The sequence below is a fragment of the Helianthus annuus genome, chromosome 14, assembly GCF_002127325.2.
Source record: "Helianthus annuus cultivar XRQ/B chromosome 14, HanXRQr2.0-SUNRISE, whole genome shotgun sequence".
Taxonomy (NCBI): domain Eukaryota; kingdom Viridiplantae; phylum Streptophyta; class Magnoliopsida; order Asterales; family Asteraceae; genus Helianthus; species Helianthus annuus.
Window position 1 is genome coordinate 154,586,405 of NC_035446.2, and position 72,089 is coordinate 154,658,493.

General features: G+C 36.5%; 3 protein-coding genes across 3 annotated transcripts; 1 reads left to right on the forward strand and 2 right to left on the reverse strand.

The window, feature by feature from the left end:
• Nucleotides 1-23,926: 23,926 nt before the first annotated feature.
• Nucleotides 23,927-26,450, reverse strand: LOC110904460 (heavy metal-associated isoprenylated plant protein 3). The gene is made up of 5 exons (XM_022150305.2): nt 26,339-26,450; nt 26,086-26,242; nt 25,630-25,841; nt 25,449-25,539; nt 23,927-24,660 (listed from the first exon to the last, which is right to left on the reverse strand). The coding sequence occupies exons 1-5, from the start codon at nt 26,345-26,347 to the stop codon at nt 24,137-24,139; spliced, it is 993 nt and encodes a 330-aa protein (XP_022005997.1). The 5' UTR covers nt 26,348-26,450; the 3' UTR covers nt 23,927-24,136.
• A 13,935-nt stretch (nt 26,451-40,385) lies between these two features.
• LOC110904462 (histidine--tRNA ligase, chloroplastic/mitochondrial) lies at nt 40,386-49,949 on the forward strand. The gene is made up of 11 exons (XM_022150307.2): nt 40,386-41,124; nt 41,193-41,288; nt 41,393-41,481; nt 41,614-41,743; nt 43,918-44,010; nt 44,095-44,169; nt 44,246-44,363; nt 45,843-45,985; nt 49,151-49,279; nt 49,357-49,520; nt 49,612-49,949. The coding sequence occupies exons 1-11, from the start codon at nt 40,861-40,863 to the stop codon at nt 49,748-49,750; spliced, it is 1,440 nt and encodes a 479-aa protein (XP_022005999.1). The 5' UTR covers nt 40,386-40,860; the 3' UTR covers nt 49,751-49,949.
• Nucleotides 49,950-52,465: 2,516 nt separating this feature from the next.
• On the reverse strand, nt 52,466-59,074 carry LOC110904463 (ABC transporter B family member 1). The gene is made up of 10 exons (XM_022150308.2): nt 58,533-59,074; nt 58,387-58,441; nt 58,136-58,311; nt 57,832-58,032; nt 57,193-57,452; nt 56,791-57,107; nt 56,489-56,712; nt 55,154-55,527; nt 53,965-54,679; nt 52,466-53,894 (listed from the first exon to the last, which is right to left on the reverse strand). Exons 1-10 carry the CDS (start codon nt 58,983-58,985, stop codon nt 52,635-52,637), a joined length of 4,035 nt encoding a protein of 1,344 aa, XP_022006000.1. The 5' UTR covers nt 58,986-59,074; the 3' UTR covers nt 52,466-52,634.
• Nucleotides 59,075-72,089: the final 13,015 nt, after the last annotated feature.

A 72,089-nucleotide genomic window follows, 5' to 3' on the forward strand; every position in this document is an offset into this window, starting at 1 on the left:
AAGAAAGCGTTATCAACATCAAGTTGAAACAAAGGCCAATCAAAGTAAACAACTAAGGTTATAATAGTTCTAACAGTTACCATTTTAACAACAGGTGAGAAAGTCTCTCCAAAGTCAAGAACTTCTCTTTGATTGAAACCCTTAGCAACTAGTCTAGCTTTAAACCTTTCTACTTTACCATTTGACTTGTATTTAACTCTAAATACCCATTTACAACCAATAGCCTTCCTGCCTTGAGTAAGCTCAGTTAGAACCCAGGTGTTGTTTCTGAACAAAGCTTCCATCTCTTTGTTCATAACCTCTACCCACCTGGGATCACTAGCTGCTTCCTCATAACATGAAGGCTCAATTACTTTATTTAATGAAGCAGTAAAACACAGATTATCAGAAGACAAACATGAGTAATTGACCACTTTATCTAAACTATATTTAACTTTACTATTCAACACAAAATGCTCAAATCTTTTTGGCACAACAACTTTCCTACTTGACCTTCTAAGAGAAGGACTTGTTCCCTCAGATGGGTTAATCTCATCAGTTGAGGTACTAGTGTCCTCTGCCCTACCAGACCCTTCACTACTACTACTCTTATCTCCAATTATGGAATGTTGTTGTTCAACATTATTTGGAGAGGCAGATGTAGAGGGGATTGGTTGCTGATCATCACCAGTAACCTCATGAGATTCATGACTCCCCTCTTCATCATTGGGAACTATAGGATTAGTTGTTAATACTTCAACACTATCAAAAAAAATTCAAATGATTTAACTTATCAGTCAAAATTTTATCTTGATTGGTTAACTGATCTGATTTAAAAGGAAAAACTGTTTCATAAAACTTTACATCTCTAGAATAAAATTCCTTTTTATTATCTAAACTCCACAGTTTATAACCTTTTTTAACATTAAAATAACCAATCAAGATACATTTTTCAGCATTATAAGACAATTTATATAGACCATTTAGAATAGTGCTAAAGCATAAACAACCAAATATCCTAAGATGTGAAAAAGAGGGTTTAAAGCCAAACATCAACTCATATGGACTTTTTCCTAGAAGCACAGACGAAGATAACCTGTTAATAAGATAAACAGCAGTCAACACACAATCAGACCAAAAACTAAGTGGCACACCACTTTGGAACAACAGGGATCTTGCCAAGTTTAAAAGATGTCGATGTTTTCTCTCAACAACACCATTTTGTTGTGGTGTGTAAGAACAGGATGTTTGATGCAAAATTCCCTTATTTTTACAAAAAAATTCCATTTTGCTATTTACAAATTCAGTTCTATTATCACTTCTAAAGACCTTAATTTTTTTCTTAAATTGAGTTAACACTAACTCATAAAAGTTTTCAATATTTTCAAACACTTCCATTTTATTTCTTAACAAATAACACCAAACAGCACGTGAATAATCATCAACAATGGTTAAGAAATATCTAAACCCATCTCTACTAGTAACTTTATATGGTCCCCAAACATCTAAGTGAATAATATCACCTAAATTTTTTGCTTTATGTTCACTTAATGGGAATGGAACCCTTACTTGTTTAGCCCTATGACAAGTCTTACATGGATGTTTTGCAACATCAACAACACCTAAGTCACCTTTTAAAATTGACAAGATCTGATCAGCAAGATGTCCTAACCTACTATGCCATAGATTACTGTTGTTCAAACTATTAAAACACAAATTAATAGAGTTACCACCTTTATTTACAAAGTAAAGACCATTATCCTGTTTACCAGTCACCAGGATTCTCCTTGATTTCGAATCCTGAAGTAAACAAGTATTTTCATTAAAAACAATAGTGATTTGATTATCTTTGGACAACTTATAGACAGATAATAGATTCACATTGTAAGTTGGAACAAAAAACACATCATTTAAAATGACATCTTTAGCAAGTTCTATACTACCAATTTTAGACACTTTAGCCTTGGTTCCATTCGGGTGAGAAACAGTTAAATCATACTCAGACACATCAATGTAATTAAACATATCCTTATCAGTTTTGACCATGTGCTGATTAGTACCAGAATCACAAATCCAGTTATAGTCAAACCCAAAGTTGATTAGACTAGAACAACATACAAGTTCACCTAAAGAATTAAAAACACAACTAGACTCACCTCCCATATTAGAAGGTTGAGAATCAGTACTTGTTTTTTCACCCACAAGACTCAAAAGTTTAGCAACCTGTTCTGGAGAAAAAGGAGATACAGAAGGAACAGAAGACATATTTGATCTAGTGTTTGAAAAATTTTTCCCAACCTGACCTCCAGGTTTTCTTTTGAACCCTGAAGGATACCCAACCAATTCAAAACATCTATCAACAGTGTGACCAATTTTATTACAATGAGTACACTTAAGGTTAGGATTAGGGCCTCTAAACTCTTTCCTTTTTTGCTCAAAGGATTGATTTGTTTTAGAAACAAAAGATACATTCTGACCTTTAGACCCTACACTTGAATTTCTATGTGATTCTGAAAAAGCAACTTTGACTGAAGGTAATGGCTCTCTAGTTAACAAATTAGTTCTTACAGGTTGATAGACATCATCTAAACCCATAAGAAATTGCATAAGTTTGATTAAAGTAGAAAAGTCATTATAATCTTTTGCTGCTTGACATGAACATGTAGGCAGTTGAAGCACAGCATCAAACTGCTTCCACATTGTGTTTAGTTTTTGATAATATTCAGACACTGAACTGCCATTTTGAGTAATACAGTTAATTTTTTTATACAGATCATACACTATAGAGCCATCAACCTTATCATAAGTTTCTTTCAAATCTATCCAGACTTCAGAAGCTAACTTTGAAAAAACTTGTCCTAAATACAACTCTTCTGAAACAGAATTTAACAACCAACTTAAGACAACAGAGTTACATCTGTCCCACTGACTACTCAAGACATCATCATCAGTATTCTTTTTACATTTACCATCTATGAACCCAAATTTATTTTTAGCTTCTAGAGCTAATTTCATAGCACTAGACCAAACCCTATAGTTTTTAGTTCCTTTTAGCTTTATACTAACAATAGTTAAAGAACTTGAGTCACTAGGATGAAGAAACAAAGGATCACCTATATCCAACTTACTAATCAAGGTCTGAGAAGGACCAGAATTATCACCCTTATCAGTCATGATCAAGAATCAACAAATAATACAACCACAAGAATCAGATAGAAAGAATATAACAACCACTACAGAAACACAATAAACCCTAGGGCGAAGCTGTATCAGTGTCCAGATTCCAGGTTCGTCACTTATAGTGCCTGGACAGGTCTTAATACAGGAGCCAAACACTAAGACAGAAACAACAAATAGCCAAAAACACAAAGAATCAGATAATGAACAACAATAATCAAACAAATAAAAGTGTCGGTCCTCACTACCCCGACTTCAACTAATCCAATCAACAGAAAATAAAGAGGAGGGATAGAACAATCTCACAGTGGGTGCAAAGCAACTCCAAAAATTACCAGATCTGAAGTTCACAAGAACCAGCAGATCTAATAATGCCAACAACAGGAACAACACTACTGGTCAGTTTGCTCTAAATCTTCGAGGACTTAGAGACCAACACAGAGTGTGTAAGAACCACCAGAAGAGAGGAGATCTTCACCATAATCACGAAACCCTAGTTAGGGTTTCAATAGCTCGACTTCAAAGAATATAACACTCCCAAGATCTAGCAGATCTACCACAAGAACAACAAAAAAAATCAGATCAACAGCGGAAATAAGATCGGATCAAGAGCATAAGCTCTGATACCATGTAGAAATCTATGATTCAATACACAAACTCAAGATAACACAAGAAATAGCGACAAAACATGTGACAAAATCCTATTAAACCAACCCAAAGAGATTTGCCCCCCCCCCCAAATACCCAAAGATCTTACAATAGTAAGATCAAACAATACAAAATACAGAAAGAGTATAGATGATCATCCACTGATGATCATCAACAGAACAACAGAACTATACAACCAAACAATCTCTCAGATACCGATGAGAGATTGTTTATACAGATCTCTTAGATGACTGAAACCCTAGCAGAGAGAGTGAATCGATACAAGTACAACAACTACACCAATAATGAACAATGAGAAGCCTTTTATACACTGAAACTTTAGAAGTTTCACTTCAGTCCAAAAGTATGGAGCATGATGATCGAAGTCCCTGAAGTTACACTTTAACCCCCTGAGATATTTTGATATGTTGTAACCACAGAACAAACTAACAAACATATCAGTGTTAAGCCCAATATCAAAGAGGAGTCCAACAAGACTTATAAGAGTCCAATAATAAGACTTATAAGTCCAATAAATAAACAACCCAAATGAATGACCAGAAATTAACCAATTTTAACAGTTTAGTTTAAAATTTTTAATGATTCAGTCTTTGATAATCGATAACAGTTATCAACGGTTTGCCTTTTAATGGTATATGTTTTTTTTTTTTGGTTTTTTTAACGGCAAACACACTTTATATATATATATATATATACACACACACACACACACACTAGGTTTTTACCCGGGGTTGCTTCCCGGGCTCGGGAAACTTAGTTATATTAATTACTATTTGTTATTAATACGACCACATTACATCAACCATCTCATTCGATTCAACAACAATGTAGTCAAATCACCGGATTAGATCATGAACCCATATTAGAGGTTGTTAGGATTTGAGTTTCTTTTTTATTGTGTTTTTGTTTAAGAATTAAGAAGATGAACAAGTAATGCAGCGGAATTAAAATGGAAATAAACTTTGCACACAATCAAACAGGAGAAATGCTTTCAACACACATTTTAACATAGAACCGAATGATTGAATTTATTTCAAGATTCAAGTCTTTCTTCAATCATCCGTTTAACCCCTACTTTCACAAGGTAATCCTCTGCTTCTTTATCTGCTGCTGTTATTTTATCCATCTGCTTTTGATTCCTTCTTTGGTAAAGGATGGCAGCAGGTGGAGCAGTGGATCTCCTGAAATGTTGCTTTTGTGGCTCAGCTGAAACCACTGCTTCAGGATAATCAGGCTTTTGTGGAATATTAGGATTTTTCTTCCTTAGTTCTTCCAGCCTTTTGTAAGATGCAAACACTTTATCCTCTTTCCATCTTAACACTTGATTCCTTGACCCAAAAGCAGCTGTAATCAGCTCTTCTTTCATCCTCTTCAGCTGCAGAGTCCTTTCTGTTACATTTTTCTTAAACTTTGCCCAGATAGGAGGAGTCTGCTTCACCTTGTTTTTGATCATATCTTGAATTCTGGCTGCTTCACTTTCAAGCTCACTAATGGTCCATTCTTTGTACATGTACCTTTCTCCTTTATACGTTTTGTAAGCCATGATGTTATCAAGATAATCTTTTCTCAAAGTTTCATCTGCTCTTTCTGATAGTTGCTGTGACAACCGGTGATTTACGGCTCTTAATTACGTGATTAACAGGCGATTAACGCGATAATAAATAGTGTTAAGACGCCATTAACTTAATTAGGCCTTTGAAGTGCCTAGGAACGCTTATCGGGCGCTACAGTGCACATATGGTGATTTTCGAAACAACTGCGCAACGACAAACGACAACGGATTGAAACCGAACAGAATACTGACAACAAATATTAAAATTTTACGATATATATTTTAGCTTTGTAATTATATTTTAGTGACTACAGTCGAAACCAGCTCGAAAAACGAATTAAAGACGGCAACGATACAATTTTTCGCGATCATTACCGTAGTCGACAAATGGGCGTGCAAACAACGACTACCGACCGCATTTTGTGTATTTTAGATTTTTGGATGTTAAACGAGGTTCAGGATTGACAACGGGTCTCGTAGGAATTACGGGCCATTTACTCATGAGATGGGCTTGTGGGCCTTGGACCCAAGCCCAACATCCACAAGCCTAAACCCGTGGATAATACACAAGATCTACAAAATCTTGTCAAAAATCCTAATAAATCTCTACAATAGATTTTAGCTCTAAAGATAAAACAATTGACCTACATCCAATTTAAACACACCAAAGGGCAATAAAACTCATTCCCTCTATTAATACAGTGACCCTCACTTGTCTACATTTCACCCAAACAAATACACACACTACTAAACACCCTGAAAGTCACAAACAAAACTAAATAGGCAGACTCATCTTCAAAACACCCTCTCTCTCTCTCTCTCTCGATGCAACTACAGACAACACATCACTCAACCTCAGGGGCGGATCTAGGGTTATCGAAGGGGTTTCCGGGAACCCCTCGGTTTGTAGTTTATAGTGTTAAGCGTTGTAGAAAATCCAAAAGAAACCCTTTACTATTTTTAAAGGGAACCCCTAACTGAATGTGTTTAGTGATCTATTGGTAGTGTGTACCTTTTCTAAGGTTGGAGTCCCGAGTTCAACTCCCGTGCCAGCGGTTTCTTTTGCTTTTTATTTGCTTTTTTCCCTTCCAGGCTTCCACAGTCCACCTATCCTCTTGAGTCCTCCAGCCACCGCAACTTCCCACCATATCCCCAACCTTCTTCCCCAAATCTCACTGAACTCTCACTACAAACTTAATCTATCTCTATCTCTTCCTCTCTCTATATATCTATTTATCAATCATCAGCTGAATTAACACAAGACACGTTGCGCCTCATCGTTGCCGTTACGTTACTCTAATCTCATCGTTGTCGTTAGGGTACTCTAATCTTGAGTTGTAAAAAGATTTGATTTTTGTTGATGATTAGAAGTTTTAGTGAACTGGGTGTTAATATAATACATATTAGGGTTAGAAAGTGAGAATCTTTGGCTTAGAAAATGGATTTAAGTAGTGAGGTAACTGTTGATGCGTTTAAATTTAAGTAGAAAATGGATCGAAAGATCGGACCGCCAACGGTTCTTTGCAGGACTATATCTTTTAAATTTTTGTTCTTGAAGTCAATGTCACACTTGAGGCATCGTATTAGTTATTTTTTTGGTTTATTACTTCAGTAGGATTAGGGGTTATGTGTCGCGTACGCTTGTGCCGGTGATCTCGTGTTGCATCCGCGCAACCCGCAAGGGATACTAGTGTTGGTGATTGTAACGGTGTTTTTGCTGAAATGACGTGTAAGAGATGTTATATCTTATATGCGGGCTGATTTAGTTAGAAATCTCGGTAATACGTACATCATGTACCGAAGCTCAAGAATGTAATACAACGTTTCTAATTCTTACAACAAGTTTCAATTTTCATTTTCTAAATGTAATGCAACGTTTTCAAATGCTGATATTTATATTACATTTTTTTTATTATGACGATGATTTTTGTTCATTTTTGTTTTGTATTTTTATTATGTGATGAATCTTATCCGACCCGAACAGTCGAACCGACCCGAATTTTTTTATGTTCGGAGATATGAAATTGGAGCATATAGAAAAGTGAACCCGCCGGACAAAAATCCTGGATCCGCCACTGCTCAACCTCACCCTCTCTCCCACTCGATGAACCGACCGACGACAGCACCAGGCCGGCGACGGCGGCCGGTGGTCCCCTCCGTCCGTTCGTCTTCACCGGTGAGACACCCACCTGCAACAGCCCCCCCTCTGTTAATGATTTACGGCTGCCACCACCAGCTGGTGGTGGCGTGCGGCGGTGCGACCAGAGAAAGAACGAGAGAAAGAGAGAACCGGCGGTCGGAGGTTCGGACCGCCGGTCAGTTCTTTTATCCGGTGGTCGACATTATTACCCGGCGTTTCTTGTTCGGTCCGTCGGGTTACACAGCTATGGCGACGACGGTGGCTCCGGCAGCGGTCCTTATCTCTGAACGACATCACGTGGGGTTTGGCGGCGGAACAGATGACCGGCGACGGCAGTCGGCGACGGACCGACGCCGGCCGACAATAATGGTGGTGGTTCGGTTCCTTTTTCGCTTCCTTTCAGCTTTCGGTTCGGATCCGAGTGGTTGGTGTGGTCAACAGTGGTCAACGGACCAGCTTGGGTCAACGAAGTCAGATTGGGTTCGGGTCAGATTTATGCTCAACATCGGGTTTGGTTCTAGCACATTTCGGGTTCGGTGAAGTCCAGTCAAACCGGATCGGCTCGGGTCAACTGGTCAGCGGATTCGGTCAATAGTTCAGTCAACTCGGTTCGATGTCGGGTCAACTTTAGGGTGCTTCGGGTTAGTTTAGTTTAAGATGATTCAAAGTCAGGATGTCCGGTTCAGGTCAGTTTCCGCTTCGGTTCCGTTTGGTTCAACTTCGTTTTGTCTTTTTTGAGCATTTCATTCCCATTTCCATGACTGATGTTAAATTCTTTGTTAGAATGGAAGTTGGTGTTGGTAGTGTTACTTATATGATTCGGGTTTTTATTTTGGAGCTCCGCTCGGTTATCGGTTCACACGGTTCGGGTTTCGGTTCAACAGTCAAACCCGGTCAACAAAAGTCAAACATCAGTTTCGGTCAACTCTCGGTTCGGTGATTCAACATGAGGATTTGGTAAAGATTAGTGACGTGATTTATTTAATTACGTTTTATATAGTTTTAACGTCTCACGTGAACGAGCTCGAACCAAATTGGATTAGTGTTTATCTTATACCTTGTCGAATTTATGAAATTTTATACATTGAATCTTGATTGAATTTTGTTAAAATAACGACACTTTAGTTGTCGGGGGCGTCCAAAAACAGAGGAAACTCTGCCCGTTTTTCAAGAAAATCTCTAAAAACAAACGCGTTTTATTATAAAACGAACCATTGTATTCAAGTGATTTTTTTTACATACAAACAAATACAAGTGTAACAATACTCACGACAACACTTTATAACTTACAAAGACGACAATTTGGATATTATTCCGACAATGCTTATATAAAATAAAACATGAAATAATATTTTCAATTCTTTTATTACTTTCGACAATCCTTTCAAATATCAAACAATACGAAATCCTTTCGTAAAAATAAATATAGTTTATATTTATTTCTGAACAACACGACTTCTTTTATAAAAATAAATATAGTTTATATATTTATTTCGAAGATCAAACGACACGACGATGGTGTTAATAAAATAAATATACTTTATATATTTATTCGAAATATAAAACGACACGAATTCGTTTTATGAAAATAAATATGGTTTATATATTTATTTCCAATATCGTACAAAACGAATCCTTTTATAAATAAATATAGCTATATATTTATTTCCGACACAAACAAGTCGAATTCTTTTATAATATAAATATAGTCGTATTTATTTTCAAACACGACAACTCGACGATTCTTTTATAAAATAAATATAACTTTTCATATTTATTTTATACGCCTAAACGGCATATAAGAATATTTTGATAGAGATCATACGAAACGCGATACACAACACGAGTTTATTATATATTACTTTCGTACGAATATTCCTATATACACAAACGACTTCTCGCGGCGACAAAGTTTAACTTAGTCCTTTTCGTTAAGTCAACAATTTACCGTCAAATCATTCGGTCAACGATTCGGTAGAGCTCGGTAACACGTAGTTTAGCTACCGCTTTTATTTAGAAACTTATAAGATATTCCGTGTTAGGAATATTGTAGAATGCACACTAGCAAGTCAAGTCTTGGAAACGACATCACAAAGTCGTATATAGCTAGCTTTGCACATGAATATTCAGGTGAGTTCATAACCCCCACTTTTTACTGTTTTACATTTTCGTAAATGTTTTCGGGGTGGAAAGACATGCACGATTTTCAGAAACATACAAAGTTTCGATAAACAAAGACTGTATATTTTTAGACAAAGTACGTTTTGCAAAAACATACAAAGTTTTGAACAAACGCAAAACTCGTATTTCTAAATCATATCACGAATGGATTTCGAGGAACTCAAATGATTTACGAAAGGTTTATACTAAACATACCGGTTTTTACAAAACAAATGCATATTTTTGAAATGTGAATGATTTTCATAACTAGGGAGTCAGTCGGGTGGCTAGGCAGGTTCAGCCGGGTGGCTGGGGAGATTCAGCCGGGTGGCTGGGGAGGTTCAGTTGGGTGGCTGGGGAGGTTCAGCCGGGTGGCTGGGGTGGAATATATGTTACAGTAATTACGGATACTTTTATACATGGTATGTTTAGCTACCGCTTTTATTTAGAAACTCATGTGAGTGGGTAGGCGGGAACTGAAGGCCATTAATCCTCAGAGTAGGACCGAGGGACAGTAGCGGTAGATCTATCTGGGTGTAGCGAGCCCAGCCCCAGGCCCAACAGTATGGACCTCGGGGTGACTTGGTACCCGACGCAAAAATCTGCTAGGTTTGAGTCTTCCTACTGCACTTCACACATATCAATGGCCTTGCAAACCATTGGTGATCTCTTTATTTCCTTATTTGCTACATACCAGGGATTTTTATCGTACACACTTACAAAATGCTTGATTTATACAAAATAAAAACCATGTTTTATACAAATTCAAAGTATAGGATTATACGGGCATAGAGTCAAAGTCAGGGTGGGCATTGACGGTTATACATACTTTACAAATACATGGTTTTACGATCATAGGTCGTTACAAATACAAAGTCCTCATATAACTGGACAAGGAAATCAATACCATTTCAAAAACCGGTTATTCCAAAGATTTATTTCAAATCTTTCACAACTCAAAAGATTTATTTCAAATCTTTTACAAACAAACTATGAACTCTCTCAACTTTATGTTGATTTTTCGCGTGTTTCTTTCTCAGGTTGCATTCGGAAATTATGGCACGGTTGGAATAGGAGGACCATGAAGAGTCGAGTACTTAGTGGGCGTTCATTTTCTAAAAGACTTAGATTATTTGCTTCCGCTGTGCAATGAAGATACCGGTCCAGTCACGCCAATGCTCTGATATTTCGGGGTGTGACAGTTGCTGACAAAGATTTTTTGCAAAATGCTCCAATGTTCTGACCTGAGTGAGTTAGCAGGTATTGATAGTATCTTTGTATTTCTTTATCAGATTTACCATGTGAATTCCTTTTAGAGATATCCTCTGCTTGTTGAGCTTTTAACCTCATATATTCTTCAATGTTGTTTGGCCTAGGATATCCTTCAAGAGATGGCAAACTCCTTTTAGCAGGGTCATCTTCAGTGTAGAAGGATTTGATCTCCTCTCTAACTGCTATAAGCTCTAAAGAGTACTGAGCACCTGCAGGAGTGATGGCAGTGTTTGGTTTTTGAACTTGAGCTGAAGAAAGAGGAACAGGGTTTGGAATAGGTACAAGTGGCAGTGATTGTGTGGTTGTTTGTGGTGGTGAAGTGTCATCATCTAGGACAACATTGGTTACCCTTCTCCTTTTGGGTTTAGCAGAGGTTGGTGGAGTTTTGATGGATTGAGTAGTAGTGATTTGAGTGGAAGGTTACTGACTAACAGTTGTTGGAACAACTGGTGTTTCAACCACTGTTGTCATTACAACAGATGATGTGTCATCTGAAGTCTTCTGCTTTTTAGCAGGAGATGATGGTGATGAAGTTGTTTTTGGTGATGATGTGATTTTTGGTGGTGATGATGTTTTTGGTGAGGCAGTGGTTGAAGTGGGAGCAGTAGTTGTTGAAACAACTGGTGTTTTAACCACTGTTGTCATTACAATAGATGATGTGTAAGCAGAAGATGATGGTGGTGATGAAGTTGTTTTTGGTGGTGAGGTGATTTTTGGTGGTGATGATGTTTTTGGTGATGCAGTGGTTGAAGTGGGAGTAGTAGTTGTAGTGTGTGTTGAAGTGGTGGCAGTTGTTTGGGTAACAGCTGTTGAAACCACTGAAGTACCAACAGTTGTTGATGCAACAGGAGTTTTAACATCTGTTGGTTTGGGAAATTGATGTCTAGTTATGTATATATACCCTATTTAGAAAATATAAAATAAAATATATCGGGTAAATAGGTACACTTTATTGGATAACTGGGTCGGGTAAACGGATATATCAACGAATCCCAAACTCGCGAATGAAATAAAAATTAATCCCAAACCTGATGATCCAACCCTAAACTTATCCCAAATATGTCGGGTTTCAGATTTACCATCGGGTTTGAGTTCGACTGCAATCGCCAGGCTATTGGGGAGCATATTATTAACCTTAAAAAATAAAAAATTGAAAATGTTAAAAAGAAAAAAAAACAAAGAGAATGCAAGGAGGATACTAAAACAGGAACTATAGATCTCCACAAAATGCAACACACCAACAAAAAGCACCTTGAAAAAACAAGAAAGCAGCCAAGGGAAACATCACCTATTTAAATTTTAAAATCTAAATATGCCTTTGCTGAATCCAAAAGGAGACATCTTATAGTTTGATCGAGAATCTGTTAAACCTAAGATATCTAATGTTGAAGACAGGTCAAATTAATTATATTTTTCGTCCAATATGCACTTAATTAAATTATTACACATCTAAAGTCCAAAAGTATATAACTCTATGATTATAAAGCTAAATACAATTAACTTAATCGTCCATTTTCAATTCATTAATTTTTTAAAATTTTGTTAAAATGGAGTTGTCTTAATCTTGAAATTACTTGAAATACAAGGATATATGCTCAAATATGAATGATTGTTGATTTATTTCCAAAAGAAGAGATTACATGATAAACATTTCAAAATAAGGTATATATAAATTCTTGTACAGTGAAGCATGTATAAAACTGAAATTAATAAGAGTAATAATTTATAAGCTACTAGCTTAAGACCCCGTGTGTTACACGGGTGGCCTAAAAAAATATATTATTTAACGGTGTTTTCATAAATCTTTTAATGAAAGATTTGTTTCGGTATCTATACTATAATTTTAGACCGAAACTTACTTTAAAAACTTCTATAAAAACAAAGGACCAATTGAGAATCAAGCATACCCTTCATTGGCCATTTGGTCATCTCTTGAGCCACTGAGGACCATAAGACGGTCATGGCATTGGGTCTGCTGACATCACCATAGGTGATTGGTGGCTTGACACAACGGGACCCATATGATTACACCCATCTGTTAGCAGTGGAGGCAAAACTGTACAATTGGTCACCAAAGTACTCAACTATGCCATTCTCTGAAATATTATACTTAATTTTAGAAATTCATTGCAACCAGTCATTATTAATTATTAAATGTAATATAAATATACCTTTGGCTTTCCGTGGACAAACACGTCAATATCACGTTTATTCCTGGAGCTGGACAACCTTGTAGATATCCTCTTGATGGCTTTAACATACTCTTCCTCAAAAATCCTATTAAGACATGGTTTTGTGAGAAAATATATTAAATATTATTCTTATGACATCATCATCAACAACCATAATTAATTACTCACATTTTGCCTTGTACTCAGGACGAACTCTCCTGAGCTCAATGGTTTGAGGAAATGGACCAATAGTGGTGGTTGGGAGAATAGGACGATACATCATGGCAAGTACAAAACCAGAAATTGTAAAATTTGTAATATTGACTCGTACATATCCATCTGAAGTTGTGTAATTAGGCATATCGCGCTACTGAAGCTCCATGTCATCGGGTATCAACTAAAACAAACAAAAAAAGCAATGTAGATGCGTACAATCAATCTGTGTCAAATATGATTAAAGAAGATGCAGTTTCGACAATAATCTATTCTTCTTTATAAAAAAACTATAAAAGGTTTTGTAACTTAATTATACAATTTAGACCAGCTTCCTTTTAAGCCCTTCTTTTTCACTTTGACCGCTTGACCCGTCATATATAAAACAAAACCTAGATCAATCCATTTTAAAGTTAAAAGTGTAAGCTACAATTACCTCTTTAAACCCTTTGCTGAGAAGGAAACTTGAGGCTTTTTCACAAAGAATACCACCTGTAGAATACACTGCAACATGAGGTGGAGATTTTTGTCCCTGATTTTGTTTGCCAGCTGAATCTTTAAATTCCGATTGGGTATCTGATGGCAAAAGTTGAAATTCATCATCCACCCATGATGGATAGAAAAACTCATGAAATAATGGACAAAACTAAAAAAGGCCATTGTGTGAACCAAAAACAACCTTCATTGATGTCGCGTGGATATAATCATATTAATTATGGCAGATTTGCTTACGAACAACACATTACAGGGCGTTTGGAAGTGTATTTTGAAAGCAAGTCAGTGATATTAAATAATCATAATTAAAATACTCAACCATAAGAAAGCAGGTTGTAGAAGATAATGTGCTTCTTTCATTTGAAAACGTAATATTGTCCGAGGTGTTGGGCAAATTGCGACTATTCAAGGAATTAATAATAGATAAGATGGCTGAAAATGACATTCTTTTTGAAAACGATAGACGTTATGTGAAGTCAGGTCATAAAGTCTCCATCAAATTTTTATATACATTTTCATTTAAGATTAAGAGCATAGAACTTGATACAAACTCACTGTGGCACCACAACCCACTTTTTGTTCTCCACCAATCTCACCATCTTCATAGAAAGATTCGGACATAGTTAAGTACAACACTATCATCCTAATTACTTTTCTATAGTCCATGTTTGTAGTTGCTGTCATTTAGCAACCTGGTTGTTCCTATTTCATACACATACACATAAAACATTATATTTGATCTACATATGGTTTGAACGATAATGATGAATCACTTTTACCTAATTAATAGAAACCATACCTTGAATCCGAGAAGGCTTGAATGATAAATCGATTTCTACCTAATCAACACAAATAAAAAAATAGAAATATAGCAACAATAAATGAAAAAAAATGAAATGAACAAATTTTCAACATTAAAAGCAAAATCATTAAAAAATTACATGGTTTATAGTTTGCGTTAACAAAACAAACCTTGAACTCTTAAATAAAGTTACAAAACTAATTGATTCTTAGTTTGCCTAAGCATAATAAACTGACACAAAATTTACTGTTTCCTGCAGTCAAAAGTAAGTAAACCATTAAAGTTTTGTCATTATAACAGTTGGATTATGTAGACCGGGAAAAGTTACACGAGTGGCGAAACCATTAAAGCTCCTTATCCAAAGACCGAATAAAATTCCACCCGCCGGATTTAAATGAGGAGCTTCAGTTATTACTTTGTTTTTTAGCAGAGATTCTGTCAACTTCAGATTCTCATCCATCTTCGACAATTCTTTACTTAGCTAAGGTATACAAAAAAGAGATCACTATTTTGTAGATTTAACTAAATAGAGTAATCACTTCCAGCTATGGTCAAGACTATTAAATAAAGGAACATCTTTAAAAAAAATCTGGAATCATATAATTTAATTGGATACAATAGGTTACTTTGTCATCTCTATGCAGGATAATAGCTGCAACTTTGCCCCTAAACCCAGTATTTTAGTAATGTAAAATGCTATTCACTTTTGAAATTACTGGTTGGAAACTTTCTAAAACTAATACAGATTAACCCATGCCTATCTTTGTTAAATATATCTAAAGGATGCAAGCAAACTTTCAATTTTTAAACTTCTTCATGTGCAATGTTACTGTGATAAATTAACAATAGAAAAAAAAAACAAAGGTCAACCATACTTGCAAATCTTAATTTCTATGTAGTTCTATGTACTACAAAGTACAAATCCATAAGAAAGTTATAATCAAAGAACTATATAATCGAGAATAAGAGATGGATATTAGATATTTACTATGAAAGGAGCTTGATTTAAAATGGCACAATCTTAGAGCCAACATCAACCATCACCGCCTCACTTTGTCTTTCCTTTATCTGTTGGACGTTGAAAATTGTAGAATGATGAAGTTATAAAATGAACCAATAACAACATTCACTTTAAGATTCAGATTTTTGGTGTCTAATCAAGATTTATTGCATCATAGTGTAGCAAGATGCCCCACTTTACTTTATTTCTTATTATATCGTGCAAAACCACAAACAACCAAGCATTAGCAGCCGACGCCCCATAACAGAGTATACCAACATTGCTATTCGAAGACATGAAATCTCATCCGTATGCAAGTAAACCAAGCTGTTGAAAACTCTATTTGCTACTTTATAAAATCTTGTATGTAACCCCAAACCTTAAATCTAAGATACATATATAACTAATATGTATAGGCATTTCGAATTATGAATGAAAATACTATATTTTCGTCCCAAAGTATACTGTTTTATTATAATCTAACCTTCACCAGAAGCTATTACTTAACTCCATAGATTCTCTTGCTGATTAGAATAGATTATTGCTGAGCTCATCTTGCCTTAATCTAATTTGAGTATCACAAGGTTACACAAAAAAAGCACATTATCCAATGAACTATTGCAATATTATAAAAAATGAAAATTATGAGAAACAACTTTACTCATTAACAAATGCCTTCACGTAGTAGTTCGGAATACTTGACGAATTAAACGCATTCATAAATCACAATACCAATGCAACACAATGGTAAATCTAAAAAAAATTCTTTAGGCATTTCATCGAACACCACATGTGCACTTTCCTAGTCAGAAGTCTCTTAGCCCCCTCGCATTCCCATTAATCTAATTTCAACATAATTGTTCTAGCTAAAGAAGCACTTGCTAAAATATTCACGAGCACTACAACCATCATATCAAGAATCGGTCCCACATATCCTAAACGTACAATTAATCAGTTAAGTACAACAATATCATCCTAATAATTACCATCCATTAAAAGCGAAAGTACCTGAATATGTATGAAGCTGACAAAAGTCTGGCAACTAAGAAGCTTGTGATGTGGCATGTGGGAATGACAGTGTTCATCTTCAAGAATGCATTCAAGTCCACTTATGGTTAGTATTTGAACAATATAACATCTACAAAAATTCACAAAATCATTTTTTCACTAACTGAATTTCCAAATTGATCTGGTCATTTTGTCACTATGTAAGCTTAAACTAAAATATTTAACAGTTCATTCAAACACTCAAAAACTGATTATTATGACATCAAATCACAATAATTGAAACATGAGATGATTTTAAGTGTGTCCAACACGACACATAAATATGTGTCGGGTTCGGGTTATCATTAAAAATGTCAACCCGAATCCTTCAATCCACCAACCACAAATCAAGTACTATTATTACTTATAATATAGACAACAATCAAGTTATACCTTTTGGTTTAGTGTAGCAAGATCATATGTTTTGCTGTTTGAATTGAAAGTCATACTTAAAAAGAGGTTTAATGTGTGTAAGATGCATAAAGCTTGAGAATTTGATCATTCACCTACTTTTTGATTCAGATGGAATGAAGCTTGTGATGTGGCATGTGGGAATGACAGTGTTCATCTTCAAGAATGCATTCAAGTCCACTTATGGTTAGTATTTGAGCAATATAACATCTACAAAAATTCACAAAATCATTTTTTCACTAACTGAATTTCCAAATTGATCTGGTCATTTTGTCACTATGTAAGCTTAAACTAAAATATTTAACAGTTCATTTAAACACTCAAAAACTGATTATTATGACATCAAATCAGAATAATTTAAACATGAGATGATTTTAAGTGTTTCCAACATGACACATAAATATGTGTCGGGTTCGGGTTATTATTAAAAATGTCAACCCGAATCCTTCAATCCACCAACCACAAATCAAGTACTATTATTACTTATAATATAGACAACAATACAGTTATACCTTTTGGTTTTAGCGCCTAAAGTAAAAAACGTGGTGTAAGAAAAGGACACACCTTTTCGTTTTAGCGGCTAATGCAAAAAAAAAATGTGGTGTAAGATGTTGAGACCTAGTAAATAAGAAGTTAATTTTCTAGTTAACATGGTAAATTAGTAATTATTAACTTCTTGACAACATGAAAAATTTGGATCCGGTGACTTTTGGAAACATTATTCAGAAATTGTTGAGACCTGGTAAATAGTAGGTTGATTTTGTAGTTAACATGTTTACGTGGCTTGCTATGTCTACATAGGTTGGATTAATTTCAACTGCTATTTCAAGAGTTGTTTCTAGTTGTGGTGATCCTTCGTTAAAAAGTATTTTGTGAGCTTTAGTGAAATTTGTATATAGATTAGTAAGTAGCTCACCGTATTTAAATCAATTAAGTTGGTAAAATTACCTACCGAATAATGTTAGCCGAACAATTTGTGTGCAAAAAATAGTTTTACTGTTACCAAATTGATCAATCTCCAAGTTAAATAAAGTGAACACAATTAACTAATTTAATATTGAAATTGAAAAATGATTTATATTGAAAATAAACCAACCTTTGGAATGCTAGGGGAGTCATTTTTCTCAGCAATTGACGGTTGTTTGCTGGTCTCATATTCAGTAACAAAGGATACATATCATCAGCCAAGATCTAAACAAAGCAAACGACATAAACCCAAAATCAAGACCTTTTGATACTGAATGACAATAATGGAACATATGAGCTGCAAATAAAAGATACTACATAAGATTAGTAGGATTCTCCATCACCTGTTGTCATAATTTAAAATATACATATCGTTTAAAGACAATTTGAGACATGTGCATGTGTTATGAACTTAAAACATATATCTTATGCTTTATGTTAAGTCACAAATGAGGCTAGTCATATACAAAATAAATACGACCATTCTACTTTAGCATCAAGTATAAACAAATGTCAATAAACATGTACACTATTTCACCCAAAGAAAAAAAAACTCCAAAGCTTACCAAAAAAGCTTCGATAGTGCCCACCATAAGTGTCTCATAATTGCATAATGGCAATCTGTTGATTGTATATTTGTTACTTACTTCTTGCCTCAAGCGCCTTGTTGTTTGGTTTTTTTTTTTTATAAAATTTGGCACTTCAAAAAAAAACCTACAACTTTACTTTATTTCTTATTATATCGTGCACAGCCACAAACAACCAAGCATTAGCAACCGACGCCCCATAACAGAGTATACCAACATTGTTATTCGAAGACTTGAAATCTCATCCGTATGCAAGTAAACCAAGCTGTTGAAAACTCTATTTGCTACTTTATAAAATCTTGTATGTAACCCCAAACCTTAAATCTAAGATACATATATAACTAATCTGTATAGGCATTTCGAATTATGAATGAAAATACTATATTTTCGTCCCAAAGTCTACTATTTTATTATAATCTAACCTTCACCAGAAGCTATTATTTAACTCCATAGATTCTCTTGCTGATTATAATAGATTATTGTTGAGCTCATCTTGCCTTAATCTAATTTGAGAATCACAAGGTTACACAAAAAAGCACATTATCCAATGAACTATTGCAATATTATAAAAAATTAAAATTATGAGAAACAACTTTACTCATTAACAAATGCCTTCACGTAGTAGTTCAGAATACTTGACGAATTAAACGCATTCATAAATCACAATACCAATGCAACACAATGGTAAATCTAAAAGTATTTCTTTAGGCATTTCATCGAACACCACATGTGCACTTTCCTAGTCAGAAGTCTCTTAGCCCCTTCGCATTCCCATTAGTTTAATTTCAACAGAATTGTTCTAGCTAAAGAAGCACTTGCTAAAATATTCACGAGCACTACAACCATCATATCAAGAATCGGTCCCACATATCCTAAACGTACAATTAATCAAGTTAAGTACAACAATATCATCCTAATTATTACCATCCATTAAAAGCGAAAGCACCTGAATATGTATGAAGCTGACAAAAGTCTGTCAACTAAGAAGCTTGTGATGTGGCATGTGGGAATGACAGTGTTCATCTTCAAGAATGCATTCAAGTCCACTTATGGTTAGTATTTGAGCAATATAACATCTACAAAAATTCACAAAATCATTTTTTCACTAACTGAATTTCCAAATTGATCTGGTCATTTCGTCACTATGTAAGCTTAAACTAAAATATTTAACAGTTCACTCAAACACTCAAAAACTGATTATTATGACATTAAATCACAATAATTGAAACATGAGATGATTTTAAGTGTGTCCAACACGACACATAAATATGTGTCGGGTTCGGGTTATCATTAAAAATGCCAACCCGAATCCTTCAATCCACCAACCACAAATCAAGTAATATTATTACTTATAATATAGACAACAATACAGCTATACCTTTTGGTTTTAGCGCCTAAAGTAAAAAACGTGGTGTAAGAAAATGACACACCTTTTCGTTTTAGCGGCTAATGCAAAACAAATGTGGTGTAAGATGTTGAGACCTAGTAAATAAGAAGTTAATTTTCTAGTTAACCTGGTAAATTAGTAATTATTAACTTCTTGACAACATGAAAAATTTGGATCTGGTGACTTTTGGAAACATTATTCAGAAATTGTTGAGACCTGGTAAATAGTAGGTTGATTTTGTAGTTAACATGTTTACGTGGCTTGCTATGTCTACATAGGTTGGATTAATTTCAACTGCTATTTCAAGAGTTGTTTCTAGTTGTGGTGATCCTTCATTAAAAAGTATTTTGTGAGCTTTAGTGAAATTTGTATATAGATTAGTAAGTAGCTCACCATATTTAAATCGATTAAGTTGGTAAAATTACCTACCGAATAATGTTAGCCGAACAATTTGTGTGCCATAAATAGTTTTACTGTTACCAAATTGATCAATCTCCAAGTTAAATAAAGTGAACACCATTAACTAATTCAATATTGAAATTGAAAAATGATTTATTTTGAAAATAAACCAACCTTTGGAATGCTAGGGGAGTCATTTTTCTCAGCAATTGACGGTTGTTTGCTGGTCTCATATTCAGTAACAAAGGATACATATCATCAGCCAAGATCTAAACAAAGCAAACGACATAAACCCAAAATCAAGATCTTTTGATACTGAATGACAATAATGGAACATATGAGCTGCAAATAAAAGATACTACATAAGATTAGTAGGATTCTCCATCACCTGTTGTCATAATTTAAAATATACATATCGTTTAAAGACAATTTGAGACATGTGCATGTGTTATGAACTTAAAACATATATCTTATGCTTTATGTTAAGTCACAAATGAGGCTAGTCATATACAAAATAAATACGACCATTCTACTTTAGCATCAAGTATAAACAAATGTCAATAAACATGTACACTATTTCACCCAAAGAAAAAAAAAACTCTAAAGCTTACCAAAAAAGCTTCGATAGTGCCCACCATAAGTGTCTCATAATTGCATAATTGCAATCTGTTGATTGTATATTTGTTACTTACTTCTTGCCTCAAGCGCCTTGTTGTTTGGGTTTTTTTTATAAAATTTGGCACTTCAAAAAAAAAAAAAAAAAAAAAAACCTACAACTTTACTTTATTTCTTATTATATCGTGCACAGCCACAAACAACCAAGCATTAGCAGTCGACGCCTCATAACAGAGTATACCAACATTACTATTCGAAGACATGAAATCTCATCCGTATGCAAGTAAACAAAGCTGTTGAAAACTCTATTTGCTACTTTATAAAATCTTGTATGTAACCCCAAACCTTAAATCTAAGATACATATATAACTAATCTGTATAGGCATTTCGAATTATGAATGAAAATACTATATTTTCGTCCCAAAGTCTACTATTTTATTATAATCTAACCTTCACCAGAAGCTATTACTTAACTCCATAGATTCTCTTGCTGATTAGAATAGATTATTGCTGAGCTCATCTTGCCTTAATCTAATTTGAGTATCACAAGGTTACACAAAAAAGCACATTATCCAAAGAACTATTGCAATATTATAAAAAATTAAAATTATGAGAAACAACTTTACTCATTAACAAATGCCTTCACGTAGTAGTTCGGAATACTTGACGATTTAAACGCATTCATAAATCACAATACCAATGCAACACAATGGTAAATCTAAAAAAAATTCTTTAGGCATTTCATCGAACACCACATGTGCACTTTCCTAGTCAGAAGTCTCTTAGCCCCTTCGCATTCCCATTAAACTAATTTCAACAGAATTGTTCTAGCTAAAGAAGCACCTGCTAAAATATTCACGAGCACTACAACCATCATATCAAGAATCGGTCCCACATATCCTAAACATACAATTAATCAAGTTAAGTACAACAATATCATCCTAATTATTACCATCCATTAAAAGCGAAAGTACCTGAATATGTATGAAGCTGACAAAAGTCTGGCAACTAAGAACTGGCATTTCATAATCCAGAGGTAGAACTAATTGTTTACCAAAAATAATCAAAATCATATTAGTAATCCACAAAACAACAATATGAGACACTTAATTCAGTCAAAATCAAGCATTGAATTTATTTACCGAGACGTAGAATTGCTACAACATGTTCATAGAATTTCCATGAAATTGATGCCCTAATATGATTCTACACAAACTGAATGAATGAAAAACATAACTTAAGTTAAAAGTCTTGTAAATTAAAACCTGCTGTTCAATGACTTGCATCGATGATAGCTTCTTTTGTAGATCCAATATATGTGCCTGAGGACAAATTATTCAATAAATTGTAATATTAGCCATTATAAGACGCACTGAAACATAAAAAAAAATCTAGAAAATAACCGGAGGTGGCAAACATGAATGGGTTGGGTGACATCAAAATAGGATTGGCTCAGACATGTATATTGCACAGGTCCCCAATTTTAATTGTACATTAATAAAGCTCAAGTTATAATATATTTAGTCAAATTAACAAAACTCCATGTCAAAGAAAATAATAACACATAACAAAAGTATATCCGATCAAATGTAAAACCGGTTATCAACGAACACATCAATGGTAAATATCAAAAACCTACCCATATCAGTGTAACACAATGGTAAAATATTAAAAATGTTCTTCAGGCATTTCATCGAACAACATGTATGAACTTTCCTAGTCACAAGATTTACCAAAATCCTCTGTCCCCATCGCATTCCAATCATTTAAAAAAAACCCTAATTTGAACAAAAAAAATGATGGAGAAAAAGATAATTGAACAAAAATTGGGGAAACACCTTACACTAATTGACATACCTTGATTTCATGAGCCAGAGAGAGCGATGACCTTAAAATCGACAACTTTGATGGTGCGATGACATCAGTGCTTCAACTTTCAGAGAGGTACTGGGAGATTTGAATACGAAAACAAAATAATTGTGAAAGATTGTAACCTTGAAATTAACTATACCAAGAATAAAGCCGCAAAGGAAGAAGCAAAGGAAGAAACCTAGGGTTTCTGTACGATGAAAAGGGAAACAATAAGGAAAAAGGAAAGATTTATTTGATTGAAGAGAGAGACAGGGTGAAGAAACGTACGTGAGAAGGAGAAGAGAGCATTGAATATGAATTGAAGAGGAATTGAAGAGGAAGGAGAATAAAGAAAATTAGATTGGCGCTCATTCTCAATTATCAGCCTTTAGAGCATGTCCACATCATCAAAATGATTGGCTAAGAATAGCCCTTGTGGCCTAAGAGAATTCATTTAGTATAATAGATAGATAGTGTCAATTGTGTCGCATTCTCACTCCCATAGCTGTTAATATTGTCTACTTTACACACGACAAGCTTACGAATTTGTTTTGGTTACTCAAGTGGCAACTTTCAATGAGGTTTTTTCTCTCGTGCGCAACTAATGCGCCCAAAAACCAATGATATCTGAGGTGAGATATTTCTTATGGCTTATATCTCCCATTGCATAGAACAAAAGAAAACACTACTAAAATTTGCATAAAATATCCAATCATTCATACGTAAATCTACTGTAAAAAGTTATGTCTTGAGATTGAAGATAATGCTATCTATATATACATGAATCAATCATATTCAACTACTATTCAAACATTTTAAAATTTAAAATATGAATATTAATATTAATATTAATATTAATATTAATATTAGTAAGTTTTCAGAGTCAATTGCCATGTATGGAACACAATTAAATAAAAGAAAACTCACTAATCAACAACTTAAAGTATGTTAGGCGTGTGGCATCATGACATCCATAGAATTTAATAAATATGAGTAAACTTTCATTTATTGTGTTACATTATGTGTCACAAAATTGGATATCTAACCATACTTTATAATTACAATTACAATTACAATTACAAACAAAGTAAAATAAAACAAACCTAACATAAAACCACCGGTCGTCCAATCTTCAAACCGGCAATTTAATCGGTTCTATAACTACAATATAATCTATCTCATTTTTTACCATTCCGTCTATATATCTTTTGCTTTTTACAATTCATATATAAAGTTATAATATCTACATAACTGAACAAGCATTCGGATTCTCATCACTAAACATCCCTGTCTCCGGTTGATACATGGCTTGAGGGTCGTTGACATACATAGGTGGCGGAGGCAATGGAGGCGTGTTTGAGTATTCCATAGCGTACCCATGATTATAACCTTGGTATACATAACCATGGTTAGAACTAGATGGCGTCGAAACCCCATAATCTTGATTATAATAACTCGGATTGTACATTTGCATCGTGTACGTGTGAGGATTATGTCCATGATACTCGAGTTTGTTAACCACCTCAATGCCTTTGCTCTTGTTTTCGCCACCTCCCCCTGCCGCCTTCGTGTCTCCGTCACCCTCCCCTTTCTCTTTCTCTTTCTTGTCATCCTTTGTGTCACCACCTTTGTCTTCTGTTTTAGGAGGGACAATATCAACCTTTCTCTTGAGTTTTTCTTTTAAATGTGGTATGAGTTCTTTCACATTCATTGTCCCTTCCACCATTACCAAATCCTTGCCTGAATCCGGTATCACAGAGTGTACGCCTGTTATTAAAAACAATGTATATTAAATTAATCGCCGTCCAATTAAAGAAATCCTTATTTTATAATCATAAGTTCAATACGTCATCCAATTTTTTTAAAGAATTTGGTTCTTATTCAACATGATTATTAATTAAACCCATCAAATGGTTTTGACCGTATAATATAATATATGGCATGGATCAACACCAGTTTCAAGTCATTTTATTAAAATGTATTGAACTCAAGAATCAAGATTTAATCAAATCTTAAATATGAGATTTTTTTAAAAATATTTATTAATTTTCATCGACCATGAATAACTACTTTATTATAAAATACAATATTTTGTAAGTTATAATTTCACTTTTTTATACTTTAAAATATAACGTCTTTTGCCCATTTAGTTTTTATTTAATTTGATTTTTATATTAATTTGTGTTCGTTATATTTTTTTCTTAAAAGATTTTTTATTTTTCTTAAAAGCTGAATATGTATAATTGTTTTTTTCTCGAAATAATTGTATAAATTTTGTTGAAACGCAACTATATTCCAAATATTGTATTTTTGTTATCATAAACTATAGCGATTACAGATAATGTAACAGTACCATAACAAACCAAACCAAACCAATATCAATATTATTAGAACCGATATCAATATTTGTTTTTATAGTTTTCAATCTATAAAGCATTCATTGATATGCTTTCAAACTTAATTATACCTAATACCGACACTATATTACTACCGTAACGAACCGAATTCATTTTCTGTGGGAGAGAGAATCCCACTAGTTAGGAGAACTAGCTTACCATCGACCTTTGAAATGAGCCGCTTAATTTTGTGAATGCAACCATCACAGTGCAGAGGAATCTTCAGAACCACCATAGTCGGTTGAGGAGGCTATATCAACCACCACTCAAAAAAATTAGGCAATTCAATACAACTACTAAACCCATTAAATCCAATATTTTCATTGATTAATTTCAGTACCTCTTTGGGTTTATTGTCATCGGATTTTTTATCGTCGGCTGTTTTCTCCGGCGGGGTATCCTTTTTCTCTACATCCTTTTTCGGCTGAGGAGAGAGGATCTCTGTCTTCTTTCTGGTCCTGTACTCAACTCGCTCTTTGATGCGCGTCGGATCCACGTTCCCAGTTACCGTCAGTTTGTTGCCGGCGGTATCCGTTTTTACACTTTCCACACCTGCAACAACAGGTAGTTTTCAGTTACCGCAGTTAGTTACATCAACAGCAGTTAAGAGTCTAACGTACGCCGAATGCATTCACCTATTTGGTGACTGAATAAAAATAAAAATAGAAATAATTATTTATTATTCTTCTTCATGTTCATTGCTTGACGGAATAAACAAACCATGAACACACACTATATCTTCTCAATTATATATATTTTGCATAAAAATGTGCTTTAGATTTTATATTTATTATACCTTCGAAATGGCGGACAGATTTTTTGATTTTTTTGGCACATCCATCGCAATGCAAGTCTAGTTTTAGAACGACGGTGGTGGGACCACCGTCGGACTTTTTTTCACCTCCGGCATCGGCCGGTTTCTGCTCACCGGCTTCTTTCTTCGCATCATTTTGCTGTGAAACAATATATCAGATAGATAAAATCAAATTAAATTCAGCTTAATAAGATAAAAAGAGAAGAAAAATTAGAGGTGAAGGATGAAAGCTAACCTCACCCATTGGTATTTTTGGAATTTATGAACAAGGGTTGGAATTGAAAATTTCTAAATTGGTTTGAAGAGTGAAATTGGTGGTAAAGGTGTGGATTTATAGAGAGCACGATAAGATGACAAATTATGGATGGCCTTGGCCATGTGATATGTACATATGTATGTATGTATGTATGTATGTATGTATGTATGTATGCATGTAATGTATCATGTATGTATGCTTGTATCATTGTATGTGATGGATTGGGCGTGTGGATAATACATTTGACTAAATATTATAAAATTCAAAAGTAAAATATTATTCAATTCCACATAAAGGTCAAATTTGGGTTGGTGATGTGTTTATCCTGTAAAATTGTTGCTGGTTATAGTTTCATTTTTATAAGGGTTAAATGTGAATTTAGTCCATGTAGTTTTGGTCATTTACTAGTTTGGTTTAAAGTTTTTATTTTTTATATGTGGGTATAAAAAAGTTTTAGTATCGTCATTTTATTCCACTAGTTTAAATTTATCTATTTTTTCTGTTAACGAGAAGGGTAATTTGGTCATTTTATATGGTCGAATTGCTCTTCTAGTATCAGAATTACATATAAATGACCGAATTGTCATTCTCGTTAATAGAAAAAATGGATAAAGTTAACACAGTGGACTAAAATGGCAATGGTGAAACCTTTTTGAACCCACATGTAAAAAATGAAACCTTTAGACTAAATTGACAAAATAACCTAAACCACAGGGACTAAAATGACATTTAACTATTTTTATAAATAGATTTTACTGTTTTACTGAGGTGTGTGTTACTGTTAGCAGTTAAAAAAGGTCAGGCGACTTGACCCGTATTGAGCCCAGTTGGGGATTTGGATGACTTTTTGGGCTCAAGCTACTGCGCCGTAGATTTGGATACCGTTTTTCTACCGGGGGCTTGATACTGGTTGGAAAGAAATTGGGAACGTGGGATGCATTAATTAAAAGATAACATTCCAGAAGCATCCAAAAATAATATCCGCAACATGTATTAATCTTAGATTTTTTTTTACGATGCTATAAAATTACATTACATTACAATGTTTAAATTTAATACCTATCTATAATTTATCAATTTTTATCTCTGGCATATTTTTACTATTCATTTTGGTTTTACTTTGTTCCTTTGACTTTTTTTTTTTACATACCTCGTATACTTTATAAATTTATTTCATACTTTTCAAGTTTATAAATTTATCATAAATTCTTTTTTTTTTTATTTTTAACTCTAATGATATTATTTAACTTTCAACTTTTGTCAGCTATACTTTTGATGTTGCAACGCGTAGGTCCTATGTCAAATTAGTTATTCTTTTGTGCGTTTTATGTTTCGGTCAATTTTTTGATAGCTAACACGCCGCAACGCGAGTACGTGTTTCAACGTTTTTACGTCTACCTTTTGTTTGATTTTTTGGTCCCAACACAAAGCACAGGTCCTAAATACTAGTTTACTTAATAAACATATGATCATAGTTGGATTAAACATATGATCATAGTTATGTATACAGTATATTTATGGGATTACCTGCCTTTCGCATTGGATTTTCGGTCATCATCGGTTTACTTAATTATTTAAACATATGATCATAGTTAGATTAAACATATGATCATAGTTACGTATACAGTATATTAGTGAGATTACCTGCCTTTCGCATCGAATTTTCAGTCATCATCGGTTCGGCTTACTATGATACTAACACTCGATATACCAATGGAAAGATATATGTTTTATATTGTAGAAAACTATAAACCGAATACTGGTAACAATGTTGTTCGACCGGTATCGTCATATCACTTTTGTTCGTCATGGTACCAGTACCGTACAAACACTCATTATAGCTTATTACGGTAACAAAAAACACTCAATTGCAACTACAACTTCGTATTCAACGAATAGTGAACTGTTACGTCGAGAAAACCATAAAGCGAATACGTTACCAGTTTCGATGTTGTTCATACACTATCGTTTTGGTTCCTCATTGTAATGAAAAAAAAAAGATCATATATATTTCAAACTAGTATTAAGCAACCCCCGCGTTGCGGCGGGGGCAAGCACTAATGCCACATTACTGCCAGTGACCACCGACACTGAAGTTGCGGTGTTAATGCGAAAAAATTAAACGGAAACGTAAAACATATAATAAAATAACTAAGTTGATCTAGGACTTGCGCGTTACGATGAACCCGCGTCTATTTTTTCCCGTTTGACAGGTTCATCGTAATTTATATATAATATATATCATTACCACTATACAAACCATAATGCAAACATTACAACAACCATTGTATCAATATGTTGCAAATTATATTTATACAAGATTTTGACTAAATTAATTAGATTATTATAAATAATAATAATAATTTACAAATAAAACAACACAACTTTGAATGGATCAAACCGATTGAATATGGTAAGATAATGAAACCATTATTTGATTAGGGTACAACCATTTAAGCACAATTTACAACCGTGCATGCATAAAAAACAGATTGAATTTGGTAAGGTAATGAAACCATTATTTGATTAAGGTACAACCATTTAAACACAACTTACAACCAATATTTGATTAAGGTACAAACATTTTAGCAGAACTTACAACTAAACATGCATATATTATTAAGATACAACCACTTATGCACAACTTACAACCAATATTTGATTAATGTACAAACATTTAAGCACAACTTGCAACTAAACATGCAAACAAATGTTTCAAATTAATAGTATATAAATGTTTAAATGAGACTTTTATCGAATCGTAGATAAAAAAAGCGCATCGCAGTATTAAATTCGGAATTTCATAATACTTAATATCATAATACTTGTTTACATTTATACTTCAATCATTTATACATCACTATTCAAAACTCGGTTTTGAATAAAATTTATATCTTTACAAAAATGAGAATGTCAAAACGAAAAAGCTTCAATTGTCCTTTCGAACTCTAAAGTAGGACGATCACAAGTTCACGACATTATTATTGTTCTGTGAGTGTCTCTAAGACGATCACAAGTTCACGACATTATTATTGTTCTGTGAGTGTCTCTAAGGCATGTTTACACAAGAATTCGAAGATAAGATGAAGATTGATTGTTGTTGATTTGGATTTGAAGTTGGATGAAGGATTAGGGATCAAGTTTGAAGTTGAAAACCCTAGCATTTTGTGACAGAGATTATCCGTTGTGTGCAAACAATTAACCTTTTAAGGTGTGTGAAAATGGAGGAATTGTAAGGAACAGGGGCGCGGCTTCTAGTGGGCGGGAGGGGCCGGCCAATCCTCCGAACTTTTCGCTCAGTAATGGATAGTATGTAGTTTTCGCATAGAAATTTTTGGGTATATATGTTTTCGACCCCCTGGTTTTATAGAAATTTTAGGGTATATACGTTTTCGACCCCCGGTCGGAAATCTCAAGCTTCGCCATTGGTAAGAAAAAAGATGCAAAGGAAATCTAGATTAGATTAATAATAGAGAGGTTTTAATTAATAATAGATAGGTGATGGTGGTGGTGGTGGTTGTCTAGAGAAAGAGAAAGAGGGAAGAGGGGATTGAGGGTTTCTAGAGTAATTTCATCATACGCTAAGTTAATGGATAATTGACGGCAGGAACTTACAGTGTTAGATTTTAAAATTTTTTTTTTCTGGTTTATGGTATAAATTTAAAACCACAAGGACTCATGCAGTGAAAAATAAGTTTAGGGGTTTTATATTGATTCCACCATCATGCCACACGGATGCAAATTACACTTTACTCTATTTTTTTATAATATTTTAATGTATTTAGCTTTAGTCTATACTACTTGTTATCTTGTTATACGGTGTTAACTTTTCAATTTGATTGATCTGTAGAACAATTGTACACATAAGTGAAAATAAAACGAAATAATGTTTTCAGTGCGTTATATGAGATTATTATTTATAAACGAATGTCAAAATAAAACGTCACAGCATGAGTTTTGTTTGTCTTACAAATGCCCTCATGTTTTCATTCCATATACCTATACTAGTTGATGTGCCCGTCCGCGTTGCGGGGCGATAGCCGAATAATTCTCAATCAATTAAAAAAACACTATTATAGTTTTGTTAGGAAAAAAAAAAACTAAAACGATGACAAGACTGTAGTTCTGAGCTCAGGGCAAAACTATAGTTTGTAAGGATTAATGAGCGAGTGTTAGGTAGCTCTTTGACATAAAAACACTTTTATAGTTTTGCTAAAAAAACTAAAACGATAGCAATACTCAGGGCCGGCCCAAGGGTAAGCCAAATGAGCCTTGGGCCTTGGGCCACCAAAACTATAGGGCCTCCACAATTGATTAAACTACAGTCCATTTATAAAAGATTTAGGGTGTGGTTATCAATAGATTGATGGTTGGTAGTGTAGTGGTTTTGTGTATGTATGGATGTTGTTGAGACCCGGGTTCAACTCCCTGGTTCAGCATTTTTTTTCTTGTTTTTAAATTTTAACACAATATTTCAAATAATTACATTTGGGCCCTTCAAGTTTAACTTTCAATTACATACATTTTTTTGGGAAAAAGGCCACAAGATTTTACTTCGCCTTAGGCCACCAAAATGGTTGAGCCGGCCCTGGCAATACTGTAATTTGAACTAAGGGCAAAGTTGTATTTGTTGACTTGGGTAAAATCGTAATTTGGCAAAAGTTAAAGTGATGGCAACACTATAAATTTGAATCGGAGACAAAATCGTAATATAACTTTGCACTAAGGACAAAAGCGTAATTTTAAGCTGGGGACAAAACTATATTTTTAACTTGAGCTGGGACAAAATCAAAATTTTGAACTGAGTGCAAAATCATAATTTTGAATAGGGGGCAAAAACATACTTTTATTTTGAACCGGGCAAAAACATAATTTTAAACTGAAGACGAAATCATAATTTTTGAACGGGGCGAAAATGCAAAGTCGTCATTTTTAGTTTGGGGCAAAAGCAAAAATTTATTTTGAACTGGGGCAAAAAATGTAATTGTAATCTAGGGATAAAATCATAATTTTGAAAGGAGGGCAAAATCGTAATTTTGAGCGAGGAACAAAAAGATAATTTTATTTTGAGCTGGGGGCAAAAACGTAATTTTATTTTAAATTAAGGACGAAACCGTAATTTTAAAACGAATATAAAATAATAAAATGGTTGATCGAATAGGGAAGTGTCACGCAGCTAGTAGTTTGGGGCAAAAGCAAAAATTTATTTTGAACTGGGGCAAAAAATTGTAATTGTAATCTAGGGATAAAATCATAATTTTGAAAGGAGGGCAAAATCGTAATTTTGAGCGAGGGACAAAAAGATAATTTTATTTTGAGCTGGGGCAAAAACGTAATTTTATTTTAAATTAAGGACGAAATCGTAATTTTAAAACGAATATAAAATAATAAAATGGTTGATCAAATAGGGAAGTGTCACGCAGCTAGTGCCACACAACTATTCCCCTAACTTACTTTTGTATATGTAGGAAATAGTATATATTGACATGCGTGTTTTATATAGAAGCGGATTTATATAACCAATCGTGAGAAACACACAATACACTTGTATTGACATGTTTAATAGGAGAGAAAAGAGAATAAAGTATATCACTCTTAAAGCAAATAATACAAATTTCATGTATTTTTCCTATGTTTATTTACTTGAAATTGACTAGGCATTGAACGAATAATATATACATATACTAGGTTATAACCCCGTGTATTACACGGGGTTGAATGAATAAATTTTATATATTAAATAATAAAATAATATATCTTAAAAATCTCATTTATTGTACAGATCGAATAAATATAATTTTATATATTAAATAATAAAAAATTATATATATAAGAATCGAATAAATGTAATTTTATATACCAAATAAAAATGTTATATCTTTAAAACCACGTAAATTACACGAGTTGAATAAATGTAATATTGTTTACCAAATAATAAAATAGTACATCTTTAAAAAACCTTATTTTTTATACGGGTTGAATAAATGTAATTTTATATACCAAATAATAAAAAAATTACATCTTTAAAAATATGCGCATTACACGGTTTGAATAAATGTAATTTTTTGTACTAAATAATAAAAAATATATATCCTTAAAAAAACCCCCGTGTATTGTTTGAATTGAATAAATCTAATTTTATATATCAAATAATAAAAAATTATATTATAAAAAACCTCATGTATTACATGGGTCGAGTAAATGTAATTTAGTATAGTGAAAATAAAAATATTTAATATATTAATACAAAGTTTGGTTTTCGTGATAAAAATAGATTATTCTGTTGTTGCAAAATTTGTTAACGAATTCTCAATAAATTTAACATTTTAATTAAAACTCCGTAAATGTATACATATTGATCAGAAATAAGATAAACGAAAACCTAGATTTATTCAACACGTATATTATATAAAGGGTTATAATAAAAAAGTATTAATCTAGGTTTTATCTTTTAAAGAACACGTAAATATTTTGTGTATATTTTAAATTTTTATACATGTAATATAATTAATAAACGGGTAATTTATAAAGTTATATAAAATTTGTGTATTTTATATTTTACATTTTAAATTAGGTAACTTTTTTCGTGATAATAATTAAATTTTTGGTTTTATCTTTTAAATTGTGTACATATGTTATTTATATATCATATGTGTTTAATTTATATTAATCTATTATTTAATGTAAAAATAATATAGTATTATATAATTATCTATAAGAGATTGTCTAATATAATTATATAGTATAGATAGGTATGTATGTATAAAGTAAAAACGAGTTAAGGGAAATGGAATGCCTTGTGTATAGAATTGCCATTATTATGGTCGATGAAATCCAATATGCATGTTGAATTATAATACACACTTCATTAATTTTTTTTGTGTTTTCATTGTAACATTATTCTTTATGGTAGGTAAAAAAGAAATTTTATGATTAAACTTTAATGTGATCAAGAATCATCTAGATTTTTCGTATATACTTTTTGAAAATTGGATTGATCCGATTGTTGTATCATTTTACTAGTAGATTAGTTGGACCAGTTTCAAAATCTCGATGATCACCTAACACACATTTTAAAACTTTAAAAATGTAGAAAATACAAACATATAAGATAACTTCAAATATTTTAATTACTAAAGTTCAAATATTAGCTCAAGTATAAACAGAATTTCAATATCGGTCATCCAAACAATATATCACGTAAATAAAAATGATAATTGATCCTACCGAATAAACGGTTTGCTGGTTTGACCGGAAAACGAAAAGAGCTAAACATTTTATATATCCATTGCAAGACCGTTCAGAAGCGGAAGTAGAGTTGCTATAAAATGGACAACGGAGGAAAAATTGCTTTTAACCAAATCTTGGATTTTCGTATCTGAGGACCTGTTGATCGGTTCCATTTTTTCGTTTTATTAAGAAAAATTTATTTTTGTTGATGGTTTTTGTTTTGTATAAACTATTTTTAATACGTCGCTTTTTTTATAAAAAGGGAATGCTTCATAAGAAAACAAGTTTTGGGAACGAATTCGTGATATATATCACGAAGCCTTGAACCAAGATATGTACCGGTTTAATGAAAGTCGCTCATCAAATAGGCGCGAATCGAATAAAAAGATCACAACCTTCAACGATTACTTTCACAAAGCCAAAAATAGCGCCAAAAAGCGGTGAAAATGAAGCCAACTTCTTGGCGATAGCCTTTAGTGAATACAAAGATAAAGAAAAACACTTGTTCCCATTTATCGATTGTTGGCAGGTGGCACATCATCACAGCAAATGGATGAGACTGTGAGAGTACCGCTCGCGGCTCGAACTTAAAAAGAAGCGTAACAAGCTCATCTACTTGTTCCGGTGCTTGTAACAAAATTGATCTCGGCTTAAGCGACGATAACGTCAAAATTGAAGCGAACCGTCCACTTGGTAGAGATAAATCCAAAAGAAGGCCATCAAAATCATCAAGTGCCAATGCGGATTACACTGAAAGTTTAGCCGAGTTAATGGAATATATTGGTACGTTTAACAATATTCAACATGAAAAGCTCAATGAAAAAAGAAGTATATGTGCGCAATGTCACACCCCAACCGATGGCGGAATCATCGGGGCGCGGCACTGAGCGAAACAGATTGTCCAGAAGTTTCCACAACAACTATTATATAAATTTAGTTTAAATGACACGTCCCATACCGTGTCCCAAATAAATAACAAGTTATCACAGAAATCAACAAGACAGGTAATTCCGTTCCGACAACTCAGATTTAATTATTACAGACAAATGTTTATTGTTTCTAGACTCCCTAGCCTTGATTTCACCACCATGCACCTAAGCATCCTAGCAACTTAAGCACCTGTCACATACGTTAAAATAAAGTCAATACATATAATGTAAAGGTGAGCATACAAGTTTGATAGTAGCATATAGAGTTCGAGTAGTTTACGTATAACCAGCACGTACACAGATAGCAATGATGCATGTAAATTATCGACATGGACCTATCAATACCAGTGACTGCGGGTTGACTGTCCGAGACAGTTCGCAATACATGATCACCACCGTAAATCATGCAAGTAGATTGTCCTTAACAACCCCCGGGTGAACGGGCGCTGAGTCCAAACTATAGTACTACGTTGCTAAGGCAGGTAGACAGCTTTCCACGTGTAAACATAATAACAAGCATACTTTTAATCACGTAATACATGCAATCGGTTAGCGTTCAAATAGTTTGAATAGTGTGTTCGATTGTGATTTTGATAAGTAACGTATGTAACACCCAAAAGTGCTAAAGCAAAAAGGGTTCGAGTATACTCACAGTGATTGATTATGGATTGAAGGGAGCGCTGAGAGTAAGATTAGCCTGAATAGTTCGATAACACAGCAATGAGTAACGTGGAAAGTAAACAAGTGGGAATGGATCGGATAGGCTGGTCGATCGAACAGCAGGTTCGATCGGACGGCCTGTTCGATCGGCTGGTATATCCGATTAGACAGTCTCGTTCGATCGACCGGTTGGCTCGATCGGCTGGACCATTCGAGTGGATTGTTTCTTCCTCTGGTGTGTTTGTGTTTGAGGATTTGAACTTTTGAAGTTTTCGTTGCAGCATTTGAGAACACTGAAGTGTTCCTACCTTTCAAGTCGATCGATCGAGCGGTTCGCTCGATCGGCTAGCTCACTCGATCGGCTAGGAATTTCAGAAGTGGTCCTCAACTGAATGTCACTTGATCGAACAGTCTGTTCGATCGGCTGGCATTCCCTACTACGAACGAGTTGTGAAAACGATTAAGTGTTGAAGCATAGTATCTCATGATCCGAACAGTAATGTTTACCAATCGAGTGACATGTTCGATCGAACACTACTTCGTCAATACTATACCTCATAAGATTTCGAAAGTGTGGGACCATGTGCTAGCCGATCGGCTGGCCTGGTCGATCGGCTGGCATGTCCGATCGGCTGGGCTGTTCGAACAGCCTAGCCGTTCGGCCAGCCTTTCTGACCTGGTCGGCCTTTCGTCTAACACTTGGCTGTTTGTTTACTTGTCATTCTTTCAAGGTATCTTGACAACGTGTTGAACTATGATAACCTTCGTTCCTACCTGTTCCCTTGGCTCGAACAGGAATCACCCAAGTCCGGTCAGTGAACGGTTCGGAATGTCGGTTTAGAGTTTAACCCGAAATCGGTGAACCTTGTTCATAAAACCCGAATCTTGAACCCTTTTAACTATTTGAAGGATTAGTTAGCCGGTTCAAGCTCTGTTTCTATTGATTGAAGGCATTGAGTGTAAAAGAGTTGAAAGAAAGTTGGAAATCCTTCTTTCAATCCCTTACACCATGAAAATGTTTAGATCTATGATGGATCTTAACTTGTTTATGTGGAAATCGGTTAGATCTAAGCCATTCATGGTTGAATGATGCCAAAGTTTGGCGTTCTTCAAGAACACCATGATGACATCACCCAAGAACACCTAGATCTTGGTGATTTCACGGTTAGAATCCAAGTTTTGAAAGATAGAAAGGTGTAGAATCAGGTAATGATAAAAAAACGTACAAGAATTAGAGTGAAAACTTACCGGGATTGGGAGAAATCTGAGAAAAGGTGAAGAAGATAGCTGGTTCGGTCAGAGCTTTCCAAAAATGGAAAGTATGACAATGACAACCCTATTTATAGGCTTCCAAAAGAGGAAAGTGGCAGCCGATCGGCTGGGAGCTCCGATCGAGTGGGCTGCTTGATCGGTTGGCAAGGTGCTAGCCGATTGGCTGGCCTGCTCGATCAGGATGCTTCCTGTTCGATCCGCCACGCACTTCGAGCATTTTGCGACGATTTTCGACGTTTCGATTTCGATGGACGATGATACGGATTCGATAGAGTTCCTTGTCAAATTAATTTTAGTCCCAACTACTATATCTAACATACAATCTCCTATAAGTCACGTTTCGATGTCGGTTTCGATTGAGTTCGATTGCTTTTCGAGTTTCGATTCGATTTTCGATTGATTTGTTTGAATACCACACCAAACATAAAGTAAACACGCACAAGTAACACATAAGGCACACACACACGTATAACAATACCACAATTCGCATAATTCGAGTCTCGAGTCCGATCGATTGTTAGATCGGTTTGATTGCTGATTAGGTTAACTTTATCGCATTGTTACTTCCTATCATTCACAGTCGTAGATCAGTTCGCATTAAAACACATTCGATTACTTCGATTCTTGCTGATTACAACACTTACTCCACATAATACAACTAAACTATGAAATCGACTATCTACAGACAAAGAAAGTCAGAGTTGACTTGGACTTTGACTTTGGCATTCGAAAACACGGGGTGTTACACGCAATTTCAAGGAAAAATAAATAAATGAAAATGACGAAAGAAAAACGAGAAGATTTGAATTTTCTAGCTATGAACATTGATCATATTATCGGACCCGAAAGACAAATGTACAATAATATGAAAAAATAAGACTAATTAGGGAAAAATATAATGTTAGTTACTAATTTATTTTAATTATGCTTTCTTGTATTCTTTTAATTTTATACAATGTTATTTTTTAATTAATATAAATATATTTTTATTTAATTGTTTTATAATTTACAAAAAAGAATAAGAATAAAAAATGACTTAAATAAATAAAAAAAAGAACATGCCCTTTTGCTTTTACCCATCACCCCATGGTTTTTTTTTTTGTGATTTGAAGGGCAGAGTCCTCAAAGTCTACATGGTACCTACGTGGTTGGGCGTGGTTGGGCTTTGCCACTTTGCCTTTGCCCACCACTTCGTATAATCTTACGGCTACTTGGTGTTGTGGGTAAGGACAACAGGCGTTTTCCTCCACGTGTCTGTCACATAAGTAAAGAGAGTTTTGTCATTCAAAACTTCAAAACAACAGAGTGGTAGACAAAGGCAAGAGGCGTTTTCATCACACTAATTGTCATTTCTCGTTAGTTAAGCTCACAAAAAGTCAACCAAAGTCAAGGAAGTACATGCCCCATCACCCGTGGAATTTCCAAACCCCCAAAGGACAACACCGGATGAAATGTTGGAGGGTGGTGTATGGGGCGTGGAGGGGCTTGCCCCCACTCTCCACGCCACCACACCAGGTGGCCTAACAACCCTTACATGGCATACGAACCAAAACCGACAAGATGGACAATTCCCAAACCAATTGTTAGGTTGGTTCAAATTTTCCAAACGTTGGATAATTAAGGGAACCTACACCCCCTTAGATATACACTTTTAAAACGTTAGATAATTAAGGGAAGCTACACCTCCACAGATATACACATTAATAGATGTTAGAAATTTTAGAATAGCTACTACGCTAAGGACCAACCTCTAACTTTGTTAAATCAGAAAAAAACGAAGTGGTCCTTTCAAAATGTCTTCAAATTATTTTTGAAAAAGATTACCTTGAAAAATAAATCATCGATTTGGCTTAATCGTACATAATTTGGTACGGTTCATTTTGAAGTTGCTCATACCAAAATTAAATGAAAGTTGACGTGTACACGTGTTTTTTCTATATTCTTTAGGGTCCTTTCACTATATTTTCATGCTTTCATTTCATCATTAACAACCACAATTGTTATTGGGATTTTAGTAGCAATTCGCAGGTAGCTGCTTTGGCAAACTTCCCACCACAATTTATTTTTATTTAATTGTTCCTCTTAACGACAAACTCGTATACCCTTGAACTATATTCCTTTTTTTGAACGATCAATGAAAGCCCGCTCACCTATGTAAACTCAATGGCAAAAGATCACCCACGCTTGCGAGACTCGACCAACGACCAATCAAAGCCTGATCACCTGGTTACCCGGCCCGCTACCATTCCAGAAAAAAACCCATTGCCCGAAGGCCCACTGAGGTAAGTTAAAACTCTTGACTCAAACCAGAGCAAGTTTTGCTCCATGCGAGACTCGAATTAATGACCTCTACATTGGAAGGTCATAAGGCTGTCAATGCACCAGAATGTCATTGGTTTGAATTATATTTTTTAGTCTACACCTTAAGGAAAACACAACCTTATCAACGTACGTTGATGCCGCTAGGCCATTTATTCCATAAATATAGTTATTTTCTAATAATTTGTTATTTGTTTTCATTGTTACTTTTAGCACCGTTTGTGTTAATTATATGTGTACATATATGTATATTATATAGAGTTACACATGTATGTATGATCAGTGTGACGGTGTGTGAAATGCAAAGCATTGATCACATATAAGAATTCTTTTTAATGTAACGTATAGTCTTATGTATATGTTAGTATAGTATCTTCTTTAAGTGACCATTAGGAAACCCGACAAAAAATCGCGCCTCGAGAAACTGGGATATGACAATATTTGTTTTCAGATCACCAAATCAATATTTGGTTATGATTCAAGTACGTATGTTTTTCATATCACAATTAATTTTCTTTGTCTGAAAGATTAATTAAGTTATTTTATATATTAAACCTTTTATTTAAAACTAAATTATATATTTACAATGAAATTAAAACTAGATTTCATACTTGAATATATATTATCTATAAACTCCCCACACCTTACAATGAAATTAAACCTTGAGTAAATTACTTTTCGAGTCCTTGTGTTTTATTGGTTTTAACTAGTTGAGTCAAAAAACAAAAAGTTTAATGACCTGAGTCTCTATAAGCATTTTCTTTAACCATTTGAGTCCAAATTTCTAACCCAGTTAGATTTCTATTGTTAAGTTTTGTTAAATGACCAAATTAACCATATAATTAAAAAATAAAAAAAAAACTAATTTATACATCTCTCTCTCTCTCCTTATGATCTCTCTCAAAACAAATCAAAACAAATCTGCAACTTTTGCTCTCTCTCTAAACCCTACTGTACCAGACATGTTCCGGCAGCATACTCAACGACATCCCATACCCAATCGGCTTCTCCTCCGGCTGCGAAATCCAGCTAAACTGCACCACAAACGGCAGCGTTTTAATCAACGATTCCGCGGTACATCAAATAAGCCCAGACAATATTCTAGCGGGCCTTCCGGCGGAGTGTGGCCGTGCCGTGGAAGCCCTCCACCGTCCGACAACGCCATTGGATATAATCAAAATCGAACAACAAATCCTAGGGTACCGATTTGCGGATAAGATTAAAACAAAACGATGAAGTTTCGTCTGGCGATTTTGACCGGAAAAACTTAAATTAGGGTTCGGTTAACCCAAAAACGGTAATTTGGGGTAAATAAGATCGATGATTGCTTCTAGCTGTGCAAATTGAGTGTAGGTGAGTACTGTGATAGGTGGATTGTGCAAATTGGTGGTGAGTTTTGGTGAGAATTTGATGATTTTGGAGATTACAATGAAAGTGGTAGTGGTAGTGGTGTGGTGGTGGAGGGAGGTGGTAGGATGTTTACAGGTATGGATTTCGCAGCCGGAGGAGTTTTATTATATGTGTGAGTATAACATCTTCTTTTAAGTTGAATATGGTTGAATATGGGTTTGGTGAAGATGATGATATGATTTTTAAATAATAATAATAATAATAATAATAATAATAATAATAATAATAAGTATTATTATGTATATATATTTTTTTTGAGTCTTTGTGTTTTATGTGTTTTACAGGGGTAATTTGGTCATTTAATAAAACTCAACAACAAAATTCTATCTGGGTTAGAAATTTGGACTCAAATGGTTAAAGAAAATGCTTATAGGGACTCAGGTCGTTAAACTTTTTGCTTTTAGACTCAACTAGTTAAAACCAATAAAACATATAGACTCAGAAAAGTAATTTACCCTTAAACCTTTTATTTAATGCACTTGTATTTCTATCGGCCGTTGGGATGAAGAAACCACCACACACACACACATGCTTCAACATCGGAAGCCCAACCCGCTGCCTCATGTCACTCGGACCCGGACCCGCAACTCCCTAACCGCAATTGCCTTTGACTAAAAAAAAAGTCAAAATCATGAAATAAAAACCTCAAATGGTCCATTCTCCTCCTGCAGCTGCTGCACAATGGCTGCAGCCTCCTCATCTCTCCTTATCCTCCACCCCCGCCTCACCCTCTTCGCCACCACTCTCCGTCCTCTCTCCCTCTTCACTCACCACTTCTCTTCAACCACTCCTCACCATCCCAATGCCACCGGACGATCTATTTCACTCTCTTCTCCCCCCTCAGATTTCGCCCAAAAGATAGACGTCAATCCTCCCAAAGGCACCCGTGATTTCCCCCCTGAAGATATGCGCCTCCGCAATTGGCTCTTCCACAACTTCAGAGAGGTTTTTATTCTTCAATTCTACTTACTTTCTCTATAATTCTTTTTATTCTGAATTACATGTATTATTAGGTTTCAGAACTGTTTGGATTTGAAGAGGTTGATTACCCTGTTCTCGAAACAGAGTCCCTTTATATTCGAAAAGCAGGAGAGGAAATCAGAGACCAGGTTCCTTTACTAATATTTATGTCACCAATGTATTATAATTCTAACTAAAAAAGATGTGTGTTCATGAGTGTTAACACCTTTTTTTTTTAATTTTTTTATTACAGCTTTACTGTTTCGAGGATAAGGGAAATCGTCGAGTGGCGTTGAGGCCTGAACTTACTCCTTCTCTAGCTAGACTTGTCATACAGAAAGGGTGGGGTACTCTCCATTTACGTGGTTCATTCGGGATGTGCTCTGTAGTTATTTATTTGATATTTTGTGATTTTGGTGTGTCCGGGTACAGAGGCTAGAATTTGATGTTAGTGTTTGTTTTTTATGTGTCTAGAAAATCTGTGCCCCTTCCGATAAAGTGGTTTGCTATTGGACAGTGCTGGCGTTACGAGAGAATGACGAGGGGACGGCGGCGTGAACATTACCAGTGGAACATGGATATAATTGGTGTTCCTGATGTAACTGTATGTTGTTGCTACTTCACCTTTTCTGTTCGTGTTTGTTATTGTTCCATATACCTTGTTTCTTGCCTTGTTTGCTTTTGATGTTTCCGTGAACCATCGACTTATTTTGGGAAAAATGGAGGGTGGGGGGGGGGTATGGTTTTTGTTTTCTTGACGTTTTAAATGGATCGATGTTATCAGTCCAAAAATGTCATAGTAACTTGCTAAATTTCTGAAAACAAGTTATATGAATGTGATGGTTACTAACACTTGGTTGCTTCAGTAATGTCTGCTGCTGTCTTTAATAATCTTTTTGATTGTCTTACACAATTAATACCTAGTTGTTAATAGCGAGCATAGTGCCCGCTATAGCGAATAGCGTAGCGTAGCGCTCATGTGTCGCTATATAGCTGGTAGTGACAAATAGCGAGATTTTTGTAATTTTTTAAGTTTTTTAAATATTTTTTGGTGAAATATACATATAAAATATTTCTAAAATTTCTTCTAGTGTATTGCTAAACATGAAATAGCGCCCACTATTTCATCGCTATCGCTACGTAGCATATGCTCGTCGCTATCATCCGCTATTCGCTATTAACAACTATGATTAATACCCTGTTTGGTAACCTATAGAGGATATATTACACTGTAATGATAGATGTACAAGATGGCGGTCTACTTTCCACTAGAAGAAACAGAAAAAAAAATGAGACAGAAGTTGTTAGCATAGTTCTCAAAGGCGCACTCAAGGTGCATAGCATAAAGCCATAAACAAACCATTTTTTGGGGTTTTAGACATGTTTAGGCTGGTTCTAGACCAATTCTCAGGCCTGGCAAACTTGATATGCCATCCCAAAATTGGGTTGATATGGGTGGCTTTTCAAATGTTTTGGATTGATTATTGATATGGGTAGCTGTTTCTTATTGAACGGGTCAGGGTGGGTTAATTGAGACAACCCTTTTTAATGAAATGGGTCAGAATAGGTTGGTGTTATTTTTCAAACAGGTCTGCATGGTTTGGACCATGCTGCCATCTTTCAAACCGGAGAAAACAGTGTATTTCTTTCTGCGCACATCAATTAATAAGTTGAGATAGAAGATAACTCATGCAGAGCCGATTACGCGTCGAACGCTGAATTAAGCGTGTATCAAAGCTGGGTTACGTACGTTACGTGGCGTAGGACGGGTATTTTTTGGCCACGGTACGCGTAAGCGGCATATAAATATGCGTAACCGATGCCTGCATAACCGACATCTAATCGTGAAGAACAACAATGCGTGTAACTGACATTAAACACGCGTGTCGTGCGCTGCGTTAAGCGCTTACCAGGGCTGGGTTACGTGCGTGTCTAAGCTGCAGTATGCATAACCGGAGTAAAAATGTGTAACAGACACCGAACGCGTAATTGACGCCTAAACGCGCATAACCAACGCCAGTTATGCGTCGAGCGACTAGTTACGTGCATGCTGGGGCCAATTGTCTATTGACGTGGTGCCAAACGGGCGTTTCTCAATCCTGGTACATGTAACCGGCTCCACATGCGTAACCGACATTTAAACATGTGAAACCGAGGCATGATCGCTCGTAACCGGTGCCGAAAACCAGAAAGTCAAAACTTAGAAGTTGTATGGTAATTTTAGGATAACCATTTTTTTAAACCAACCCGTTCTGACCCGAATCCGTCCCGACCCAAACCAAAATAACCCTTTATTAAATCAACCCGTTTTGATCTGACCCGCAACCCAAACCTGCCCGACCCTACCTGTTTGCCATGCCTAGTTCTGGTGTGTAAAATTCAGCTTATCGAACTGGATGAAAGCAGTTGACTTTAAATGGAAATTAGGCTCAACATAGTAATTAATTTTTACCTGTTTGCCATGCCTAGTTCTGTTCTGTAAAATTGAGGTTATCATAGTAGATACATGCTTAACTTCTAAGAAAAAAAAAAACGCAATTTACATTAAAAGAGTCACGGATGAGTTATATTTGTAAACTACTGAGGTGGTTATGATTTTCGTTTCTCCATATAAAAGATTATCACGGAGGGACCTAGAAGGTCCTAACGTGAAGCCTTTGCAGTAGGATATTATATTGGCATTTATCCCTTTTTCTCTTTTAATCGTATGATTAGATGCTCTAATATGCCATTTGCCCTTCATATTAAAATGCTCAACTGTTCGTTGTTTTTTGATAGGGAGAAGCTGAGCTAATCTCATCTATTGTTACATTTTTCAAGCGAATTGGGATAACTGCTAAAGATGTTGGCTTCAAGATATCTAGCAGAAAGGTGTCAAATTGTCTTCATTTGGCATCACTTTAACTGTTATCTTTTTACCTTTTTATTGAACCTGTTTCATTTCTTTCACCACAGGTTCTACAGGAAGTGCTAAGTTTGTATTCTGTACCAGAAGCTTCGTTTGCCAAAGCTTGCATCATCATAGATAAGGTCAGCACTTAAATGCAAAACTGGATCCACTTTTGTATGTTTTTGTTTTTAAACGATCTATTTTAATTGGAAAAAGATGGGAAAAATACCCATGGAGGAGATCAAGAAAGAGCTGAAGTTGGTTGATTTATCAAATGAAGCTATTGAGGATCTACTGCAAGTTCTTTCCATGAAGTCTTTAACGGAGTTGGAAGGTACTTTTTGTTGCTAGTTGGCAAGTAGGGGTGAGCAAATAACCGAATCAACCAAATCGTAACCGACTTAACCGAATCGAACTTTTAACCGATGATTCAGTCAAGTCATAACTGATTAACTGAAAGTTATGGTTTTGGTGTGTGGCATAGCCACATAGCTGAATTAACCAAACCGAACCAATTATACATAGGGTTAATTACATATATCCCCTTGCTAAGATCATTTATTACATACATACCCAACCCTTAAAATCAATGACAGATTTCCCCTTCTCAAACCATATGTATTACATATTTATCCATTTCATTTTAGTTATTCTTATTAAATTACTATTTTACCCTTAAAATCAATTACAGAATCGCCAAAAGAAACGAGAGTTGGATGAATGGGTTTTACCCGTTTGATGTTTGCAGCGTTGTGTGTCGAACAAGGCGTAGGGTTTGCGAAGGGGAAGAAGAATCAGGAGAACATCGTTTGATGTGCAGAGGGTTTGCGAATTATAAAAACGTTGTTTGATAGAAAATACAAAAGGGTACTTGGGTAATTTTCTTGTGAGAAGGGGGAATACGTAATTAATTCAAATGATTGGGTAAATATATAATAAGGCCTCTTAGCAAGGGGATATATGTAAAAATCCCTTATACATATAGCACAACTGTTTAACTTATTAATTATGAATCGCTTGAATTTAAGAGTTAAGATATTTATGTTGTCCATATGTTTCTGGTGGTTTATTTGATAACCCGTTTGACCAGTATTTAATCTTGATTGAACCCATACAATCTGTTTTATAAAACCAACAGGCCAACTACAAACACAAGGAAAAAAGGTTAAAATGCAGTTCATGAAGAGGTAAAGTTAGATGAAAACAGTTGGATCTATATGTGTTGTGATGGACAAGTGATCTCAAATGAAATGGTTAAAGCTTTTGTCAAGTCAAATTTTTTTAGTTCAAATTTTTTAAAAAGTTGTCGGTTAACCGAACATAAAACCGACCTGTGTGTTAAAATCCGAAAACCGATGGTTAATAATAACTAATAACCGAAAATTTCGCTTTTGGTGGGTCTGGGTTGGTATCAGTGTAGCACTGAACTTGAACACCACCCGTTTAGTTTGTTGTGTAAAAAACTCAACCCTAAACTGGACACCCTTAACCACTGTAACCTGCAAGCGACCTGCATAATTCTGATTTTAAACGGATTGGTTGCCACCCCTAAACTGGACACCCTTAACCACTGTAACCTACATAGTCTATCGACAACCCATTTGTTAAATGGTGTAGGCGGGTCAATCCATTTTACAACCCAAATCCGTTTAGACCCTACCTTTACACATTTCTTTTTGTGTAAGGATCATGTTGTGTCAGGAATTGCCACCCTAAATTGTAAGCTCATAGGATATGTTTTGAAGTGTATTCATCGTTTCTTAACAAGTTGTAATTGTTATTGAAGTTATGATATTATCGTGTGCGAAAACAGAGAAACTTGGAGACGCAGGGGAAGCAGTCAGAGAACTGAAGCAACTATTTTCACTTGCTGAAAAGTTTGGTTATTCAGAATGGATTCAGTTTGATGCTTCTGTTGTTCGAGGCCTAGCTTATTACACTGGCATTGTATTTGAGGTCAGATTTCTATGTTTTTATATACTTCTAACTGGGTGAAATAAAATAAATATTAAATAGAAAAATACTAGAACTAAATAAAATAAATATTAAATAGAAAAATAAGATAACTATAATTTGATTGCAATCATCAATATTTGGCCCAACAGATTTCTCTAAACCCTAAAAAAGAACGTTGCTCTTTGTTCATCTTTATCCATCATTCCATGGACTTTAAACCTTAAAAAAAGACCGTTCAAGCATTTATCGTCTCCATCGCTCTGTTCCTTCAAGCATCGATTCTTTCAAGACTGTTCAGCCTTCAATATATATGTTTTTCTTCTCTTACTTCGATTGTTCTTCAGTCCATTGATGTTTTCTAATCCCTCAAGCGTTCTTCAGTCCGTCAATTCTTTCAAAACCGCTCTTTTTTTTCTTTTGTTTTATGTTTTAATTAGTTTAAACTTTTATTAATGTTTTTTTAAAAGTTTTAAGTGTGTTTCGACTTCTTTCGACTTCAATGTATGTTTTGATTATGCTTTTTATGTGTTTAAGTGTGTGTGATAATTATGTTTTTGTGTTTATGATTGATAAACAAGTAGATAATGTCGTATTGACGTGTATAAATATTTTTTATATATATATTTTTTAACTTGAGCGCCTCGCATACGTGAAGCACTCGCCTCGCGCCTCGGCTTTTGGAACCAAATGATTCGGGGCGCCTCAAGCTTTTTTAAATCAAGCTAGAGAGAAGAAGGCTTACTCAATTCAATCGATACTTTCCATTCGGTCTGGTTCCATTCTAATGCCAGTTTGGTCTTAATGGATCCACTTGCAGGTTTATAAGCCTCTTTGCAAGTACATTATTAGCAAATGAATTTACAAGCATTTTTCCTAAAATTGTCCCTGAGCAGATTTCTTGTGAGTGCTTCTACTAGGGCTGTTCATGAGCCTAAACGAGCCAAGCCAGGGCAAGCTCGGGCTTGACTCGATTATAAACCGAGCTAGCTCGGCTCGGATTTGAAACTGAGCTGAAAATCATAGCTCGAATTCGGCTTGGTTTTTAACCGAGCTGGCTCGGCTTGGTTAGGCTCGAATTTAAAAAGAAATTTTAATACATAGCTTTCAAATTTCAACAGTCTAAAATATCATTCAGTAATTCAAAAGAACATATCGATAATAAGTTCAATCTACTACATTAGAAGCCAAAATCAAGTTTAAGTTTAAACTTTAAACAGATACAAAATAAGTTTTAAGTTTCACTGAAATACAATATAAGTTCATTAGCATCCTAATCAAAACCCCAAATTATGTCCAGTTTTCTGTAATATATTATTTGTATATTAAAATATAAAATATATTAAAAGTAAAAATAATCCAAGCTAACGAGCGAGCCAAACCGAGCCAATCTGGCTCGTTACAACCAAGCCGAGCTAGGCTCGCTTTCTAACCGAGTCGAGCCAGCTTGGCTCAGTTTCAAACCGAGCCATATTGAGCGAGCTTTTTCCGAGGTAGATTCAAGCGAGCTCCGAGACACAAGCTTTTTGGACAGCCCTATCTGTCTGTGCTTGAGTGTCTTAACTAACTCAGGTCCAGCTCCAAGACCAGGGAAATCAGTGGACTTGAATCTTTTATCTTCGTAAGTCTTTAGCAATGTACCCATTCCTCTAGCTGAAGCTTGGATGAGCTCCAACTCGGGAGTTAAAGTCTAGAGAAGAAGCAATTTTAACCACAAAATTATTATCCAATGAGACAAAAGAATCACCAAAATTCTGATAAGCTTGAACACACAGCAGGTACTTGACATGCCCTGAAGCTGGAAAGTTTTTCCATATCACCTTATTTGTTCGTAATTGTTATTTGGCCCAGGCATGTTTCCTCACTGTATTTCAAACTTTGCGAGCGTTGAAGGATAATAGCAAACTCAAATCAGTAAACACCATCCTGATTTGTTAGTAAATGGAATTGAAGTCATCATTCTTTTGATTTCGCTTCCATTAATCTTGATAGCTTCAGCACCATCAACGCATTTCAAATCACCCTAACCTTCAGCACAGCTTTCAGATTTCAAAGGATTTATCATTGAAAGACTCTTTCAAACACCTTCAGGCATTTCATCAAACACCTTGGGGGCACACTCCGCTTTTGTGAGTTTAGAAAAATCGAGTGATAAGAAACCCCCTTCATTATCACCAATAGAACTAACATTGTTTCGGGAAGAGAATGTAGTCATGTAATGCTGTCACTTTGATTAGACGAACTTGGATTTTTCAAAGTTTTAGCAGATGCTCCATCTTCGCTTTCACTTTTGTCATTGCTATTGGTTGAATTTCAGTCTCTTATCTTTAATTATTGTTGTAAATCATTTCTGGTAATCGATTCCCATTCCTATAACCAGAAAAAAAGAAGTTGCTATGTCGTGCGTATTGTGGAATGTCCCATTTTGACTGTTGATGATGCCAAAACTTCGATCCAGATCTTTCAGAGTTGTGTGAATGAAAGTATTCGAAGAACGAATCTCTTCAACTGTTCAACAGAGTTGTTGCAACTTTTTATCATGATTCTCCACCATTTTCTCTAATTCTTGATTTCTTGTGTTCGCCATTGTTACCTGGAATTGTTGTCGCCGGAGAAGGAGCATCACCCCTCTGATACCAATGTTACGATCGATTTTAGAGATATAAAGAAAGTAGAGAGAAGAAAATTTACTCAATTCAATAATCAATCGATACTTTCCATTCGGTTCATCGTCTATTAAAGTAAACAACCTAATGCAAAAGCAATAGGGACAGCGACAATAATGCGTGCTAGGATTTGGGGGATGTGAATTGGTGCATTGATTGATCGTTGAAATAGCTCATCGGCGGCAGAGATAGAAGTGCGTTTACGTGGCGGTACGAAATTTAGGGTTTGCAACTGAGAACATTAAAGATCTATAAGAAAAGCTACCTGTTGCTTCCAATCGCTGATCTAGGGTTCTTCGAACTGTAAAGGCAATGAAAGGGAAAAGATGCGGTTAAGAGATGCGCGTATGAAAAAATGGGATTGTTGTTTAGGCGGGAAGACCCTAGTTTAGATGGCCTAAAAATGTAACAAGCGTCCCAGTAGATAAAATTGCTCACTTATTTTCTTATGTTTCAAAATTTACTTCTTATGTTACAAAATGGCAATGTTGTTATTTTTTAGGGATTTGATAGAGAAGGTAAGCTGCGAGCCATTTGTGGTGGTGGACGTTATGATCGTTTGCTTTCTACTTTTGGTGGTGATGACATTCCTGCATGTGGTTTTGGATTTGGTGATGCTGTCATTATTGAAGTCAGTTAAACATATTTTTATTTTTATAATCCTATCCAAGACTTCATATAATCTATAATTCTTTTAAATGTAAATAGCTGCTAAAGGAGCGACAACTTATACCAGAAGTTCCACTTGAAGTGGAGAACATTGTTTGTTCGCTGGATCCCGATCTTCAAGGTGCAGCTGCAACTGTTGCCACTCTTCTTAGAGAAAAGGGTCAGTGTGTTGATTTGGTTTTGGAAAATAAACCACTTAAATGGTAAGTGGCATTAATTGTAAATTTGGTTTGGTTTGGTTTGGCGGGTATCTATCTATATGTATATAATTTGAGCTTTCTGTGTAATAAATAGGGTGTTCAAGCGTGCAGCACGAATAAATGCACGAAGATTGATACTTGTAGGAAAGTCTGAATGGGAAAGAGGCATGGTTAGTGTTAAGATCCTTTCAACTGGGGAACAAAATCAGATTAATCTTGATGACCTACAATAGTCAGTCAGTCATGTAGAAATTTTTTTGGTCATTACACATTGTTTTTTAGTGTATCATTTTCATCTTGATGATACTCCCCGTTCTCACGTTTTAATGTTACGATTCATTCTTTCATCCTCTGTTTTGGACTCAATTGTAACCGATAAAGATTTGATGATGAGTTCAATATATATAAACAGAAAGTAGATTACACGTCTTACGCTTAATGGATAAATCTTGTTTCAAAACAGCTATTATACCCAAACACTGTTCGCCTGTTGATCAGTGTGGAGAGATCCAGACATGATACTAGCCATTGCTCAAAGCTGAAGCAAAACCAATTAGGTATGCATACTTGATAATGGTAAAGATTTGCTCAAGCCGAAAGGTTCGACTATTGCATTGCTTAATATTTACAGGTCAAATTTGTGGTGTTCCAAACTTCCAACAAATCTGAAAAGAATAATCCTGATGTTGAACATGGTTGTCCAAAAAAATTATTGATAACAGATGAACTGGTCAATAACAACGAAATTATCGGATGACATTAACGATAAGCCTAACTAATTATCATTGGTCAATGATAGGTAAACATAAACCTAACAATAATCATGGAATCATAACGTAATAATTGGATGAGATAATAAACTTAATTGATAATCATTGATGAGATATAAATCTAAACCTAAAACTAATAATGAGTACCGTAGCATCTAAAGTATGCATCTTGTATGCTAATGAGTACCATGGGCAGAGTCAGTACTTCTGTAGGGAGGAAGGCACCCAGAAGGACCACTTAATACGGTACAAATTTTTGAATTTGTTTGAAGACCCCTTCCCAAATATCATTATGGGCCCTTTGGTGATCCACAAACTGAGAGGAAGAAAAATAAACCTAATGGTTTTCTTATAGCTTTACTTGTGAGGAAAAAAAATATCTAGGCATCTAACATCTATAGAACTTATTTGGTACTTTTAAAATATGGTATGTCCTTTGTTATGCAATTTATGTTTGTTCAAGGTGATAAATTTAAGTAGCATAAATATTTGTTTTTAGAAAGAAAAAAAAAACATGAGGAAAAGAACTATTTAAGTGATAGGGCAGCCAATGTAGGGCTAGCTCACTTGGTAGAGACTCTTGCTTCTTAGTGAGAGATCTTGGGTGCAATCCCATGGAAGGAGTAAATTAGGATTTATTTGGTGTAATTTAAGGATTATGTAAGCGTTGTCATTCAAAAAAACTGATAGGGCATAGATTATATTGGATCAATTATACCTCTTTTTTTTTTTTTTTATAAAAACATGAAAAGTCTTATGTAAGGGTAGGAGGGGCGCCTCACGGGTATGGCTCGATGGTAGGTTCTCTTCCCGTGTTCACTGTCGCCACCTTTACGGGTAGGCTTGACAGGTAGGTTTAGAGGGTAGTAGAAGCCGCTGAGTTGTGGTCTTATGACCTTTTAAAGCGTGGGTTGAACGGTCTTATGACCATTTGGAGCCTTAAAAAGATTATTTTACAATCAAACACCTTATATATAACTCATTTCTTTCACAAACACTACACCACACTTCACATACTCCTTTCTTTCACAATTTTTACACAAATGTTAAACCTTCACCTATCAATCAAATGGCTGAATGAACCGAAAACGAAGAAATCACATTGGCGAGTGTTTGGGTTACTTTCTCCGTGAACAAGGTTCGGGGGTCTTGTGAGATGTGGCTTCAAATCCTGACGTAGTTCATGAAGAAATGGGTAACAAAACCAGCAAAGTATACGAGCTCATGAATAGGTGGCATATTATCCAACATAATGGTGCCAAGTTTGACAAATTGCTCAAAGAGGCGATGAACAATCAACAAAATCAACACGAGGAGAACACCATTCGCGTTGCCCTTGGTGAGTATAAACGGACATACGAGTTCAAAGAATTTGAATCTCACCTTGAGGTTTGGTAGACTATTATTTAATGTAAAAATAAAAAGTTTTAAGATAGTTGAAAGAAGGTATGTTAGTGTCTTGGTGGTTTGAGGGTAGTTTAGGGTAAAAATGATGTGACAGTGCATGACTGAAGAGGGGTTAAAGTACATGAAAGGGACACCCCCCTTCACCCCAACACTCATTTTGTAGTGCCATGAACTATAAATAAAAAATAATATTAATGGTAATCTATTAAATAGTCTCTCAGATTAATTTATCTACTCATCACCAATGACTCCTAGACCAGGCTTTGGAGGAGGCACCCATGACCTTCTAATGTGGAGGTCGTGGGTTCGAGTTCCACTTGGTGCAATTTGTTTTAGATGGACCGGGGGTTTTACCATAGTGAACCTTAGGGTGGTAGGTTTCCGCTGAAATGGTGGGCGGAGCGAGTCACCAGCGCCATCTGTGTTTGCAGGGCGGTCGGGCTTGTGTAGTATTCGTTTGCCGTTAAAAAAAAATTATTTACTCATCTCTCCTCTCATCTTTACAAAATTCGAACATGTTTTCCTCAATATACACATGTGCATTTTTCGGGCTATACGCACATATGTATTTATCATTAGACATCATATAAACCTCACACGGGTTAAAACACATCAACCCATTCATTGAACATGTAATGTTTAGGTTAACCAATTTATTAAATAAGTTGTTTTAAGGTTAATTTGTTTAATAAACGACTGATTTTGATTCAACTAAAAATATAAAGATGATTGTAAATAAATTGTTAAAGTGTTTATATTTAAAAACTGGTATACACAACATGACAATTATAAGCTATAATATATATCTCACCCTTTTTCAGCCAAACATATACCATGATAAACTTATCAAAATAATACACTTAATATATTACTATACCAAATTATATAAACCCAAAATCCAGTTTTCGTATGATAAAAATGTGACAGACTGACTGACTGACTAACCATGTTTAGAACTGGAAGCTGAAGCCATATTCACAGCCTCTCCGTGTGAGAATCTTTGCAACTGTATCATTTTCGCGTAACACCCGTCTGGGTAATTCTTCAACAGGTGCGAGTGGGACCCTTGTTCCGCCACCTTCCCGTCATCAATCACCGCAATCACATGAGCATTCCTTATAGTCGATAACCTATGTGCTACAACAATGGTCGTTTTCCCCGAGCATACACGTTCAATAGCCTCTTGTATGCATTTCTCCGACTCTGCATCTAGTGCACTTGTAGCCTCGTCTAGCAACATTATTTCAGCTTTTCTTAAAAACGCCCTTGCGATGGCAACTCTTTGTTTTTGACCACCCGAAAGTTGTACGCCTCTTTCCCCGACAAATGTTTTGTAGCCGTCGGGTAACGCGGAGATGAATTTGTGAGCGTTAGCGAGGGTGGCGGCTTCGATGATGTCAGCCTCGGTTGCTGACTCGTGACCATACGCGATGTTGTCGTATATCGTGGTGGCGAATAGGCACGGTTCTTGAGGGACGGTGGCGATGTGGCGCCTTAACGACTTTAAGTTGTATTTCCGTATATCTTTTCCGTCTATCATCACACGTCCGGATGACGGTTCGTAAAATCTTTGTATCAATGCCACGACCGAACTCTTCCCGCACCCGCTCGGGCCCACGAGGGCGAGGGTTTTCCCGGCACGAGCCCGTAGGCAGAGGTCACGGAACACGGGGACGTCCGGGCGAGTTGGGTAAGAAAAGTCAACATGTTTGAGTTCGACTTCACCACGGAGACGGTCTGGGACGGGGATGGAGTCTATCTCGTCGGGCTCAATCTCTGTTTTCCGGTCAAGAAGGTCGAAAACCGACTTCATGGCTCGACCACCTTTGATAAAATCTGGAGCAAGGGTCAAGGTCTCGGCTGCACCGTTCGCGGAGACCATGAGAACCATGAACACGCGTATCGTCTTTGAGAAGTCGGAGATCCCGTGCTTAACGAGCCATGATGCGTACCAAAGGCCGAGCGCGTATGAAGCATAGAGCAAAAACTGTGCTATCCCAAACCCACTTCCGGCTATCTGCCCCTTCCAGAAGCATTTCCGAAGCGGTTTCTCGAGACTTATTGTAAAAAGGTTGACTATTTTATCCTCTGAATTGAACGCGGCGACTGTTCTCATATTAGCCACGGCCTCCCCGGCTAACTGTGTTGCTTTCGCGTGGGCCCCTTCCAAGTCACCCGAAAATCCTTGCATGAACATTTTCTGTCAAAAACAACAAATTAAAATACGGTAACCAATGAAAACTCATTTTCTGTGAATATAACACACAGACCTGCAAAACAGTAGCTGCAACCACGAGCGGGAAAACCGCAACGAGAACAAGTGCTAGCCGCCACTGAAGAACGAAACCGGCGGTGCATGCCACCAACATAAGGGCGGAGTTCTGCATAATAACCGAAATCCGATCGCCAATTGCTGACCGGACATTATTAGCATCAAGAGACAACCGAGCAGCGATTCTCGAGCTCTCATTCTCCTCCTGATCGAACCACGCCATTTCATTCTTCAAAACCGCAGCCAACATTTTCTCCCGAACGCGTTTCGTCAAGTTTTCTCCAACAACATCCCAGAAATAATGCTGCAAAGTGTTGAAAATGAGTGCGGCGGATGACACCCCGATTAAAAGATAACAGTATTTCCCGATTTCTCGAATCATATAGGCGTCGTCTGGGTTGTAGTATACACTCAGGACAGCACTTAAGACATAAGCAAAGAATGCACTCAGGGACCCGCAAATCACGGACCCCACTGAACCGATCAACGCGTAGGTCCATTCAGGTGAGTTCATTTTTGCCAGCCGCCAAAAAGAACTTGCTTGCACCTTAAACGGAAGCTTCTCGTGGCGGTAACTAGGGTAGTTACCTTCAACTGATAGGCTGAAGTCTGATGTCGAGAAATCCGATAACCGTCGGGAGTATGGTGATCTACCGTAAGACGAGTTTCGGGTGATTATAGGTGAACTCACTGAGTTCCTTGCACTAGAAGGCCTAAAAGACAAAAAAAAAAAAAAACAAAGAAAAAAGAATTTACCATAAGTGAGCAAATCTATATGACAAGTGTAACAGTTTTGACTTTTCAAGTCAAACCAGCATTAGCCAAATTGAAACCGAAACTTTTCAAGGTATATCTTTATTCTAAATTAATCATATTATAATCAAGTTGAATCCTCATCCATTAGCCCTCAAAAGTCAAAGTATAAACAAATCCTAGTTGCAAGAGCTAAAGTTTGACTTTTAAGGTCAAACCAACTAATTTGCAATGAGATTTTAAATCATTAAATTGATAAGAATCTTGCCACTAGCTTAGGATCTAGCATGTCCTATGTATTATTACATTCAATATCTCATTAAAGTTCTTATAATTCAATATAGTCAGTATCAATTTTTAATTCAAAAAATTAGCCCCATTGACTTTTTTAAAAGTCAACAGTAGTGAGCAATTCATATGAGAACAATAACTACCTTGCACTACTCTTTCTTGCATTACTCATAGCAGTTTCATGTGCAATTTCTTGCATCTTTATAAGCTTAGCATAAACACCATTTTCACCCTTTGCAAAAAGCTCATCATGAGTTCCCATTTCCAACACACCACCCTGCTGTAAAACCGCCACAAGATCCGCCTTCCTTATGGTGGAGAGACGGTGGGCAATCACAAGAGTTGTCCTCCCGATCATGAACCGATCCAACGCCTCTTGAACCAACTTTTCAGATTCGGAATCCAAAGCACTCGTTGCTTCGTCAAGAAGCAAGATTGCGGGATTCTTTAACATCGCGCGTGCTATCGCGATTCTCTGCTTTTGACCTCCTGATAATTGTAACCCCCTCTCCCCAACCTGCCAAAAATAATTATTTTGTTATAAAAATCAAATCTTTAAAACAAGGAAAAATTACAAGTTTTGTCCTTTATCTTTATACCACTTTTCAGGCGGTGTCCTTTTTAACGAATGTTGACAGGCGTTCCTTTACTAGGTATTTTGTTGCAAGTTTAGTCCTTTACAGCCAACCCAGTTAAAAAACCCTGTTGACAGGCGGTGTCCTTTACTAGGTATTTTGTTGCAAGTTTAGTCCTTTACCTTGGTATTTTGTTGCAAGTTTAGTCCTTTACACCCAACAATTAACAGGGTTTTTTAACTGGGTTAGGTGTAAAGGACTAAACTTGCAACAAAATACCTAGTAAAGGACACCGCTTGTCAACATTCGTTAAAAAGGACACCGCCTGAAAAGTGGTATAAAGACAAAGGACAAAACTTGTAATTTTTCCTTAAAACAATTTCAAGAACTAAAATACATTCTTATTTAATTGTTTATGTAATCTTTAATCTTGGATTAACATGTTCCTGGTCAAACTAAATCTCTGACTTTGTTCTTAATTATTGTTTACTTTACTTTATAGTTCATCTTAGGGTTTGACTTTTAGGTCAACCACTCTCTCATGCTTAGGATTATGGGTTGGCACATGCACTGTTGACTTAATAACCATGTTGTATCAACATATCCATTAATGAATTTGCTTAATTAAAGAAAATTTCACCTCCCCCACATATTGACTTTTTTGGTTGACCAAATGTCCCATTCACCGAATTTGTACAAAGTAATAATGTTGCAACCAAAAAGCAACACACTTTATCATGTTTTTCATCTTTCTAGGCAAAGTGACTATATTTTACCCCCAACATACTCAACCCAAGTTGGCCCCTCACTAACACAATTAAATGAACAAGAAGCAAACAAGTGGTCCCATGTTAAATTGACCAAAATACCCTTCGGTTCAAAACGGTTCAAAAACGGACTAACCTGAGTATCATACGCATCGGGTAGTTTAATAATGAATGAGTGAGCATTGGAAACACGGGCCGCTTCCTCGATCTCGACCGTCGATGCATCGGGTCGACCCAAAAGTATGTTTTCTTGAATGGTTGTAGCAAAAAGAGCCGGTTCCTGGCTAACCAACCCAATTTGTTGTCTTAACCATTTCAATTTTAGTCCCTTAATGTCATGTCCATCAAGCATTACTTGTCCTGTAAAAAAGTCAATACAAGACTATTAATTTTCTGGACAAAAGAAAATTCGACTAATGACGAGTCATTGTCAGTTACCTGAAGTGGGATCATAAAACCTTTCAATGAGGGAAACCACTGTGCTTTTTCCAGAGCCACTGCTTCCAACCAAGGCAATGGTCTTACCAGCAGGAACACTTAAACTAAAATTATTAAGAATTTTGACATCTGGTCTTGAAGGGTATGAAAAGTTAACATCTTTTAGCTCCACGAGTCCCGAAACCGAGTCTAGTTCAATGCCCGTTTCACCATTTTTGTCAACGCTCGGTTTGTGATCGATTATTTGAAAGATTTTCGCTGCGGCCACCCGAGCTTTCGCAAATGCAGACATACTCGGAGCGGATTGGCCTAAAGCACTGTCGATATATATATGATGATTATATATATAGACGTAATACGATTGAAAATAAAGTTGAATAACTGTGAAACTGGAGAACTTACAGTCCACCTATCATGACGGAGAACATGGTGGCAATGGCGAGTCCGCCGTTGGTGTGATTGTTACGAACGAGATAGCCTCCGTACCATAGAAGAAGTGCATAGCAACAGAAGACGGTAAAATATGTTGCTCCTAATCCAAATCCTTTAGAAAATCCAGTTTTGTATCCAAGTTTCTGTGAGATCTTTAATGCAGAGGAATACGCTTGTAATGCTCTTGATTCACCCACATATGCCAAAACGGTCCGGATTTGTACAATCGTCTGTGAATTTAGATATGTTAAAGAGAATTTCCAAATGGCAAAACTGTTTCTCTTTTATAAAACATTAATATCATCATGGCAAAACTGTTTTCCATTCATGTTCTTTATTTTTTTTATTTGATAAGGGATATTTTTCGTCCACAGTTGCACTCTGATACATGTTTGTTTAATTGATTCCCTTATAACATCATAATTATGTTATCCACCCAGATGATGAAAAAGCTAGAAAGTTATACTTTAAAATTAAGCAATAGTCCTATGATGAACAACAGTGAAAAATTTGCTAATGGTTTAAAAAAAAAACTAGTTTAAAAAAGGGAAAAAGAAAAGATATTAAAAAAAAAGTGAAAAAATGAAAACAGGGTAATTTGAAGTTCACCTGCTCAGCAATGTTTCCAGCTTGAGAAAGTGCATCTTGACTCTTAGAAGAGAGTTTAGCTAATGTGGTGGTGTGTATACCACCAATAACTGCAATAAGAGGCACCACAGCTAGTGTTACCAGTGCCAACTGCCAAACTGCTGTGAATCCCACCACAAATCCAGAAACAAATGTTGCCATGTAGTGTATGAAATTTCCCAACTGCCATACACACACACAACACCATAACACACAGTCATATAATATAATTAACTTATTCCAAAAAGAAAAACCAAAAAAGACTTGATTTTTAAACTTTTTTTACTTTCTCACTAATGGCATCTTGGACCATAACAGCATCAGTGTTGATAGCAAACACAACATCAGAAGTTCTAACTTCAGTGTCAAAGAACTGAATGTCTTGACTCAGTGCTGCTTCTAGGTATTTGATCCTCATTTTAGTTGACTGTCTCTCTCCTGTATACATCCAACATGATATCTCTGCAATAAAAAAACAAAACACTTCAGATTTTCATTCCTTTTCAAGAATCTTTAACAATAAAACCCTAAATTTACCTGCCCATGAAGATGCCCATATTGCAGCTCCAACCACAAGAAAGTAAAATGCATACTACAAACAGTAACTAACACCCATCAAGAAAAGCAACAAACTTTAACAGAAAAATCAAATCTTTATGTAAAAAAGAGTATAAAGTTGGTACCTTTAACACTTCTTGAGTCATTTTATCAATGTTATTTGCATTGGCCCCAAATGAATTAACAAGATCAGCAAAGAATCTGAGGAAAATAGGCAAAGAACATCCATGAACAAAAGCACCAATTGTTCCAATTCCCATGAGTACATAATCTAACCCATCTGCAAATCTAAACAACTCCCCAAACCCAACTGCTGGTGCACTTGTCTCTTTCTTCTTCTCTTTCTCACCTCCATCATTATTGTTATTATTACCATTTTGCCCCTCACCATCCATTGGCAATCTTTTCTGTTGAGCTGCTGCTTCTTCTTCTTCTTCACTAAGTGGGTCAAAGTTTTGATTTTGATTTGAATTTGGAGTTGGGTTTTCAGATACAAGTTCAAGGCCTTGCATTTCAGACCATTTCCACTGCTCTACACCTTTCTTTATCTCCTCTTGAGATTCTTCTTGAGATGGCATTTCTTTTATTTTACACTTCTCTCTCCTCACTTTCTCTCTCCTTTGTCCCTTTTACTTCTCTCTCACTGAATAGAATTAAAGATTTGTGGAGATCAGAATTCTTTTCTTTTTCTTTCCTGTTTTAACCTTGCCTTTTTTATCACCTAACCATATTTTCACTGTCTAGTGTCTCAATGACTGCAGGGAGTGAAGGTTGTTTACTTGCATATAACCAAACATATATTTATTGTTGTTATTTCAAAATATCATTTGTTAGTTTATTTAAAATATAAAAACAAATTAATAAGCATTTTAAATAAATACTAATAGTACTTTAGCCTAGAGCCAATGAGCTAGTGGTGGAGTGGTAAGGGAGAGACCTTGTGTTGCAAGTGACCCAAGTTCAATTCCTGCCCCTAGCATTTAGTTTCTGCGGCACCTGGTGATGATGGGAGACTAGGCGAGTAGGCGGCGATCGCTAGTTCGATCCTTGAACTGAGCGGGTTTTACCTCACCGCACTGTCGTGCCTTCGGGCGAGTGTTCACGGGCTTCGGCCGTAGGTGAGGGTTTTCCCCGGTTCGGAAGGCGAGTGTATCCCGATGTGGTGAATTTCGCCAGTAGCCCATTTGGAGGATTCGTTGGCCGTTCAAAAAAAAGTACTTTAGCCTAGAAGAGGTTCAACAACTAATAATTATGAGTGTGAATCCTATTAGGATAGGGTTTAAGAGTTTGTGCTTTATTCTTTATCATTTAAAAAAAATCTAATAACTCGAGTCTAAGGAGATTTAGCGTGAGGGGTCGCCGGACTTCCTGGCCTGACCGCTCATTCTAAGTTTCCCGCTGCTCTTTCCCTTCATTCTTTGCTTTTTCGTCTTTGGTTCCTCGGTCGGCTCTCCAACGGTTGGCTTAGTGGGTCTGATATTGGTCGCGTCTATCTAGTATAGGCTCAGCTAGACCAGTTCGAATCCCATTAACACTTCTTCGAGTGGAGTTTCTGGTTGAGGAGCTGGTTGTGTTTCTCTGGGGTTGGTTGGGTGCAGTTTCTATGGCGGATAGGAGGAACTTGTATGGCTGCAAGGTCAAGTTTTTTGTCTCGAATCTTCCCGAGGGTTGTACCCCTTGGGATCTGAGGCGGTGTATGGAGGCGTTCGGGGAGGTTGCTGGTTCTTTCGTTGCGAAGAAAAGGGACAAACACGGGAGTAGATTTGGTTTCGTTACTTTTTCGGGGGTGAGGGACAAACAAGAATTACTGGGTAACCTTGGAAAGGTCAGGATGGGGGAGTTCAAACTCAGGATCAATGTAGCAAGATTTGCATTGGAAAATTCAGAGGTCATGGCGGAGAAGGATGATCCGGTTAAGAAGGGAAGGCCTCTTGGTCAGAACCTTGGAGGAGGCTCATACGCGGTTAGGGATGGGAGGAGTTTCAAGGAGGTGGTGGGATCTGCAAATATGGGGGTCGGTGGGGCTTGCCCGGTGGGGGGTACGAGTTATGTTGAGAAGGTCGTCGTCGTCCCCGATAGAGTGGAGGCTTTCAAGGGCTGTAAAGGGTTGGCGGTGGTGGGAAGAGCGGTTGATCTGGAAACACTTGTTGATATTGACAGGCTTTTGTCTATCGCTAAGTTGGTTGTCGCAAACGTCCAGTATTTGGGAGGCCTATCAGTTCTTATCTCTTTTCATGAAGAGGAGTCAGTTAATCGGTTCTTGAGTGCCAAAAATTCTTGGGAACCTTGGTTCTCTAAGCTGGATCCTTGGAAGGGTCAGACTCTACCCTTTGAGAGGGTAGCGTGGTTAAAGTTAACTGGCATCCCTTTGCACCTGTTGGAAGCTGATGTTCTTAGTCAGGTGGGTTCGGAGTTTGGCAAGGTTCTTCATATTCCGAGGGAGTTTGAGGAGGATCTGGACCTTTCGGTAGTTAGAGTAGGGATTCTTGTGGACCAACATAAAAAGATTGCGGATGAAGTTATTCTGAATTGGAAGAATAGATCTTTCAGAGTTGGTATTGAGGAAGACCATGAGGTATGGGTTCCTGATTGTCTTAGGAGACTCTCCGAGTCGGGATCAGATGTTGGTCAGTCGCCGGTATTTTCTCCGGCAACGGATGTTGAGCCTTCCGGTACCGGGGATGCTAAGAAGTCGGAAGGGTTCAAGGAAGGTGAGGAGTCTCAGGGTTGTAGTTCCAAGATGCATGGGGACAGTGAAAATTTTATGGGGGGTAGTAAGTCTAATTTCTTCGTTGATCCCATGCAAGAAGTAAGAGAAAAGGTGGGTAACGAGGAGGCGGTTAGGATGGGTGGTCCCACATTCCAGCCAGTTGGTAGATCTGGGCTTAGCTTTCTCGTGGGGTCGGGTGAGGTAGGCCAAAGTAAAAAACGCAGGAAGCCCAGGTTGGGCCCAAGAAGTAATGTGGGCCTTTCTTGCCCATCCAACGTTCTTGATGCCTCTCCTAGTTCCCTTAGGCCCAATAAAAGAGTTAGGCCTGTGTCTGAAGAACCTCCGCCCGGGTTTGGGTTCATAGGGTTCACTGCAAGGGTTGGGGCAGGAGTGGAGAACTGTCAGCAGGAGAAGGAGGGAAGCGAAGGCAATTTGGATCTAAATGTCAGTGCTTCGGTGGAGGAACCTCCGATTCCGGTTGAGAAGCGTTGTACTGCCGGCGAAGATCAGGGGATTGCCGATCCAGCGGTTAATCTGGGTGTTGAAAAGGAAGTGGAGGAAACGGTCCGCATTGGGGCCAAAATTGGGATCGATTTATCGGAACATACGGTTTTGCTCAGGAAGGTCATCTCTCCAGGTATTAATGGTGTATCCTCATGAATGCTTTATCGGTCAACTTGAGAGGTCTGGGGGGGGGGGGGTAATAAGGAAGGATGGTTAAAGTCAATCAGGAAGGATTTCAACATTTCCTTTATGGCGATTCAAGAATCTAAACAAGGTAATGTTTCTCATTCTATTCTGTCGAGGTTCTGGGGCAGGGGGAGTTTTGGTTTTGAGGCTGTTGCTTCGTCGGGCCTTTCGGGTGGTCTTATCTCGATTTGGGACGAGAGTATTTTTTCGATGGAAGGAAATAGTAAGCACAGAAATTACTTACATGTTCGTGGGAAGCTGAAAGGGTATAATAAGGTGGTGAATTTTTTGAATGTGTATGCCCCGCAGGGGATCCAAGCGAAAAAGGAGGTTTGGGATCTCATCTGTGAGCTTATCTTATCCTATGAGGGGATGTGGGTGGTTTGCGGGGATTTTAATGCTGTCCGCTTTCGGGAGGAGAAGAGAAACTGCTCTTTCAAGCCCCTCTGTGCCAGCAATTTCAACGCTCTTATCTTCGATGCCGGCCTGATTGAGTATGAGATGAGAGGTAGGAATTTTACTTGGCAATCGGAAAATAGTCAGAAGATGAGTAAATTAGACAGGTTTTTGGTGAATTCCGAGTTCTTCAATGAATGGCCTGAGGCCCGTGTTCAGGCCCTTCCGAATTTATGGTCTGACCACTGCCCCATCGTGTTATCGGCTAAATCTGTCAATTTTGGTGCTCGACCATTCCGGTTCTTTAACTCGTGGTTGGGGAGAGAAGGCTTCAAAGATGTGGTTGAGGAAGCTTGTCTTAGTTTTGCGGCGATGGATTTGAAACCGGACGTGAGGCTTATTAAGAAACTGGGTCATGTTCGGTCCAAGATTAAAGAGTGGAGAAATGCGATGCTTGCTAAGGAAGGGGAAACTCTTGATCTGGCAAAGCAAGAAGTGGAGGAGCTGGAAGCTATTATGCAGGTTAGGGATCTTGAGGAGGAGGAGATATGGGTGTTAGCGGAAAATAAAAGGATTATCGAGGAGATGGAGTTGGCCAAGGTGAAAGACCTGAAGCAAAGGTCTCGTGTGAGGTGGGCTAAAGAGGGGGATGAAAATTCGAAGTTCTTTCACGCCATGATCAATTGTAGGAAGGCCAGTAATGTCATCCACGGGTTGTCTGTTGGTGATGAGTGGGTGTCCAAACCGTCTCTGGTGAAAAAGGAGGTGTTTAACTTTTTTAGGTCAAGGTATAAGGAAGACATGAGCTCTCGGCCTCGGCTCGCGATCCCTAATTTAAAGAAGATTTCGGTTGAGGAAGCTCGGGATATTGAATCAAGGTTCTCGGTTGATGAGATCAGGTCAGCGGTGTTTGAGTGTGGGGATGATAGGGCCCCCGGTCCAGATGGTTTCAACTTTCGATTCTACAAAACATTTTGGGGGTTGTTCGAGGAGGATTTTCTCAGCATCATGTCTAGTTTCTTTGATTCGGGAAGCATTAATGAAGGGTGTGGCTCTTCATTTATCACCCTGGTGCCAAAAGTTAGAGATCCATTGGGGCTTGGCGACTATCGCCCGATCAGCTTAGTGGGGGTTGTTAATAAAGTGGTGTCAAAAATCCTTGCTAATAGACTCAAGAAGGTCCTTGGTTCAGTGGTTTCGGACTCCCAATCGGCTTTTTTGGAAGGTAGGCTCATTCTTGATGGTCCGCTAGTAATTAATGAAGTTCATTCGTGGCTGAAAAGAAGTGGAAAAAAGGCGTTCTTGCTTAAAATTGATTTTGAAAAAGCTTACGACAATATCAATTGGAAGTTCGTGGTGGATGTGTTTGGTAAAATGGGGTTTGGAGAAAGGTGGTGTAAATGGATTTGGGGTGTCTTGTCCTCCGCTCGATCGTCAGTTTTAGTGAATGGTGCCCCGACGTTTGAGTTCAAGTGGGAGAAAGGTATGCGACAGGGGGATCCTCTATCTCCGTTCCTGTTTGTGGCGGCTATGGAAGGTTTGTCGAGTATTCTGGAGAAAGCCAAGGAGGTGGGGGTTTATTCGGGGATCTCTCTTCCGGATGATGGGCCATTGATTTCTCATTTGTTTTTTGCGGATGACGCGTTGATAGTCGGAGAGTGGAACTCTAACGGTGCTCTGAACGTTGTTAGGTTGCTTAGGAGTTTCTTCGCCTGCTCGGGGCTAAAGATTAACCTGAGTAAGTCCAGTCTGTATGGTATTGGTGTAGACATAGGGGAGGTAGGGAGATTGGCCGACGTTGTTGGGTGCAAACAAGATACCCTTCCGTTCAATTATCTAGGGTTGAAGGTAGGGGCGAACATGAACCGAGTTAATAATTGGAAGTCGGTTTATGATGTGTTCGAGTCGAGATTAGCTCTTTGGAAATCGGCCTTGTTATCGATGGGAGGAAGAATCACGTTGATCCGCTCGGTCCTGCAAAGTCTTCCTTGTTACTTTTTCTCGTTATATAAGGCGCCGGTGAAAGTTATTAAAGATCTCGAAGGGATGGTTAGAAAGTTCTTATGGGGCGGGTCTAGTGGGGGAAGTAAAACCCACTGGGTTTCTTGGGATATTGTGGCGAGATCTAAGGAAAAAGGGGGTTTAGGGCTTAAGAAGTTGTGCACTATCAACAAGGCGATGCTCTTTAAATGGGCATGGAGATACAAAACGGACAAGGGTAAGCTGTGGGTCAAAGTCATCGATTCTCTTCATTCGAGAGGGTCGGGGTGGTCCTTTATTCCGGTTAAGAAGTCCGTAGGGGGTGTGTGGCCTAATATTGTTACGGTCGTAAATAAACCGCTGTCTGACGGCTCGACCATTCGGTCCTTTTTTAGAAGTAAAATTGGCAAAGGGGATGAGACTTTCTTCTGGTTGGACCCGTGGCTCCGGAATACCCCTCTGAAAGACTCCTTTCCTCTTTTGTTTGCGTTGGAGGTCGTTAAAACGTGTTCTGTCAAGGACAGAATTAGCGGAAATTGGCTATGGAGGCATGATCCGGACCAAGACGAAGAAGCCACGGAATTTGAGGAGTTATGCGGTGCGGTGTCTGCTGTGTCCGTATCGGATAGAAGGGATGAATGGGTTTGGGAGGGGGACCGATCGGGTATTTTTTCGGTGGGCTCGGCTAGAAAAATTCTGGAAAATAAGGAAGCTTCGGGAGGTTCGTTCCAGCTTGATTGGTGTAAGTGGGTGCCCATCAAATGTAATGTCTTCGTGTGGCGGGTTGGGTTGGGTCGGATTCCTACGGTTGACGAGCTTCAGAAAAGAGGAATTGTTGTTGGTGATGGGTCTTGCCCTTTGTGCAGAACCGAGGACGAATCGGTGTCTCATTTGTTCATCTCATGCTATCTCGCGGCTGTCCTTTGGCAGAAGATTAGTGTTTGGTGCCGCATCCCGCCTATATTTGCTTTCTCCGTCAAAGATCTGCTGGAATATCACAAGGTCTGCCCGCTCGGATCAGAAGCTAAAGAGGCTCTGCATGGTATCATTTTCTCGGCTTGTTGGTTCCTTTGGCTTATGCGTAATAAGGCGATTTTTTCAGACGTTGATGTTAAGATTGATAGTATCTTTTGCGAGGTCAAGTCTATGGGATTTTTGTGGTATAAAAATAGAGCTAAGGGTAGGTCGATTTCTTGGAATGATTGGTGTAGATTTGTATTTAAGTAGCTTGTAGTTTTCGGTTGTTTTCCCGGCCCGGTTTTCGGGTTTGGGTGTGTGTTTCTAATGAAATAAGCTTTTCAAAAAAAAAAATAAGCACTCTCTCATGATATCACAGATTTTTTTTTTCCAAAAAGTAGTTTATTAAAAATCTCATAAATACCAATTAAATCCAAATAATTTTAATTTACATAATTTAATTTGTAGTTTATAACTATTATTTAATCAATAATTACCAAACTTTATTTTACTATTAATTTAATTCTTATTATCAAGATTTCTTACTAACTATACACAAAACCTAAGGAAATGATTATAGAGTTATAGTTTTATCTTTTTTTTTTTTGAACGGCCAACAAACTAAATCCCGAGCACTCTCGGGGCATTCACTGAACAAACGGAGTACTCCGAGAGTAACCCAAGTCCACCACCAATTCCGGGGAAAACCCGGTAACCCACCCGCCCGTAGGCACGACAGTGAAATTACCGGTAAAACCCGTTTGGCTCAAGGATCCAACCCAGGTTTCCCTGGGTCTCCTATCATTGCCCACCAGTGCCTCACTCTGCACCAAGTGGGAGTCGAACCTGCATCTCTCAAGAGAGATGCAAACCCTCCACCACTTGATCTAAAGTGGACCCCATCTTTATCCCCTCTCCCACACTTCACCGCATGCGACATACTCTCCCCGAAAAACCCACCCCGATCGGCAAACTTGGTGATGGCGGTGACATGCCGTGCGGCATGTGGGGTTGCCAAAGGCACCCCGCACACCCTTAGTTAATTAGTTAACTTTGACTCCTAAATAGAGTGAAAACTAATGTTTCTAGATTATTTTGCTTTCATTAGGGTGAAGGGGGTGCTCACCTAATAGGTGAGTCCCCTCTCTTACGCCAAACCAATCCCCGTGTGCCACGTCAACTCCCCTCTTAAACTCCCCTAACACCCCAATTTGATGGCGCCACTCCCCTCTTAGGTGAATTGGTTTTTTTTTTTAAAAAAAAAAAAGGAAAGCTTGTGATTGGACCAAGTCTCCCTCTCTCCTCTCTCTCTCCTCCCCTCTCTTCGGTGCCTCCACCCCCAACTTCTTCCCCGATTTCACCCACCGCCTTATTGGCGGCACCCCCCAATTCGGCAAAACTGGTCCCCGATTAACCTTCCCGAAGGTGCCCCGCACTCCCTTATATAGCTTACCCGAAATATTCATTTACATACCCAATAATTTATCAATCTTGGCAAGTTCTAGGACTTGTTTTTAGCCGGTATATATGCTCACATATACACACCAACTTATTGTATAATAGCACTAGGTTAGAACCCCGTGTATTACACGGGTTGAATAAATGTAATTTTATATATTAAACAATAAATAGTTAGATCTTTATGAACCCCGTATATTGTACGGGTTAAATAAATGTAATTTTATATATCAAATAATAAAAAAAGTTATAACTTTAAAAACCATGTGTATTACACAGATTAAATAAATGTAATTTTGTATACTAAATACTAAAAATGTCGTATCTTTAAAAAAACCCGTGTATAATCGGGTTGAATAAATCTAACAAATAATAAAAAAAAATTTACTTCCTTAAAAACCCCATATATATTACATGTGTTAAATACTTTTATCACAATTAGTAAGGAAACCAATAAAAACTATTGATAATGTAATATGTCTCATACTATTTGAAAGGTCTGAAAAGGTACTTCTAGACAGATAAAAGTAATGTAAATGAATAGACGAAAATTGAATCAATAAAACCAATTAACTATAGTTGAGAAAATACTATGTATAGTGTAATACTTTACATGTACAATTGAACCAATAAAACATATATATAAGTGAAAAAATAAATACACGAAACACTATGCGACAACTAAGTAAATCTAAATTTTCTAAAAAAACATTTAATTGATTAAATGGTTACTAATTTTATGGGTTTTTATTTTAACAATTTCAAATCAAAATTAAATCCATAAATTATAGATTAGATTTAAAACACATTTTAGACTTTAGATTTACAATCAAGATAAAATTCTAATATAATATTTAAATCTTTTTAATTTGAAATTTAAAATTTATCGATAAATTATTAATGCCCTCATTGAATGACATGTGTTCTAAATCAGGTTTCTTTTATTATAGTAGATAGATTTACAAAAGCTCCGTCATATTTTTACTTTATAATTTAATTAAAAATTACACTTTTCAAAATTTATCTCTCATTTTCAAAAACTTTTCACATTTCATCCACCATGTTTATATTTATATTACTCACAAATACTTATTTTATTATATTCCTCGTTTTTATACACTACAAATAATTTGATGAAAAATGAATAGTAGTTTTTTTATATATAAAAAGTTGTTGTAGCAATTTTTCAAATTATAAAAATAGAGTGTAGATTTGGTGATTCTAATTTGGAGTGAAAAAAGATGATTTTATACATTTACCTTAAATTTTAAAAATAGTGGGAGATATGATAAAGTTGTTGTGAACGCACTAAGTCTCGAAAGTTCGATAAGAGCATGAGTCAATCGCCAATAACTTATGCTCAGATTGTTACATATTTAGGACTTGTTTTTAGCTGGTACATATGTTGAAATAATGCCGACCGGATATATACAATTTTGTTTTACTGGCTATATTTTTTATTTTTAATTGCATCCCTTATACTTTAAATAATATACACTTTCAACTCATTTATTATTCATTTTTGCGTGGATAGGGTTGTTCAACTTAGATTTCACCTGAGCAGTGTAGTGAAACATAGGTTTCACGTGTAGTGAAACAAAGTTTCACTTGAACCAATGTATCGAAACAAGTGGCGAAGTATAGAAGGGGTGGGGAGTAGTGTTATATATGTAGTTTTCGTATAGAACTTTTTGGGTATATACGTTTTCGACCCTCCGGTTCTATAGAAATTTTTTGGTATCCACCATGTTTATATTTATATTACTCACAAATACTTATTTTATTATATTCCTCGTTTTTATACACTACAAATAATTTGATGAAAAATGAATAGTAGTTTTTTATATATAAAAAGTTGTTGTAGCAATTTTTCAAATAATAAAAATAGAGTGTAGATTTGGTGATCCTAATTTGGAGTGAAAAAAGATGATTTTATACATTTACCTTAAATTTTGAAAACAGTGGGAGATATGATAAAGCTGTTGTGAACGCTCTAAGTCTCGAAAAGTTCGATAAGAGCATGAGTCAATCGCCAATAACTTATGCTCAGATTGTTACATATTTAGGACTTGTTTTTAGCTGGTACATATGTTGAACTAATGCCGACCGGATACATACAATTTTGTTTTAGTGGCTATATTTTTTATTTTTAATTGCACCCCTTATACTTTAAATAATATACACTTTCAACTCATTTATTATTCATTTTTGCGTGGATAGGTTTCACGTGTAGTGAAACAAGGTTTCACCTGACCAATGTATCGAAACACGTGAAACCTATGTTTCACTACACTGCTCAGGTGAAATCACGTGTAGTGAAACAAGGTTTCACTTGAACCAATGTATCGAAACAAGTGGCGAAGTATAGAAGGGGTGGGGAGTAGTGTTATATATGTAGTTTTTGTATAGAACTTTTTGGGTATATACGTTTTCGACCCCCCGGTTCTATAGAAATTTTTTGTATAAACGTTTTGCCCCCCCCCCCCTCTCGGTCATTCGGGTCAAGCTTCGCCACTGAGTGAAACTAGCTTCCGGGTGAACAGTTTCGCGAAACCTTGGGTTCGCTTGGACAATTCTGCGAACCCTCGCGCAGAACCCTAAATCTCATACATGGCGGTTATAACCTTCTCTTGCTTGAATTTTGCATCAAAATCCTATCTTTAACATTATAAATGCATCATAATCATCTTGTAACATTGTTTTGTGCATTAAAAAACGAAAACATGTTAACTTTTACATGAATCTTACGTTGTTTTCAAAAACCGTGAATCCAAGCTCAAGAACTACGAAAACCAGCTTCAACGGCCTGCTTCCCACACCTTTCACGTCTGATGAGGGTGCGAAACTACTCCTTTGAGTACCCCTTTTGATCCTGCGAAACAATGTGGTGCCAAACTCACCAGATTCTTAGTTTCTCTCTATAGCTTGGCGATGATGTTGCGAATGAGAGAGGGGCTACCATAAACCTTTTCAAATTAGGGTTGCATACACAATTTACCATTTTGGATCTTATGGGTTTACCATAACTTTTCTTTTAGGTGGGTTGTTACATAGTCATTTCCAAATCCATATTTCATTTATCGAGGTGTTACATAGGTTATTGGATAGTAGTGTATCATGGTTTCTTGATATCCTATTTTTCATAAAGAAGCCATACGCACTTTTTTAAGTGGTTAATAAATTCTTACTTGAAACTAATAATAAACGAATTATTATTGGGAGAAATTTTTATTTCTGCATTAATAACTATAATGTTTTGTTAAGTTATGTGCTATAACAAATACTGTATTTTACCTAAAACCACCCGTAATGGCTGTTTTTTTTTTCAAAATTCGCCCCCAATCATGCTCAATATCGCCCCATTCCCACCCCTCTCGGCGTTTTCAGGCGTGTTTGATCAAGATTTTTGTTTTGGCGTGTTTTAAAACACGCTTGAGGGACGAGAAATTGACCAATTAGACCGTTGCAACGGTCATAAAACGGCTAGAAATTTATTTTTTTTTCTTTTTTTACTTCTCACCTATATATATACACACACACACACACACACACTTGTACATTTTTACAAACCAAAACTCATACTACTGCCATTTTACAAACACAAACCTCTAAAATCTCAAATATTCAACCATTTTTATAAAAAATAATGGGTTCCCCTCGTTCCTCGTCCATCGCAAATTATTACTATAGAGAGTTTTTAGCGGAGGATGGCGAATCCACCGATGAGGAGGTCGAGCAAGAGGCAGTTACGAGTGCTTGTCAACTAGCGGTGAGATATGTGAACCTTTGTCGCCACCCCGAACGTGAAATTAAAACAAGAGATTATATTGAACGAGACCGACGTGCGGCAAACGATCGGTTGATGAAAGATTATTTCGATGAGGCGCCAACATTTCCGAACCCAGAAGTTTTTAGGCGTCGTTTCCGAATGAGTAAGCGTTTGTTTCTACGCATCGTCGACGACTTGGAAAGCAACTTCGATTATTTTAAACAAAAAGCGGATGCGAAGGGTACACTTGGATTCACCGGTATTCAAAAGTGTACGTCGGCGCTACGAGTCCTTGCTTACGGAAACACGACCGACATCAACGATGAGTATTTAAAAATGACCGAGAAAACAACGCGAGACACCTTGGAGCATTTTTGTCGCGGTACATTCCTATACTTTACTATAAACACTACAAGTATTTTTTTAAAGCTTATGTTTGTAAACGTTTATTTTTATAAAGGTATTATAGATTTGTACAATGCGCGTTATCTGAGAACGCCCACATGGGACGACCTTCAAAAGATTTACGAGGTACATTCTGCTGAGCATGGTTTGCATGGTATGATCGGGAGCTTGGATTGCATGCATTGGCGTTGGGATAATTGCCCGACCGCATGGCGAGGTCAACACACACGGGGTGACCAAAAGGGACCTATTGTTATTCTTCAGGCGGTTGCCTCACAGGACCTTTGGGTTTGGTCGGCTTACTTTGGCGTGGTCGGGTCATGCAATGATATAAATGTTTTTGAACAATCTCTGTTGTTAGAGGACTGGATTTCTGGCAGAGCTCCAAAAGCGTCTTTTTACGCAAACGAAAACTACTACCCTCGCGGATATTGTTTGTGCGACGGAATTTATCCTAGGTATCGATTGTCGTGAAGACGTTTAGTGATCCTATCGATGAAAAAAGAGCACACTTTAAAAAGGTTCAAGAGTCTTCACGAAAAGACATTGAGAGATGCTTTGGGGTTCTTAAACAACGATGGCACTATTTGAGAAATCCTTGTCGTGCATGGACCAAGCAAAAAATGAGAGATGCTATGTACGCTTGTATAATCATGCCTAACATGATTTTGGATAACGAAGGAAAGGCAAAATGCCAGAATTATGTACCGGAAGCCGTTCAGGAGGAGCATCCGCAGGCGTCAATGGAAGAAAGAGTGAATAATGCACGAGAATTGCGTTAAGAACCGTACCATTTCGCGTTAACGGTTGATTTGGTACACACGCATGGTCGGTTTGGTATATCCCACCTGAGGGTGAGGAAGAAACGGAGGGCGAGGAAGACGAAGTTGCGAGGATGAAGAAAGCAAAGATGAAAATTAATGTATTTTATTTTTTTAGTAATTATTTTTTTACTTTACCCCTTTTTTATTTTTAAAATTGTATTTTTTTATTTAATGAAGTATTATTAGTTTTTAATTTAAAAAAAATCTATAATTGTGTAATGATTGGTTGGGGGCATTATTGGGCATTATCCCACTACGCCTGTTTTATAAAAACGCCCAATAATGTCCCCTTGCTGACTGGACTGCCACATGGTAGAAAACACCTAAGGGTAGGGGCATTATTACTCAAACCATTACGCATGTTCTAACTATGCTACGATGTACATTATTCCATATATAAATTAGCAACTTTCTTGTGCATCATGACTTGTACATCATGCTTTGAAACTTTTTCAAACAAAAAATACAAAACTTCATTTTACACTTTAAACCT

Bases quoted from the DNA above. Each gene is read 5' to 3' on its own strand.
- LOC110904460 (XM_022150305.2), bottom strand. The intron at 25,540-25,629 runs GTACTGAAATTA...TGGTTGATATAG, and splicing joins ATGACAATAAACCCAAAGAG to CCTCCTCAACCGACTATGGT. The intron at 24,661-25,448 runs GTAAGCTAGTTC...TTTTAATAACAG, and splicing joins GCTCATTTCAAAGGTCGATG to GCGTACACTCTGTGATACCG.
- LOC110904462 (XM_022150307.2), top strand. From the start codon at position 40,861: ATGGCTGCAGCCTCCTCATCTCTCCTTATCCTCCACCCCCGCCTCACC. The intron at 44,364-45,842 runs GTACTTTTTGTT...GTGCGAAAACAG, and splicing joins GTCTTTAACGGAGTTGGAAG to AGAAACTTGGAGACGCAGGG. The intron at 49,280-49,356 runs GTCAGTTAAACA...AAATGTAAATAG, and splicing joins GTGATGCTGTCATTATTGAA to CTGCTAAAGGAGCGACAACT.
- LOC110904463 (XM_022150308.2), bottom strand. From the start codon at position 58,985: ATGCCATCTCAAGAAGAATCTCAAGAGGAGATAAAGAAAGGTGTAGAG. The intron at 55,528-56,488 runs GTTAGTCCGTTT...TATTTTTGGCAG, and splicing joins CCGATGCGTATGATACTCAG to GTTGGGGAGAGGGGGTTACA. The intron at 53,895-53,964 runs GTCTGTGTGTTA...TGTTTTTGACAG, and splicing joins TTGCAGCTACTGTTTTGCAG to AAAATGTTCATGCAAGGATT.